A 72,089-nucleotide genomic window follows, 5' to 3' on the forward strand; every position below is an offset into this window, starting at 1 on the left:
GCATCTGGAATGTTTGCATTAACATTGCCAGCTGAGTTAATTGGGTTGAAATTTTTTTTTTTTTAAATTGAAAGTCCCAATAAAAATGGATTCCAAATAGTCAAATATTTCTCCCTGTGTGTCATGGGTATGAAAACTTTTACCTGGGTTCTTCAAGAGGTTTGGCTTGCGATTTCCTGAATCCCATTTCTTATTTTCTCTTTGTCATTTGGGAGATATCCCAATATACTGAATGATTTTCTGTGTGTATGAGATGAGTTTTTGTGTCATGTAAACTGTTTTAACTGCCTGGTAGATATTACTGCCATTTATCACATCTTTTTTTCCTGTGATTTATATTACACCATTTCTCCACACTCTTTGGTAAAGCAATCCAGTTGTCCAGCACATCATCGGACTTTGTCTTATCTCTTGTTTAAACTGTTATAGTAATCTTCATGCTAACAGCTTTATAATTCTGATGCAAATCCAAATGATAGCCAGCTATCGCTCCATTCACATACTTTGGATCTGCTGGTTTGATCCTAATTAGAGTTGTTGAGGTGTTAAATATACTTGTAATTTAGGCATACTTAATAAAAACAGAAGGCATTGTATTGTTATGTATGAAAGAAAATTAAGTTATGCAATATTAACTTTAATTTCCATAAATGTGCAGAACAAGCCAAGTATGGTATTGGACTGTTTTTCGTGTTACCTGAAAGTCACGCTGAAACTGATAGAACCAGCATAACAGAGTCTACTGTTGTCAACTGGCTGTGAGTCGAGAGCTAGTCTTAGGACCACACTCTGAAACGATTCATCTTATACGTCTTCAATTCCTAACATGGACACAAACTGTCATTTGTGCAGGAAGGAGGGACTGGGCATGGGAGGGGCTTCAAACACTGCAGCCTGGTCCATCCATAGGTCATCTCAGCTGTTTGTGAGCAGATGGCAAGCACTTCAAGCCTGAGCTACAGCAAATGATGGGAAAGAAAGATTCACAGCTCTCAACTCACCAGAAGCCCATTCCTGGTCCTGCTCTTCATCTCTCATTGAAGACTCAGGCAAAGGAGCATAATCAACATAATCATATTGAACAAATTTGTCTGGATAGGCTTAGTCGTTTAAGAGTGAACACAAGTTCCTGTTGTTTGAGAGGTATAAAGAACAAGAAAAGTAGCTCATTGCCTCATGTCCCCCTATCCTACAGACTGACATTAAGAAGTAAATGATGCTTGTAGTGATTCTGTGATCTGGATTTCCACTGTAAGGTCTTGTTAGAGATGATATATGGCCATATTTTTTTTTTGTGTGTATATATATATACACACAAATATATTTGTGGAAATATATATATACACTCCAGTTGAAGACTAATTTACTAATGAGAGTGATGTAAATTATACTATTTATAGAATAAACTAGGTGTTTGAGGACTTACAATTTTAAAGTCCTAACTCCTTTCTTAGTCTGTTGCTTCTCATGTTTATTCTTAAACTGAATATAACCCACGCCTAGTACATCCTGTCCTTACTTAGCAAATATCTGGAAAGTTGTTTTGAAAAAAGCATCAATCACCACTGTTGCTGTCCTTTCCATAGTCTAAAGACCAGTTCTGCTGACAACACAATCATGTAAGCAGCAATCCCTGCTCATTTCTTTCTGAGCCAACAGTATCCACAGACTGTAGCAATAGCAGCTGCATATCTTCCCTGGCACAGAATGATTTAGGGTGGAGAGCAGATTCTTTCCCCTTCAAATCACTTCAAAAAATTCTTGGCAGAAAGCCAGCTGATTTGTTTTGTTCGAATAGGGAGGTTTGATTTATCAGTACAGGAAAAGTACTCCTGCACTGTGCTGAATCGTTTGAATTCAGTTTCTGCATCGCAGACCAGTTGACTTTGTTACTCTTCCACTCACAAGAAATTTTTTAATGCAGTTACTAAAAAATATAGAAAAATGCAAATTTGAGAGAATGTAGCCCTATTACTTTCTTCACTGCAGTTTGTGATATAGTTTGCAATACGTGTGTGAACTGGAAAGCATTGGTCACAGATCAGGCTGGGAAATACAAATTAAGAAATGCAAGATAGTAAAAGCAGCGCAAGGAAGCAATTACACCTGCCAAAATGAAATTGCAATCCACAAATCTTACAGTTCAGTTTCTTTCTTTTTCTTCTGAATGACTAAATCTACTAAATAAAGAACCCTCAGTGCAGAGATAAGATTTGTATTATTTTATTATAGACTTTTTAGTCCATTTTTCTAAATTCCTACTAAATTATTTCTAAAGGAAACTCTCTGAAAGTATTTTTTAAAGTAATAGTGAAAGGTTCCTTGTGATTTACAATAAAGCAAAATGTTAAAAATCTTCCCAATTCTCTATTAAATCAGTATAACGTGTTCTGGGATATTTTTTTGTTACCTTTACAGTTTAGAAACTGTGTTTTTAGCTATAAAAATGGTAACATTTTCTATTTTTTATATATGTGTGCATGTGTACTTATTTATGTTCGAGAGGGAGAGATATTATATCTCAGTTTTTTAAACCATGATGCCTGAATGTTTTCCATAACTCTGAGGTGCTGACATTAGATATATTTTATTCTGTCTACTCAGCAGGAAATGGATTTTATTTCTGTATCATATTACTGGAGGCATAGTCAGCTGAAGACTGAGATTTGCTGTTGTGCAGCCTGAAACTAAGGAGATGTGCAGAAAATCAAGGTATGGCCTCTTTCAAAGATAAGAGGGCAAATATTTGAATTGAGTAGGAAGGGAGAATGTTGATACGGCTTTCAAAATCCTTCCTTTTTCTTCAGCAGAATTAATCTTGTCCTGCTACAATCTGGCTTCAACTGTTCACTCTATTTTTAGTTACTAATCTTAGCCAGGTCCTCAAATAGCTCAGAGCTGGTGTTGTTTGTGTCTGATGTAAAACTGATACAGACTTGGCTGGTATTTTCATTCATGTTTCATAATCTCCCCTAGCGCATACATAAGACGGTGTCTTGGTGTGCTGGGAGGAGATATTTGTATTGCTGTGGAGTAGATCAGACACCCATGGTTTAACACTTCCAGTGCTCCTCATGTGACCATGAAGGAGTAAGTGAAAACATTTTCATGAAAATGAAATTACTTGCTTACATGTAGCTGCAGAGAGATCTCACAGTAAGAAAGGTTCAGGAAGCTCTCTCTTAAGATTCCATAAGGGGAATCTCAGAGTAACCCTAAAGTTTCTCTCTTATTTGTGTATTAAGTCCTTAAAATCTTGTATGGCATGAAGACTGTGAGTGTAAGATAGAAGTAGTGGTTCAGTTGGTCCTTTGAGAAAACTGTTACTTCAAAATTAAGCCATTAAAGAGCTTTTCAAATGTCATTGATAGAAAGCCTGCTTCCACAAAAGAGAAAGAATATGTGTGTAGGACCTTGCAGGGAGTTTTTACTGATCAATTTAATTAAAATGGGCACAGTGAGGAACAAATCTGCAAAAAACCCTATGAATAAGCCCATTAGTATTTCCTTGTAAAGTACTCATAGCTCTAATTACATTTTCTTACACTGCTGTGTATGAGAATCATTAGTACAATTTAAAACATCAGATAAGAGTTAACTTTTGAAATAAGATTTTTCTTCTTTTCTATGAAATAATGCATCTTTTCAGGCATCGTAGGATTATAAATTCTCAGATTTAGAAAATGGGAATGTAGTTGTTAATTTTGGTTCTGTGTCTCTGAGAAATGCATTCAGCTATCCATACAATATTCCTGCATTCTTGTTCCTTTAACTTTACATAGGCATAAAATACTCCAAAATGAAACTGGTTGTTGAATGCAAGCACATTCAGCTTTACCTGTGGAAAAGATAAAACAAGTGTTATGATAAAATATGAAAGAAAGCAAATATGATTTTTATATGGTAACTTTTATGATGAAGATTTCTATGTAACTTTGCAACCATGAATATATTTAGGAATCTCTTGAGTATAAATTTAATTTAAATGTCATCTCTGAATTAATTTTGGTAATAGACTACAGCAACATTACAGGTGAGTAAAGGACAGTGGAGAAATCTTCAGTAGACTCTTCAAAAGAAATTTCATGAAGTGCTTTATATGACCTGGCTTTTGGATAGGCTGTCAGGGTTGACAGTTCTATAACTAGTCTTCAAAAGAATGTCCTGGGAGTTACTTTGTTTAGAAAGGTAAATTTTTCAATTTTAATTCAGCCAAATGTTGACAGCCATAGGAATACTGTGTTCTTGAATACAAAACTGAATGATGCAGTATAGTACAATCAAAAGCCTATTACCTCATTCTTGTTTTAAATGTTATGCCAGGTGGGTAACTTTCATTTTGATATTTTAATGTTAGAAGCTCTTACCTCATGTTCAAAAAATGCATCTTCCAGTGTCTTTTCTCCAGTGCCACTCCCTACACCTTCAAACACAGCCTTGTATTCCTAAAAGCATAGACAACCATCCAATGGAAGTGAGGTACTTTTGCATTCTGTGCAGTACAGATACCTTACATTACTTTATTAATCATAGAATCATTAAGGTTGCAAAAGAAAGACCTCTAGGATCATCAAGTCCAGCCGTCAGCCCAACACCACCAGACCTCCTAAACCATGCCCTGAAGTGCCACATCCACACATCTTTTAAACACCTCTGGGGATGGCAACTCTACCACCTCGCTGGGTAGCCTGTTCCAGTGCCTGACCAGATCAATCTATCTATATCAATCTATCTACATTAAGTAATCTTTCTGTATAGAACTCATGTATAGATTACACTTCTACATATATCAAAAGTTAAAAGCATATAGTCAGCAAAAAAAAAAAAAAGAAAAATCCTATTTGTTCTAGTATTTCTTACCATCATTTCCTACAACTTAATTTACTGAAAGCACTGGAAGAGGCTTATTGTAGAATGACACATGACCTTTCACTCCTTTAGACAGAGAGTACTCAACTTCTTGTTCAAATAGTAGCCGTCAGAGCCAGAGCTGTAAATGGAGCCAAAACCCTGGACTCTGATCCTCACATGGCTGCTCATTTTATTTCCGGTAGTCAGCTGGATTTGTTTTATCTGCATTAATACTGTATCTAAATAATTAGTCTGATATGTCATCGTGGAATATTCTGCCCAGATATATTTGACTTCATTTCTTACATGTTATATTTCTGTGTAATTTGCTTCTTTGTGTTTGTTTTGTTTTTCCTGTGAAGTAGCAGTGCAGTATAGATCTAGTACCATGGTTCCCAAATTCATCAAAATATCCCACCATCGCATGAACACACTTGCTCTGTACCACATTGACATGGTGACACATGCGTCTAACACTCTGCTCAGGCACAGGAACAAATGTGCATCTCCAGCTTTGTTTCTTCTGTGGAAAAAGCGTTAGACCAGACATAATTTTGTTTTGTGTACCTACGTGGAGGTAGCTTAAATATTATAGGTAGCCAGACTACCACAGGTAATTCATGGAGCAAGTGTTGCATATTGGTTCATCTTTAATAGCAGCACTAGTCGCATCAGTATGAACAATTTCATCTCCTTCTTTGATTCAGTGAGTGATTTAGAGAAAACTTTTCAGAAGGGCATTTTTACGTTATGGTAGCAGTAGATCAGGTTCACAGCCATCTGTGACATGAACAGTTTGGTCAGTTTATTTTAAAATGACTTGTGGTTTTGCTCCAAAATCTTGGAGGCAGAAACTGTGAAGTGAAACTCAATTTGGGAAGGGTTAATGAAGTAGGAAGAGTTTTGTTTACTAGAATGGGATTACTTAAACATCACTGTAAAAGGAACTTTGTATTGCACTATGGTAATAATATATCTTCTGTCTTCATATGAAAGGCCTTTGATTTCATATACTGTATGGGACCTTTTATATCTTTACTAATTTTTTTCTCTTTCAAAAATGCATTTAACTTATGTGAATACCCTTTAAAATTTTGCTGACATCAAGAGATGTAAAGTATTTTATTTTGGCTTTTTGTTTTAAGAAATTAGATTACGTACTGCATAGTAATCTGCAACACACTTCACTTGCTCATAGTCATCTGCATTGGCCAACAGATGTAAGCCTTCTGGATACAGTTTTCCACAGGTTGGATACAGCTTCTCTCGGTCGTCTTTACTCAGCTCAGTGCCAAATGAATTAATGGTGATGATAAAGGCACGTCTGTCTGCCTCAAACTTAATATGCAAAACAAAGAATAAAAAGGTGTTATTAGAGATCTCGTTCTGTATTCAGAGGGGATATGGTTTTTTTGGAATGCTAAACTATGGAAACTCGAAAAAAAAAGTGAACTTCAGAGCAGTAGAAACATACCTTATTTTAAGAATTGTAAATCTTTATTTGCAAATACTTGTTAATTTTTAACTAGAAAATTGAACAGTGTTTTGCAAGCACAGCTTTTATTCTGTAATATTTGTACTGAAAATATAATCTCTGCTACTTCCTCATTTCCCTACTTTGTTACCCAGATGTTTACAACAAAAATCTCCTCACACACCCTTCTGAAGTTAAGAAATAATACTCAATAATAATAATAATAATAATAATAATAATAATAATAATAATAATAATAATAAAGGAGAGGACCAAGAATCAACAGTACTCTTCTGGGGTAACTCAGAGTGCTGTTGAGAGTAAAGTTGGAATGGAAATTCTGAAAAAAAACCCAGTTCCTGAATGCACATATTTAAAACGAATAATGTGAAGGGGACTATTTACTTGCCAAGTTAAAGTTTTCAGGTGTTTCAAGTAACAGTTAATTTTTAACATATAGAATCAAGGACTATATTTCTTCTGCCAGGTTTAGATGCCTGTAGTATCCGTATTTTCCCTGCAGCAGTAGACTGAAAGTCATTCTGGTGTCTAGATCTCAGGTTGTTCTTTTGTACAAGGCAAAATTTCACTTGCCATTCTTACAGTATGAACTAAAAATCTAATGGTAAATAAAAATAATCTTAATTCTGTCTGATTTATATCTGCTCTTCTGTCTTGAGATCTAAACTGACGGTGGTTTTCTTTCTTTCCTTTATTACATACTTTCATGTTGTAAGAACAGCAGAGTCTTTGCTAATTGCAGGGATTATGCAAGAAAAGCTTCCAAGTGAAGGATATACAGTGTATGCACGTTTTAGGGAACTTGCAAAATTTCTTATGCTGTGAATTTTTGAACTGTTTTAAGCAGAAAGGTACAGTTTTCTGCTGAATAGTAAGACTGCAGTTGCAACACAGTTCTGTAACTTTAGCAGTTAAGTATATACTCATAGATCCTACTCCTGTGTACTGGAACACACTGTAACAGGGACCCAGCTACACTCTGGCACTGACTTCAGAGTAAGGAAAGTGAATATACAGTAGAGAAATAATGAGAAGAAAATAAGTGTGCTTGAAAAGATTTCTAGCTAATGAATAACAGGGCCAAATTTCACATGTCTTATTAATATGAACAGTGTATCAGCCCTAGTGAAAATGTTTCGGAAGGACAGGTGCTTTGGTTTTTTTAACTTGTTACAGCCCTGTAGGATCTAGGTGTTAGATTTGTAATATTTTATTGGAAAAAAGGCATGCTGAGATACAATTGCAAATAATGCTAGCAGGTTTGGGGCCTAATTCTGTGGCTCCCAAATGGAGAAGATTTGCAGGATCAGTCCCATCCATACAGACCTCTCAGTTCATCGAATTATTGTCACGTGCGGTTTTCCATAGTGAGTAAGGCCATGGGGCAGTTCTTTGGTGATTTGGGCCATTTAATTGCTGCAGGTAGAGGTGGAGTCACTGGATGACCATTTGCTAAGTGCTTTAGTTTCCATATGGGAAACTGAAGTAGCATGTCTGCTACTTGAGAATCAGCATGGGGCCCTGATAACAGGCACAGCACTGGCTGCAGTGCAATCCTGCAGCTTCTTGCCAGATTCAGGGTTAAACATGCAATGTTTGTTGTGCATGGTGGAAGAGAGATTGTCAGAACTTTTAATGTGGAAGGTTGGCACTGTGACTGGTGGTCAAGGAGCTGGGGAGCTAAATACCTCAGCCTCATTCTGATAGGGTCAGGTTGGTAGTCTTACATATAAGATTACGGATGAAATAGCAAGTATTCTTTTGAATAATGAAACTTTGGCTTTTTATGAATTCAGCCATTAGCAATCTGCTCTATATGTGTCTTCAGATTATTAAAATGTTATAGAAAAGGAAATCTACAGAAAAGTTTATCCTCCTAGCTGATTGACATTAGATAGGGATTTTAAAGAAGCTTATCATAGACCAAACTGTTACAAAGAGAGTTTTACAACATGCTTAAACTAATATTGGTAAGTAATCTGCTCTCAGCATGAATTTCTAGCTAAAAATGAACTTTTTGAAAAATCTGAACCAACTGTGGAAAACGTCTTTACCTCTGCCAGCCAATCTCTTGATTTTTATTTTTCAGAAAAGAATAGTCAAAATACTTAATTTCTGGTCAATTTAACTTGATTAAGAATATTTTCTTTAGAATATAAACTGAAACATTATGACCTGGTTAAATAAACCATGAAATTGCATTCCCTTTTAGGACATTGTTTCATAAGATGTAATTTAGGCTCATTCTTCCTTCAGGGGTGAGCTTCCAGGGTTATTATCTCTCTCCTGTAATGTAGACCTTTAGTGTGATGTCATCATAGCTCAGTGAATTTTATTCAGTCAGTTTCCAGGGTGTAAGTTTTGCTTATTCAGAAAAAAAAAAGACTCCTGGAAGAAAATGGGTGATCTGGTCTCAACCTCCGCAAAGAATTGTGATAAACCAGGTGGAAAAAAAAATGGAGCTGAATGCTGAGAACCCAGTTTTAGGAATTTCTGCATCTTTTATTACAATAACAGATATAAAAATATCATTCACTATGCTGCAGGTATGCTTTGGGGAAGATGACTTAGGAATTTTGTATATCATGGAAAAAATAAATATTAAACTTTTCTGAGTTGAGATGAAAATAAAACATGTAATGTTGGACCTGGTTCCAAAGGTCACTCAACTCTAACTTCACTCAACCCTAACTTCAACTGCTAATTTTAATAGGAGAGTAAACAAACACAATAGTGCCATGAAGCTTAAAGGTTATTGATTAATAAGTACACAGTAATGCTATACCTTAGCTATCCCAAATTTATTTTTGAGCTAGGAGGGATAAGAAAAATCCACTTTTTCTGTTTTTCTACATCATACAGAAGAATGTTAAGGGGCAACAGTTTGAGATTAGTAAACCATTTATTCTGTTCTGCTCTCTGTTATAGAAAAATATTAACTGAGGCTAACTCCTCCCTGGCAATGGACTAGCTGCTTGTCTAGTCAAGTGGTAAAAGTCATCCTAGAATAAAGTCTTCATTACATCTTAGAAAAACAGTTATTCAGAGGAGAAACAAGCATTTGACAAATACCTTTGCAACTGGAGAGAGAAGGAACAGGAAAAACAAAGTAGCGTAATTATTAAAACATTGTAGAGTAGTTTCATGTACAAAGACCGAATTTTTCTTACCTCAAGAATAGGTCTCATGATTTCTGCTGTCGTACCACCTTGTTTTTCACAAAACTTATAGAATGCCTCAAGATAAGACTACATGAAAGAAGAAGGGAAATGTTTTAAATGCTACTTAAGACCTGGACCAACACAGCACATAGTTGTGAACTTAGTTTTTAAATACTTCCATTAACTTCGATAATTCTACCTATGAATTTAAATTCAAGTATGTGCTTAATTACTTTGCTGGATTGAAAGTCGAAACATTAAAATGCAAATGTATTTTATTACAATATGGGTGCGAATGTTTTTAAAAATTGTTACAGGACAAATATTAGGTTTTCTTTGCTCTCTAAAGAAGGAACTTCTTGAGCTCCATTGAGCTTCTACTGCATAATAAGCAGATGGCTGAAGGAAACTCCTCATTTATAATATGGAGGAGGGGATTTGGGAATATGCCATGGCTGTTCGGACAGCACTATGAGGATACACAAACTAATCCCTACTGCTCTTCCCTAAACCCTGAATTAGGACAGAGCAGCGGACAAAGCTTCTGTAATACTGGTCTGCAGAGCCCTCTGGTCTGTTAAGGTTTCTGGCCTTTGCACCCATTTCAAAATACCTGTGCAGGAAGGACCCTAAATAACCCAGAGATGCTGTTCCCTCTGCCTCTCCATCCCCCAAAATACTGTCTTAGGAAGCATTTTTGTTGTAAAAATGCATTTGCTACAACTTCACACAATCTTGTTAAAAGAAGCTGTCACTAACCATGCAATTAAGTGAATTTTAAGTAGAGACATCTCAAGGGGGGTCTCCTGCATGGGATGATGCATTAGCTTCTGTATAGTGCTATGCGATAGTAGAGCTGAAACATAATTGATCACATTGACAGCTGAAGCAGAGGAGACAGGATATATTAATAATTTAGACGTGTTTGCAGAATGATCCCTCTGATACTTAGAAGAGTGAAAATAAAAAGAAAAAATAGATTTAATAAGTGTAAGCATATGGTTATCCACACAGGATATAAGAATCAAATGGAAAAAGAGGGTCTAGATTAGTAGTACTGCGAAAGAATTAAAATACTTGGTCATAACTGATCTTGTGTTGAATGAGAGGAAGTAGCAGAATATTTATGAATCAAATATTGGCTTGGGAATTTATAAATATCATTTGTAGGACAAACAGAAGAGTTCTTTTCTTTTCCCCTAGAGCAATCAGATCACTGTTAGAATACTTCCTGCAGTCTAGGGCATCCACTGCAAAAGAAAGATAACAAAGAATTTGGAGAGAATGTGCCAGGAGGAACAATTAACGGAATGAAATATGTATAGCCTTCAAAGAGACCATCCTAAGAGTGTTGACCTGTGTGCTAATATTTGTCAAATACTTTGCAAATGCAAGGCATGTTAGATGCATATCCTTACAGCAGTAGCAATTCTAAAGATAATTTAGAAAGGAAGAAAACTATGCAAAATCCTTAAGTAAAAAAAAAAACAACAACTTTAGCTAGACTCAGAGCAATTAGACCTTTTCAAATGACATCTGCCTTTTATAAATAAAAATACATGTTAGCCAAAAGCCTGTCTAGGCTCACTTAGGAGCTAACAGTTCTGTGGCATTTGGTGGATAACTGAGTTATTCATAAACAAATGTTTCTGGATATTAGCATGACATCTAAAGCATTTTCATTAATGAGATATTAAATTAGAATTTGGATGCAGGCCTCAAATTTGAAAACTTTCCATCCAGTGAAGTAGAAATGAAAGGAGATGGATTTGATTCTGGGACTTGTCATCAACCAGGTGACCTTAGACAGCTTGCTTTATCTCACCATGTGTCTGTTTCCCCCTCCACAAAACAGGGTTAATGACACTGAACTCCTTTTCTGAGTCACTTTGAAAACCCCCCAAGTATTATCACTGTCTTGCAAGAACTTGCCTTGTACAGTTTGTTGCGCATTATTTCAATGTTTATTTCATCCAGGTCATTTTCAGACAAGCAGTCTTGAAAGAAAGCAGCTGAAAGCAGAATTTAATATATTTCAGTATAAGTCTATGTGCTGATAACATGCATCTCTATTGCCTTTCGCTACTGTGTGAGCAAGGATCTGAGGTTTCTGTTTTACAAGAAAGAGTGATGTAACAGAGGAGAAGAGAAATCCTCTTGATTTTCCCCTTATCCTCCTACTCCCTCCTTTTTAATGAGAATCTGCTGTGAGGGAAATCAATCAGTGCTGCAGCCAGAGTCCACATCTCCGGAGAGAATCAGATGAGAAATGCTAATGAAAGCTCTAATCTTCTCTGAAGTGTATGGTTTGGGCATTGGGGAGATTTTCTAGTGAGGAACATGAAAGATAATTTTTGTCTTAAATGATGCAGGTGTTCCATAATTGTTACAGAGAATCATATTTTCTATTTTCCTTCTTCTTCTTTGGGTATGTCTGTAGTGGGGGAAAGGCAACAGGTTGCAACTGGTAAGGGGCACTGGCTTTGACCTTGGCCATCTGTGCTTCCAGGTCCTCTGCAGAACTGGCTAAAAAGCAAGCTTTTGAACAGGGAGGTAGAGGATGAAGTTCATTTGTGCAGCTGGACCGCTTAAAAATACTGTACTCATAACCAACAAAAGTATGCCAGTCCCTCACTGTTCCTAAGCTATGTCAGTGGGACAGACCAGCGCTGCCTGGCAGGGAGTGGTGTCTCAGACAGTGGCAATGGGAGATGGTGAGCCTGGCTGTGTTTTGTGGTCTTCTTCTCTTGTACTCTCCCAACATCCAGTTTTTGATGAGCAGTATTAAAGGGTGTAGCCCTGACAGTTCCCTTTAGTGTCTCTTTGTAGGTCCATTGACTGAGGATTTGTCCCATTTTTTAAAAAATCTGGTACTACTCTCTGCTTTTAGAAACTTGTTTAGCAAAAAAAAAAAAAATTCCTGAAATTTACTACCAGCTGTGTAAAAAAAAAAATATTTTATTTTACCTGTTTCAAAACTATTTTTCTGCTGTGACTTTGTCATCTAAAAGATTTGGTAAGCAACAGTTTGCAGCTTGCTGTGGACAAACCACTGTCCTCGGGACTTTGTAAACATTATCTCTCTCTCCCTTTAGCCTTGTCCTCTCCAAACTTCAGTCCAGCCTTTTTAGTCTGTCCGCACACGGCGGCACTATGGCCATGTTCATTTTAGCTGTCCTGCTCTGTACATTCTCTGGTTTCACTGTACGTGGTGTCAGTGCCCAGGTGCTGGTGCAGGGGCTGCAGGGAGGCATCTGTGAGGGGAGGCTGGGGCTGCCCTGTACAGACACAGCCGGCTCCAGCTGGCTCCAAGAGACCCACAGCAGGGCACAGCTGAGCCCCTCAGCCAAGCTGCTGCTGCCTCTGGGAAAATATATTTAAGAAAGGGCAAAAACCGCAGGATGTAGAGAGGAGGAGGGAAAAAATATCTGAGAAATGCCAAGGTCAGAGAAGGAGTCGCTCCATGGTGCTGGAGCAGGTACTCTTTGCTGCCTGTGGAGGACGTGAGCTGGAGCAGATACTCCGACAGGAACTGCAGCCCGTGGAGAGCCCTCGCTGGAGCAGAGGATAAGTGTGAGGAGGAAGGAGTGACAGAGAGAAACCGCCATGTACTGACTATAAACTCCCCCAGCTCCTTGTGCTGCTCATTGCCTCTCCAAAGGGACTGAGTGTAACCTGCAGTGATAACACGGGGGCAAAGGAGGGGAGCCTGGAGCGAAGGAGTGGGAAAGGGGGGAGGAAAGGTGTTTTCCCTTTCCCCTAAGTGTGTAAATGTTTGTTTGTTTGTTTCTGTTTGTTTCCTAATGCCTGAATCAGTAATTAAATATATTAATATTACTCAAAAATAAATCAAGTTAATTTTCCCCAAGTTGAATCTGTTTTGCCTGCAACAGTACTTGGTGGGTGATCTCAACCCACAAGCTCCTTTTGTTTCCCCACTGTTTTCTCCCCCCATTGCACTGGGGGCATGGGTTGAGCGAGTGGCTGGGTGGGAGTTTGGCGTCTGTCTGGGGCCAACCCAGTTTCATCCCGGTTTCAGAATGCGATGTTCCCAAGCCTTACTCTGTTTTGCTTTTAGATTTAGTTTTTCAAAATAAGGATTTTCTCTGTGTTTAAATCATGCCCGAATCCCAAGAGGGAATCTAGGTTCTACCACAACATCTAATATTTATTAGTAACTGTCTGCTTTTTGTTCCTTAGTGAGGGATAGGCAAGATTTCATCTTACATTTTTTAATTATAGACGCAGGTGTTGAAATAAAAATCTAGATGCTCTAAGTCAGTGGCTACTTTGGGTATAAAAGATCTCTATTGCACTTCTTGAGTAGCATGTTTTCTTTGTGTCTGCTACCCAAGGTTGATACAGAAGCTGTTAATAAATGTTACTAGAAAATGTCCTAAACACCACTTCAGAAGTGCTTCATCCTTATGTTACCAAAACACAGCATATCCAGTGGAAAACATGCTACTCCATCTGAGATATTCTTAAGAATACAGGACGAGTAGTTTCAAGAGGCAGATAAGAAATAATTTAGTCTTCCTACCTAATGGTGTGTCAACCAAAATTGCATTGAATAGCTCAGTGGGGTTTGAGGCAATGCTGACGGCTTCCATTTGCTCAAAACTCCCCAGTGGATGGCACTTGGGAACAAGTTCAGCTATGGGCCGCTGATGTAATGTGCCAGTTATTAAAAGAATTACATTGTCAATCATGTAGCTGTATCTGTATTTGAAAGAAAAAGAAATTAACCTTAGCTTTATAATTTCCTTTCAAAAAAATGCAAAACCAAGATTTTTGAAAATTAGTAGTAATACAAAAGTCAGAAACAACCGCAGTATTTCCAGGTTTGTACATTCATTCTGTATCAATGTCTCATTTATCAAAAACAAACAGAAGTCTTTAAATAGCAAGTAGGTAACACACAGTATTCATTTTAAACACAACTGAGTTTGGGGAAGAGAAGTTTTAAAGAAAGGGAAACTGAAATGTGAATATAGTAAGCATAACAGCTGTGAAATGTAGATCCACTATAAGAAGTAACAATGAGTGGTATCAAAAAGTAAATCACCTGAGCTAGCAGCTTCTCTAGCTTGCGATTTCGTTATTTCGTTATTTCATATAGACCATCTGGACAGAGAAGATGTGCATGGGAATCTCAGTGCTAAAACCGAGTTCGTGCAGATAGACCAATCTTGGGGCTTTATTCTTGCTCAGCTTGAAACATCCTCGCATGAGGAAACTAAGAACAGGTTCTCAGAGATTTCTTCTTTATTGCTGAAAGTTTATTTTTCAGTAGACGTTTTCTATCAGCCAAAAAAAAAAACTTTACTAGTTTTACTGTCAGAGAGGCTGATAAGAGTTTTGTAAGTGACTTGGATATGTAAAAGCTGTTCCCTTGGGTTGCTCATAACAAGGCTGCCAGTCTTCAGCTTGCGTTATTGATTCAGAACACAGCTAGAGACATATAGGGATTAATATGATCTCACACAAAATCGGGGGGGGAAGGGGGGGCTCAGAGACCTGGTGAACTGTAATTCTATCATTTAATAATTGTGTTAAATAAAACCAAGAGTGTGCAGAGATTGCGCATACATGTGTACACATTCTTGTCGATCAGTGTGAGAAAAGAGCTGTCATAATTTTCATATTTTCACTTCCATTTCTCTGAAGCTAAAGGTAAACTTTGTATGCCTCAGACCACAGCTGTCCTAGGGCAGTCTTTAAGATCCTGTTGATATATTCACCTAAGACCGGTCAGCTACACTGGACACGCTCCCCACCCACCCCCCAAAAAAAGTACTTTATTTTGCTGTTATGCTAAAAGTACTCCTTAAAAGTAAGCTGAACACTCAGGTGTTCTTCTTATATTAAAAAGATAAGATCAAGGGGAGTAAACAGGTAAAATATCCTGCTGACATTTCACTAATCCATGTTGTTATACTGTTATAAAGCAGATCCTTGTTCTTAATGTTAAGCCATTCATTGACAAGTTTTATCTGTTTATAACTGTATTGAGATCAGAATTGTTTCTTCATCTGGCATCAAATGACATTTGTCCTTTTAAAAAAACCTCCTTGGATCTAAGTATCTTGCTACACACAACATGAAGTTTTTCTGGTCTTAATGTTCAAATGGTATAAAAAGTATGGCAGGTGGTGTTCTTTCCCCCTTTAAAGAAAAATCTAGAACTTGTCACATGCCTAGGAATTAAGTCACTGCCCTGTACATCATAAAATTGCTAATCTTGCATGGGTCACCCCCACAAACTGCAGTTTTGGAAGTTCTCTGACTTAAATGATGTTTGAAAATGACGACCATTTTTCTCAATCTCTACCACTCCTCCTGTCACTGTACACTGAAAAGATCTCCTTGTGTTCATTAAAATAAGTTGTTGCAAAGACAACAGCTCTTCATATATATATTTTCAGAACTTATATTAGCAAATAAAGTATGTAAATTTTGCAGTATAAAAGTAATTTTGCCATTTTTGAAACATAGTACAATTTCAAGTATGATGCATTTACACTGTTTTTAACTTGTAGCTATGCTTTTGCTTTGAGTCTATGTGGTAAGCTAGGTGGTAACATTACTTACGTGACAAAATTCAGAAAAGTGGCAAGTGGTTCAAAAGCATGGTTTCTAAAGTAATGAAATTCCGTGAGTAGTTTTGCTTTCAGTTTATCATCGATGGTGGAAATAGTGAGAGGTCCAGTTTCATTAGCCAAGAAGTTGCCATAGTCTGTAGTCTGTAGATGTAACTTCAGATCTGAAATTAGATTCAAGGAAGATCATGGGAATAAACTTATTATATTGTTTACAAACCAAATCAAAAAAATTTTAAAATGTTTGTTTCTAACATTATATTTTCAAATTAAGGGTCTGCTCATACTCTGTTTAAAAGGTTTTGCCATAGATTTAACATAGAGTAAATGCATAATTACTGCGAATTTGTACTGCCTTCTACCAGTAAGACTTACTGCATGCCACATGAAAGCACGAATAATTTATACCTTTGTCAGAAGTTTCACTGGCAACTTTAGTTTCTAGCCACACCAGGCACAGTGTTAATTACTGCTGTCCTGAGCCCCTTCCCAGTCAAGTTTGTTCAATGTTTTGATTCCTCTGATTTATTATAGGGCACCAATCTTGCACCATTATGTCAGTTGTTTTGTCTCCTGCATCCCTACAGAGTGTTACCAATCAATAGGAATCATCCTTGAACTTTGTTAAGATCTTAAATTTTCATATGAAACATTTAAATCTCAGGTAAGACTATAATCTTATGTTATCAGGCTGCCCAACGAAGAGAGAACACATCTTGCCTGCCTCAGATTCTGCGCTCCAAATGGGTTCTGCAGTGGGGCACTTGAAAGGGCACAGTTACACTGTTGTAGCATTTTTGGTTCAGCTTTGTCTGATTTATGGCTACTACTACCAGATCCTAAGAAGCTGTTCCAGAAACCTGGGTTATCGTGACATATTCTGTCTAAGCTCCCAACCCTGATAAGTGAAAAAAATGGGTTGATTAGGCAACAAAGTTGAAAGAAGCTTTTGTAATATCAAAGGATTCATTTGACAAATTTCCTCTGCTAACTATTTTCTACCATGAGGCAAAAGTAAGGATTTGAATCAGTTCTTAGTGTTCAAAGCAGTTTAACACTTCCTTTTAGAAAAGCCCCTGCTATATTGCATAATTATGTTCAAAGGCTATATTAAAACTACCGTAAATTATAGATTCGGTTAATGTTACATGGTTTGGGCATTCATAATGGTTAGATTTCCAGATAAAATCTGAAGTGATGTTTAGGAAAAAGGACAGCAACACTCCCACTGACTGAAAAAAGGTGTACCTATAAGGGAAGTTAATATGCAGTTAGCAAGGTGTGCTTTTGTCAGTATAGTAGGTACTCTTTCCTAATTCCCCATGTCTATACTTTCTTCATATACAATAATGTTGCCGACACTGAGACTTGAAGCGAAAGAACTAGTACATTGCAAATTCAAACTCCTACATCTAGCACTCTAGCGTACTGAGATAGATGACCCTCAGAGTTTTCTATGCAGTTCAACTGCCGCTCGAGCTCATTTTAGCAATTATATCCACAGGCTCTTGGATAGGACAGCCTTACGCAGCTAGGTCTCTGAAACTGTTTGCATTTCTCTAGACCTTTCTGCAACAGACTGAACTTATGTTAGCAGTGTAAGCTAATTGCTTCTTAAAATTATACAGGTTTTCACAAAACCATTGACAAAAGAAGGCAGAGGTAATAGGTCTTTCAATGGTCAGAGCCAGATCTTGGGAAATAGCCGTAGTTTCAGTACAGGCTTCCATGTAGGAGGAAGAAAGAGAATCCAAATATGAAAAAAGAAAACCACTTAATTCAAGAAAGAGAGGAAGACACAAAAGATTAACAGACAAATAAAAATCACAGAATGGTAGGGGTTGGAAGGGACCTCTGGAGATCATCTTGTCCAACCCCCCCTGCTTGAGCAGGCACACCCAGAGCAGGGGGCACAGGAACGCATCCAGGTGGGTTTTGAATGTCTCCAGGGAAGGAGACTCCACAACATCCCCAGGCAGCCTGTTCCCCTGCTCTGGCACCCTCACAGGAAAGAAGTTTTTCCTCATATTCAGGTGGAACTTCCTGTGTTCCAGCTTGTGCCCATTGCCCCTGTCCTGTCATTGGGCACAACTTAAGAGTCTGGCCCCATCCTCTTAACACCCACACTTCAGATATATATAAGATTCCCCCTCAGTCTCTTGTCCAGGCTGAACAAAACCAGGACTCAGCCTTTCCTCATAAGGGAGATGCTCCAGTCCCCTGATCATCTTGGTAGCTCTCCGCTGGACTTGCTTAAGCAATTCCCTGTCCTTCTTAAACTGAGAGGCCCAGAACTGGACACAGTACTCCAGGTGTGGTCTCACTAAGACTGAGCAGAGGAGGAGGATAACCTCCCTCGACCTGCTGGCCACACTCCTTTTAATGCACCCTTGGATACCCTTGGCCTTCTCAGCCACAAGGGCACATTGCTGGCTCAGGGTCACCTTGTCCACCAGCACTCCCAGGTCCTTCTCAACAGAGTTGCTTTCCAGTAGTTCAGCCCCCAGCCTGTGCTGGTGCATGGGGTTGTTCCTCCCCAGGTGCAGGATCTTGCACTTGCTCTTGCTGAATTTTGTCAGGTTCCCCTTGGCCCAGCTCTCCAGCCTGTCCAGGTCTTGCTGGATGGCAGCACAGCCTTCTGGTGTATCAGCCACTCCTCCCAGCTAAATTATGTCCATTATTATGAATAATGCTGAATTATGCCCAGAAAGGAGTCTAAATATGTTAGACCAACTTTTAAAAAAATCACTAATATTTTCATATCTGTCCTGGTTTCGGCTGGGATAATTTTCTTTATAGTAGCTAGTATGAGGCTGTGTTTTGGATTTGTGCTGGAAACAGTGTTGATAATGCAGAGACGTTTCAGTTGTTGCTAAGTTGTGCTTATACTACGCAAGGACTTTTTCAGCTTCCCTTGCTCTGCCAGGTGCACAAGAAGCTGGGAGGGGGATGGCCAGGACAGCTGACCCCAACTGACCAAAGGGATATTCCATACCATAGGATGTCACGCTTGGCACATAAAGCTGGATGAAGCAGCAGGAAAGTGGGGACATTTGGAGTGACGGCATTTGTCTTCCTAAGCAACCATTACACTTAATGGAGCCCTGCTTTCCTGGAGATGGCTGAACACCTGCCCGCTGATGGGCAGTAGTGAATGGATTCCTTGTTTTGCTTTGCTTGTGTGCATGGCTTTTGCTTTACCTGTTAAACTGTCTTTATCTCAACCCAGGTGTTTTCTCGCTTTTACTCTTCCAATTCTCTCCTCCGTCCCGCTGTGGGGGAGTGAGCGAGTGGCTGTGTGGTGCTTGGTTCTGGCTGGGGTTAAACCACAACAATATCATACCTACATTTCCTGTGAAAACTGATTTTTACTTTTTATTGCAAAGAAGGTAAAAATACCTGGCATATGGCAGGATTAGATAATACTACCTCATTACATGCAGAGAGCTTCCTTCAATTCCTTTTCAGACAAACCACTACCTTGTGACACACTCTGTAAATGCATTCTGAACATGTTGGTTTTCAGAGGTTTAGTACCTAAAGCAGACTGCAAAACCCAAATATCTGCCCCAAACCATATTCTGAAGTGTGTTTAACATCATCATGAGATGAACAGAAACCAACCCAACTGATTAGGAGTAGTTTGAAAAGAGTGTTACCTTCCCCAGTTCTCTTATTGACTGAGTGGTTTCAAAATCCATGGCCTAATGTAAGGCATGAAAAATATTAGCTGTAAACGCATTAAATAGCCCCAGCTGACTCTCAAAACCTGTGGAGGAAATACTATGCCCAGGAATATTGGATTTATGACCCTGCCACTTCCACAGCCTGCTTTAGGGAAGTATTCTAAACAACTTAATAAATGCCAGCATGCATACTGTATGTAAGAGACAGTATTCAATCCTATTGCATGGCCTTGGTCAAAACAATTGAGAAAACAGACATCCACAAGCTCCAATACCATATAGCAGGAACGTCATAGTCAGAGTTCACACCATGACAGAGTTCGGTACAGCTCAGAAACAGCTCTGCTGCTCTTAAATGATATTCGCTTGCCTGGTGGCATAAATAAGACCTGGGGACTAACACAGTCAGACACTTGTATTAGTAATGTGGCCTGATGGCCTGGCAGGAGTAGATGGCTGAGCATGACAAGGGCTTCAGACATTCCTGTTCACCAAAACTTTTTAGTGGTGGTAGCAGCTCCTTTTCTCAGGGACTCTTGGAGACCTATGCAAGACCCTGGGCTTTTCAGCACATCCTCAAGATCCCTAGGAAAGAAAATTCCTGTATTTCAGCTGTCAGTATTATTGCCATCCACCTGCACTGTGTATTTCCGCATACAGTTATATGCAGGGAAATCATATGTAGCAAATGTATGACTTAAAAAATTTTATTTTAAATCACATGATTTTACTCACAATTGAACAACATCCAAACACACATTATGTCTAAAGGGAATTAATGCATGGAGGGAGACTAGTTTAAGATGAATGCAGTTAAGACAGGAATGATGCTAATCAGAAAGAAGGAATATCGTGAGAACTTGAACAAAACCTCAACCTGGTCTCTCAGCAGCAACCACATGGAGTCTTGTCTGACTCCTCACTTTGATAGCCAACTACCTGCAGTTTTCAGTTACACTGTTAGTTCCATGACCACGTGCTGGAGTGTCCTGGATCTGGCGAGTTAAGTGAACTTATTTCAGTGATGCTGGGAGCAGAGCTGGGCTGCTTGTCCTTCTGAGGAAGCAAGGAAAGAATAAACAGGATTTAACCACACCCCCCCATACTCTACTTCAAAGACTGTCAGCAGAGTTCCTCTGAAGATCCCATTCACCTGAAAGAGATGGTGACATAGGGCCAAACTAGTAGCATGCCATGTTGCAGAGGTTTCAGCCAGTGTTTCAGCTCACAAAGTAGCCCCATGGAAATTATAACAATTCAAGCCCAAAAGGATGTCTAAGTTAAGCTGAAGGCCTGCTCTCCTCTCTGTGTGGCCCTGAATTGAGAGGACACAATGGTATCATCAGTCAATTAGCATCCTCATTTTTTTCTTTCCCTCTCACTGTTAAACTTACTCTGTGATTATCAAGCAGATGTAAAGCACTAACCTACAGTTCTTCTTGTGGTTCTTCTGTACTGACATTATGGTTTCCCCTCTAGAGATATGAAAACCACTTTGAAATTAAAAGATCTTTTTGATTCTATTTATGGGTTACTTGGGGTTGGTTTGATTCTGCCTCTGCTTGTTTGTTTTAGCATATTTATAATATTTTTAACTTAGGCCGGTTTTTGTGGTGTGGTGCTATACCACAGAATGCAGAATGGGATAAATTTATTACCTTTTAATGTGAAGATGTGAACTGAAGGCACTATTGGACAAGCACAATAGCACTACAGTACAAATCCACATGCTGGATCTTTTAACTGGAGACAAAATACAGTGTACGCATAAAGCTCCATTTTTTACTTTAGAGATAAGGGTCTGGTTTTGGTGCACTATACACTCGTGGTGCAAGTTCAATATTACAGCATCCTATACGTGCAGAGAGATAAGTGTTTTTAGCCTCGTGTAAAAATCCAATACTTTGTATATTTTCGTTATGAATAATACATTTGGTAGATAACGGGTGGGAATCTGTTAGCTACCTAAAAGAAGCAGAAAATGTTACAATGGAGAAAGAGATGTAGCTGAACAGAGAAAAAAGGGAAGTAATAGTGGGTAGTAGAGATGTGCTCATAGGCGGGTTGACGAAGGCTGCTGCTTCTGTTGCTGAAATCATATGCATTCTAAAATTGAATTAATATTAGAAGAAGGTGCCAAAATAAAAAGTCAATGTTCTTTCTACTATAAATCATAATCGTTCTTAACTATTCTTAACATAAGCAAGTATTTTTCTGGGAAGGATGAGGGAAATCCTTTTTTCTTGTATGTTTTAAAAAGTATTTAAACCTGTATATTTTCATCTTATTCAAAAGTAACCAGAATTTTATCGTTGGTTTTTTTCCTTCATGGAGCCGTTGATGACATTATTTATTAAGCTCGTCTGCAGAGACAAGTGGAGTAAGAACAAAGTTTAATAATTCCATCATTCTGTCCTTTGTGTCTTTTACAAATATTTGAAGCTGTATTAGCTTTTTCTGAAGTCTGTATATTCATGGAGCAGAACTTTTTGACTTAATTGAATACAATATGAAGAGTGTCTGTAGAGTCTTTAAGTTGAATAGATCACAACTGCTGGTACAAATAGGCTACAGAAACTCTTGGTTTTGTCCAGCTGACATAAAGGATAGATATCAGTTCTCAGAGTAAGTGTATACATGTGTTTTGTGTGTCTAAACTGCTCTCCAGCTTATCAGCTGAAGTAGGTACATGCACTTGGTCGGTTGAACAGTCTCTAGATCCCATTGACTGTACTGACAATCTCTTCTTTAACTATGAGACGAACTTTATCCTGCTGGCAGAGAAATCCGTACATGTATCTATTTAAATGTAGTTCTTCTAATCTGCAAGATGAATGGCATGTAATCTTCCCAGACTTAGGTTTTTCTATTAATAATTTAGAGAGCCTCAAATCTCAGTTGTATATGGGAATCATCAGGTTCTGCATTTATCATTTCCCCAAATCCATTACTGCATACACAAAGCAACCAATGCTCATAACAGAGTGAAATTATTATTTCTCCTTGTTCCTTTTTCAGATTAACATACTGCATGTTATAGGAATTATTTCAGTGCACAATCATAGCTTTTGTCTGGAGTCAGGAAAATAAACTTATGTTTCTCTAGAAAGGTGATTTTTTTTCTGTTGCATTTTTTTCCTGCCAATGTCTATAGGTATGTTGTGTTTCTTTGTACAAGTCTCTCTTCATCAGGCTGTGACCAGTCTTCGCCACAGAAAGCTGTTTTGGAAACTAGTGTGTGTTGTCTTTATTACTGTGGCAAAGTCACCTTGAAAAAAGCTTTTTTTTTTTTTTAAAAAAAAAAAACTTGAGAATATTTCAGTTTTATCTTTGTGAAGTCTAGTTTTCTCTTCCTGGTAAGTGGAATGTCTCCCACTGCCCTAAAACCCATGAAGTAATAAAGTACTAAATGATATCTTTTATAAAGAAACTCAGTGCCAAATGGTAAGTTTTTAATAAGATTTTGTGGACTGTTTTATCCAACTGAAATGATATGAAACTTCTATACTTGAACAGTTCTATATCATAGTTAAAATCTGTGAGAAGGTTACCAATCTCCGCAGGAAATCTATGGATGAGATTTCCAAACTTTATCAGTAAACTAGAAAATCCCATCATCTGGACTGCTTTGCAAATCAGTCTCTACAATCTTAGGTTAATTTCTATGGAAAGCTAATAACTTAAATATGAGAACAAGCACATCAGGGTTATCTCTGGTTTTTAAGATAAGCTCTCAATACTTCAGTCTTTACCTTCTCTTCTTCAAAGGTCTAAGCAACAGCTTTTCTTCCTAAATAAAATAAACAGCAGACTTACCTTCTAGTGTCTCGCACTGGGCTAAATTGACATAGTCTGCACTTGTCAAGATCCCGGCTTTGAACCCTCGGACCAGACCCTCCAAGTAGCCGTGGTCCACATTGAAGTAAAACTCTGAGTATCCCGGCATGGAAAAAAGGAGATTTAATTTCTCTGCTGGATACTTGGAGGTAGTGAATATTTGCCACCAAGTGTTTTTCTCCTCTTTGGAAGGAGTGACAAATAGTCACTGATTTCCTGCCAGCCTATGATTGTGTTTTACCAACTGGTTTCTTCCTGTTTCTTGCTCCTAGTGTAGTTCCAGAATAGTTGATGCTTACAAAACAGCCAGCCAGCAAATCCAACTCTGTCCTGTCAAAGCCAGAAAATGAACCTATTATTGTTGAAAGAGAAGCCAAAAGGAAGTATAGGATTTAACCATTGCTTACAAGAATGCTCTGTACTGACTGGAGAATGAGAACGCATATTGCAAAGCTTGATAGCATTTTTACATTCTTAAATGTATTATAAACAGGAAGTTATCTGTGAATACCTGATGAAAAAATATTTCTGCACCAAAATGGTGGACTGTGGTAGAACATAGCCTATTCAGGGAACTTAGATCGTGTTTTAGTACCTCTGTATACCTTTTGTTTTTTAACATTCTTGATTGCTGGAAATTTTCTGCTGCTCATCTCTATCAATGATATATATACGAATTATAAGATCCTTCTAATAATTAGAGTGAATCATGCCCTTAGGTGAAAGGTCTTTGAAAGGTTTGACTTTCATTAGCCTTTAAACTGAGTATCCAGAACTTACCTCAGAATTATAGTTTGTCCAAGTTCCAATCAAAATACTCCAGTTATATTCACTAAGATGTGGAAATAACTCATATTTTTCCACTTACAAAATGAAGATTATAAAAATAGGAATCTTGATTTTAATAATGTAGACTTAGAGCCTTTTTAGACTTCCTGATTTTGATTCAATTTAAACTTAAAAGTGCTAACCCTATCAGTGACTTTTATACTGGACTGTTAAGCCTGCTATCTTTCAGATTTACGTCCCCCAAAGCTGAGAATTCACGGTGGCTATGCTTCTGTAATCAACAAAAAGTCCCTTTTCTTCCTAAATTCACTAATGTATGCAATGTAGGTCTGAAAACTTTGCTGAAAGGGCAAGTCTTATCACACGCTAAGTGATATTTAGATATGTAGTTAACTGGAGCTTGGGAACTTTGCAGTGAGGTGTCTGAAGGCTGCTGTGTGGTTGGAGCGTTAACGCCAGCAACAGAAACTACAACAGCTGTCTGCCATCCACATCTCAACACTTAGACTCAGTTTTCAGTCCTTTGAACACATTTGGTGTATTGTGTCAGCTGAAGACATGCGGCATGGCTTTTCTATTGATCCCTTTGCTCTGAAATGTGGCTGCAGCGAGAGTGGTGAATTGGCAGCCACAGGGACAACACTGTGACTATGAGACTTTCACCCCTATCCTGGGAGCTGGAGACTGAAGACAGCTTGGTACTCACCAGGTGGTTCCTGTCTATGCCGCCTTGCTCCTGGCCACAGCAAGTCCTTGTAGGCCGTAGGACGAGGCATGAGGTGCCTGGGTGTTTGCTGCCCAAGCAGCCACCTGCTGCCTCCTCTAGGAAGAAGGTCACTAGCTAGTTCGCTTCTTGGCTGGCTGGCCAGGAGCCTCCAATGGGCGAGAAGTGGCCACGAGCCACCTGGCAGGCCCGGCTCAGCCAAGGGAGTAATACTACTGCATCTTGAAGGTCAAATTAAAATTGCCTCAGGCTGGTTATTACCATGCCTGTAACTGACTGCAGGGGAAATATCCACAGCATTTAGACATTTTAAAAAATCATATGCTCAGATTTGCAAGCTGTAATTAGCTGAGAGTTGAAATGGTGCCTAAAGTATTGAAGTTTGCTTCCTGTAAATTAGGCTTTCAGTTTTGAGTTGGTCAGTTCTTAGCATTGCAGAGTTAACCCGGATAAAGAAAAAGGAGACAGATTAGGCCTATTAGACAACAGAAATAAAGCAGCTCCCTCCCACACACAAACAATTTGGTTTTGTCTCCCAAGTCTGCATGTCGGCAGTGCTCAGAACTTCCTCATGCAAGAAGTCGTCAGAAGTAGTTTGCTGATGATGTTTCAAAAGCCAGCGATATTTTTCAGTGTAGGTGACCAGTGTCAGTGCTTCCTTACTGACACATGAAAATAACCGCGTTTTAACTTAAACCTGCTTTTTTGTTGTTGTTGTCATTATTGTTCTAGCACGTTTTGCTTGACAACCTCAGATACTAATTTTTTCAAGGAAAAGAAACTAGGAGAGGTAATAATATGAGGGCCTCATTATTGTGTACACTAAGAACAATGTTTGTTTTTAACCCACACTCTCTAAAGTGTGTGTTACATAAACAAGTAATGTCTCGCAGCAGCTGAATTCAGGCCTCCCCCAGCTGCAATCACAGCGTATCAGAATGTGGCACATATCCAGCTGGTGGCACTCCAAGGTTATGCTGCCGACGAGCTTCCAAAACTTCAGACAGCAGAGACAGTGCAGAAATGGCTTTGCAATAGATGCTAAATTTAGTAAGGTGCAGGGTCATGTGAATACTGCCTGGCAGGTGCAAGTAACACCACTGGTGATCTCTCAGTGAGAAGGTGCTACCACGAGATCCGTAAATACTGTTGGGACTGTCACTTGAAGTATACTCACTCAGCAAAGTTGTTTCATGAAATCTGTGTGATTTTGAATGATTTCAGGAAATTGCAAAATTAGGCTACAGTCTTGAGTGGTTTTATCTATTAAGGGATAAGGTGTCAGATGATATGATCCAGGTTAATAGACTACATTCAACAACGTCAGAAAATGCTCAGTTCTCTGATTTTTGTTACAAGAAAAATTGGTGAAAGGAGACAGCTTTAGTAGCAATTTAGACATGATACATATAATTAGGTAATGTACTAAAATTTTGTATAAAATATATATGTTCAGTATCTATTGTAATCTATCAATTTCATGTTCAATATCTATTGTTCTAGTTACTTATAAGAAGTGCATAGTATCATCTGATTTCTTTAACGTTTTGTAGTGGGTAATCTTTTTTTAAATTATAGTTCTTCATATTAATGAATTTATTTATATAGAGCTGTGAATTGGCTTTAACAAATTGCCATGTGAGAAAATATGATACTCTCACCTGTTAAGTTTGTGGAGTCAAAGGTTGATATATTTTTAAAAGACTTTTTTAGCAGAGAGCTAAACAAATCCTGATAGCATGTTTTGGAGGAGAAATTAATTCAGTTAAGCAGAATTAGGAACAAAAAACTGATCTAAGAGCAGAATTTAACCTTTGATACTGACAGTTTTTGAGAAACTGTGAAACAAAATGTATATATTGTTTAACCACAAGAGGTCATCATAATACTGTTGTAAACCACCTTTCCTCAGTAGTGTTTTTTTTCACCTCCACTGAAAGAAAGAAACTTGGAAAGAAATATGAAGAAAGTTCTGGGCTTTTTAATTTTTTTTTTCAGCTAATCTAATGTTAACAATAAAAACCACATATACTTGTCACTCAGAAGTGGCAAACAAAATGTTTCTGTTTTACCTGTATTTTGCTATATCCTCAGATTTTCTCTGAGCTTCCTCTTTTCTTTTTTTAACAGTGTTGACAGCTCCTAGCCACGAGGTTAATAATGAAGGAAAAATGACAAAGAATCAGCAGGAGAGTGAGTAAGTGGTGATATACCAGTGGTGCTGATCCTTAATCACACGAATTCAAAGTTACTCTTTTTTATTAGAAGTACTTAACAATGCTATTTTATTTATCTTGCAATCTCATTTAGAAGTCTATTTATAGCAGCTTTAGCCAGGCAGATCTCTGCTTAAATCGTGGTTTTGTTTACGCAGAAACGAAATTCACTCAAGTCTTCGCTATGCAATTGCTTATGCATATAATTAGCATTATGTGTGCCAGATATAGTGCTGCTTCAATGGGTGGGTGAAACACATTTCTTCATCTATGTATATATTGACTTTTTTTATTTGGATGTGTGAGATTTTTGACCTAACAGTGGCTCTATACTTCCTATCCTGTCAGTGGGAAATGCACCTCTCTTGCTTATAAATCAGAAGTATTTTTACAAATATAATCTGTTCTTTCAGCTGTTTCCCATCCCCTTTTTAGATCAGCTAGGTGAAACTTGTTATGAGCTGTGTGCACTATTCAGAAAACTAAAACTATTTTAGTTTTCTAACAAAACTTAATAGTATCTGAAGTGATCGAGATATTTCTGGAATGGAGCGTTTCCAGTGTTTTTTTTTTTGTTACATATCTTTGCACTGGCATTGAAATCCAATGACATCAAAACCCCTTTTGTAACTTTTAACTTTGTACGTTCTGGAATTTCTGATGGGTGTGGCCCATTCCTAAAAATCCTTCCAAAATATGATCTGTTGATGTGTAAACTGAAATTAAGCCTTTCTGGGGTGTTGAGTACCTGCAACTCTTGTAAGATGAATATCAAAGACAATTAGATACCACATAGACCCTAGCACTCTAAGTAACTGAGTGTGCTAGCGTGGATAGCAGAAGCATAGCTCAACTACAGCTATCACAGTTATGTTTGTCCTGGTTCTGGATCTTTGCTGAACTGCTCTCAGCCATGAAGAAACAGCCCAAAAGCAGCTGTGTCTGTGACTGCTTAAAAATTTGAATATAATAAATAAATAATACACCTGTATTTTCATAAAATATATGAAAATTGAAAATTATGATAGGCTATACCTGTATAGACACAATCCAGCTGCCATGCTTTCTAGCTATTTTTAAAGCATAATAAAGGTGCATTCCCATGCAGATCTTATTGATAGCTACGCCCTTATTCACAGGAGACAATAATCTTTTGCGAACAAAAACGTTGTACCCAGCTGACACACCCAGTGCTAACCCACCCCCCAGCCAATCTACGCTGTCTTTGCTGAGCCTTCACAGCAATTATGCACCCACAACTTTCCTATCACTTGATTAGCTTTTGATTGAATGTACATAAAATACCTCTTTTACTCCTGTTCCTTGTTAGAAGTGTTATTTTGATACTGGGTTCACAAACATCGCTCACTGATGTTATAGAATATCAAAGAGCTTCCTTTTCCCCCTCCCTTGACTTCAAAAGATAATCTAGCAGCTTTGTAGGTCAGTGAGCCTTTTGGTTTTTTGGTCTTTGTTCAAGGAATTACATGCCAGTGTAATAAGAAGGATTTTATCAGAGACTTAAAGTGGTAAGTCTGTGGAGAGAAGCCAGGAGAAAATCATTATCAGTAGATCTAAACCTAGAGAAAAGCAGATTTGAGAGAATTAACAAAGCTCTGGAATGCTTTCAGAAGTGAAGCTGGAATTTTACAAAATTTATACACTCACTTACAAAATTGGGCTACTTTGGTGTGAATAATTTGTACTCTTGGGGGCTGACATTCACATGAACTCGGCAGCCTTCTGCTCAGGACTCAAGTTCTGGCTAATTCTAATGAGGATGGCAAGAATTCAGATTCTGTGTTTATCTTTAGGGCCCTTAAGCTTTTCTCTGCACAATGTCCTGTCTTTCTTCTGTTATCTTAATTTTTAGTCCACTTCCTAAGAAATTTTTATGCAGGTGAGCACCCTTTTCTCTTCTTCATGGATCTGTTATTAACTGTCACAAAATTCACAATCAACAGGTAATATATCCAGATTCCTTCAGGTATCGTGAAGGTTTTACCCTTGATACATCCTGCAAGCAAAATAAGGATGACAAAACTTTGAAATACAAAGTGCAAAAAAGTCAACGTGAGGTGCAAATGGTCCATTACTTCTCCACAGTCACAGTTCTGTGCTGTACCAGCTCCCTGACTCTGAGGCCCATAACTGGAATGGTTTCATCATCTCCCTAATGATTTCTAACACAGATACAAATTCCAACAGCTTTTTTTTTTTGCTGATAGACCAATTGGCCATTAATATTTCCTTTTGACTGTCAACTTTATCCACTTCAAAAAAGATATACATGACTGCAAAATGTAGCATTCTCTTAACATGACATTGGTGATTATAGATTACAGAGGATCCTTTATTTCTTGCTCTATAAACATAGCAGTTAAGCACTCTGAAGCACCAAACATGACTGTGAGCGTACTGGTGTTACACCGTGTACCACACCAGATGTCTGCTACCTGCCTTTTTATGGCAGGGAATTACAAAGCTCATTGGAAGATAAATGGAATTGGAAAAATAGATTTTACTGTACTTTGAAATGGTAGTTCCTTGAAGGGTAGAGTTGAAAGATACTAACCTTGAGGTATCCTTTAATACATTGTATATTAAAAAAAATTGTTTCAGATAAAGTAATAACATTTATTGTCAAAATTCAAGTTTAAACATTGAAGAAATGGATAATTACTTTCAGTGATGTAATGGTCTTTGGTGTTTCTGAGCTCCTTCAGCTTTAAACCTTGTTATAAGCAACTTATTAAATGCAGAACATTCTTATTGTTATTATGGTTTGTTGTTTTCCTTTTGCAAGGTGCCACCACCACCTCCTATCTTAATTCATATTCTTGAAAATGGATTACATAAAACAAGATAAAAACTCAAATTAAACCATAGATTGGATCTGATTATGACTTGAGAGAAAAGCTGCAAGTGTGAAAACTATTAAATATTCAGATCCAGAATGGAAGAGAATAAAAGCATTTTGGCTGTCTTCATGTTTTGCTGTCACTTTAAATTTGGTTTCAAAGCTACTGGATAGTAACATGTTCCTAACTACCTTGGGTCCTGGTTAAATAATTATTAAAGGGGAAAGAGCAGCTGTATATTCCAGAAATGAAAGGACACCTCCTATTGTTTCTTCCCTCATGAAACCTAGGCTGTTGCACCAGTTTTCACAGCATTTTATGTTACTTTATGTTCTACAAACATTATGCACAAATGGACAACGTACAATGCATCATATGGAAATAATGTGCACAAATCCAAGATGAGTCTCTTCACATGGGCTAAAAAGGGCTGTGATTTAACAGGTGAAATCCCCCAAAAAACTTCTATTAACAGGAGATAATAGATAGAGTCCAGAATGAATATGCTGGGGTTTTTTCATTTCAGTATTCAATGTAGGATAAACAATACAAAATGAACTTGAAAATCAACGAGTCGTGGAGCTATTTTTCCCACTTCCTGACCTGACTGGAAATGCAGCACCCAGGGAAGGAAAAAAAAAGGTATTTCTGGAGGGCATGGTTTTCTAGTACTTTTAGCTGTGTTGCCTTTCCCACTGCTTAGTAAGTCAAGATGATATGAATGTATATCACTGAAAATAAAAAAGCACAATTTAAGAAAATGAATATGGGGAAGAAGACATTGAGAGAGATGGCTGCTACTGAAAATTGTGAGGATAATTTTGAATAGAGTTCAAAAAGGAAGAAGGATTCTACCAAAGGATGGAAAGGTCATAAAAGTTCTCAACAAAAACTGCAAGAATAAGGTAGAAATACTAAATAAACAGTAGTGATCACAGAGGACACTGGGGTGACTTCAGTCATTTGGGATGGGGTGCATCTACATCCTATTTCTTGTAATCTGAAAAGATTGTCAATAAACCTGTGATGTACTGCAAAATCAGAACTCACTTTTAAAAGAGGGATGAATAGAATTGGACTCCAGGATGAAGACAATGTTTTTGGCTACATGAATCGGGTGTATTCAAAAAGTACATTGTCAGCTTCAGACATGAAGCCTGATGTGTTACAAATTTTTCACTAGATGGAGCAATAGTATCCTTCTTAAAATGCTAAGTGTTCCCTGAACTGCTGTGCCAGGACCTTCAGATATGGAAGGACATTCTGAGCTAAATCAGTATATGTTGTAAATGGGGCATTTAAACTTGGGAATATATTTTTCATCAATTTGAATATTTATTTTCAATTTCTGATAAGCATTTTGCTGGCTCTGAAACCTGTTAAGAATTACTCAAATATATGATTATTAATTTTAGTTCTGTTTTATCCTCCTCTTCATGAATGGTATGTAACTAATGAAAAAAGTAACATAGAAAACAGCACACGTAACAACTTAGTATTCACACACTTTTTTTGTTTAATGCATGTAATAAGAAAGAAGAACAAAATCTGCCGCAATTGTTACATAGACTTTTGCGTAGTTACAATTCTTCAAAATGTCATTTTTGAATGCAAATTTTTGCAATTGTTTCATTACATTTTGTTCAAAATCTCTTTTTAGGGTAGGTTACTTTAAAAGGTAGTGATACTTAAATTAAAAAATAAATTAAGAGCCTTTTAATCGCAGTCTATCTTCTCAAGATTTTTGATTCAGAACTATTGGTGGTAAGGTTTAGAATTTTTCAAGAAGTGGCATTTATGGCAGAGATCCTTCCCACGATACCTGCACGAATAATGATTCTTTATCAAAAGATTAATTAATCTTTTTGACAGGACAAATCTTTTTTCAGAACAAAGATGACTATTATTTTACAAGAAAATGTCAAGGTGTCAGATTTTTAATTTTTATTCAGTGCTCAATAGTGTTTACTTATTTATTTTACATTTTAATCCATACATTTCAGTTCACAGCTTGATTTGCTCCTGTTATGTTATCCCAGTTCTTTGGCTTCAGGCCTACAAACGTAGGAATGTGCATTATTCTGGTGATTTGTGAAATGACTGTTATTTTTCAATCTCGCATTTTGTTCAATGTCTAAATTTTTTTAAAGAGCAATTGGTTACTGTAAAGGCCAGAATTAATTTGAAGAACTAAATCAATATATCAGATATTGATACACACCGAGGAAGGAATTTAGTCTGGTAATGCATTTGTTTACTTCATTTCCTCAATATGTAGCAGAATTCAAATGGTGTTTGTTTAATTATATAAAAGGATTAGAAAATAAATAACCCTCAGATACAATAAAGACAGCTTAGGACTGCTGCTGGAAAGGCTGGTAAAATTAATCCTAAATTTAGAAAGAAGGCACATAGAAATTATATTCTGTAACATTTTAATAAGTGCCTTACTACCTGTGTAAGCTCTTTTTTTGATAGATTGCTCTCTCTCTGACACAATGGAATCTCATTCATAAATTAATCTTCAGTAAAAAAGCAGAGGTGGTTTTAAACATTTACTGTGTATTTTTGAAATCTGGATGTAGAGTTCTTTGAGCCCCTTTATTCATTCCTGGTTAAACAAAACTACGTCAGCACTCTGCAGTACAATGGGTGGCTGAGCTGCCAGAGCACACCATTGTAATGACTTAAACATTAGAAGAAACGCAGGCACTATTCAGGATAAAAGTTCTTAATACCACATTTTCCTACAGACCCAAACGAGCACATTAAGCATGGGAGATGTTATTTCAGGACAGTGATTTCATTTTTATCTTCTCCCATAAAGAATCATATACTTTGGTCAAAATATGCAAAATATTTGTTCATAATAGTAATGCAAGTGCAGTAAATATTCTGGATCTACCTCCTTTACTGAAAAACAGATTGTAAACCTTCTTTAATTCCAGGGCCTGATTATCCATATGTAGAGGGATCCATGGGACAGGTGGGACAGACAGTACAAACATTTTTTACCTCATTACTTGGGCAGTTAGAATGTGATTTAGCATTAAAAAGTGCAAACTTGGATTTCTGTGGCTTCAATGCCAGTAACATAGAATGAAACGTCCAGAAGTTTTCCATCTCTGACCCTCTTAATCCCAGACCCTGTGCATCTGAATACAAAGTATGAGTTATCAAACTTTTCACAGCCTTGTATTTCCTTTCCACAGACAGGATGAATGTCAGCAAACAGATCAGAGTTTTCTCTGACTTCAAGTAGAGGAAGAAACTGTGAAACTTAAAGGTGCTTGTGTCTTTCTAAATATCATTGTTTTCTTACTTAAATGAATAAAGTAGCTGATGTTGTCACAACAGCAATGTGTAATAAATATGTATGAAAATTTTAAAATACTTTGACAGTAAAGGATCTGGTCCATAACATGAATAACCAGCATATTCCTGCCTGCATATATACAAGCAGATTCCCCAAACTCAGACTTTAAACTTTATAACAAAATGTGATGATTTCATGCAAACCATCATGGAAAACAGGTAAAGAACTTGTTTAAGTATAATACCAGGAAATGCCTGGTTAATTCCCTAATCTTCCTATATATTATCTTGAGCAAATTCCATTTACAGTTCCTTGCCTTTGATAATATGCACAAAAGCAAAATACAGTGAAGGTTTAAGCTGGTACTGTACATACAGTCTTTTCATTCTGATTGGCACATGTGTGAACAGATGATTAGATATGGAAAGAGCTCTGATTATAGAGAAGATAATTTACTGGAAAAAAAATTTAGGTTGGCATTGTCACAGTAAAAATTGCTTTAACTTATACTTTTCTACAACTTCTACTACTGCATTGTCAGATAAATCTACTGATTCCCAAGGAGTCATGTAGAGTGTACAAATATGAAACAAGTGTAACCAAAGGTGTTGCGGAACAGCAGCTGGTTATTTTCTTGAATTTAAAATTAAATTAATTGGAAATATGAAATCTTTCAGCATAGGTTCCTAAGTAAAATATTAGGTATATTAATTTTGCTACTAAATTTTTGATTTAAGGAATTTAATCCTACGACCCAGAGAATTTACAAGTGATATTCACAAGATGATACTTCTCAATGACTTTAAAATATTCATGACTATAAAACAAGACGCCATGCCAGAAATTACCATAAATAGTATTCAAATGATTGTAAGTTTTATCTTTTTTTCTTAAAATTGTCATGTTTTCCTTCCTCTTCCTTTCCTTCTCTTGCAAAGGAAATAGTCTTCCTAAGTACATGTTGCTTCAGTACTTTTCAGCTCAGTTCATATTCTCTGGCAGGCTGCTTCTGTTCACTGATTTTCTTCTAATCCATGATGCTATGCATTAATGCCTCCAAGGATTGTGCAGAGCTGTCTTTCTATTCCTGCAATGATTATATCACATCTGAGAGAGTTTATAATTGTTTTCTTTTTTAATTGTTCTTAAATAAAAGGGAATTTGTCCCACTTTGTCTGGCTTGTGTAGTGTCTGCTCATAGCTGCCAAAGGCATTAGTCCTGTTCATTTTTAAGTGAGTCTCCATGGACATAACAATGCAGATGGGCCTCCCTGCCAGTTCATTGATTTCTTAACTCAGATAAAGTTTGAAATTCCTAACGTTAGCTTTAACTCAGAAGGCAAGTTGACAGAATATCCTTAACTATAAAAATATGTCTTTGTGCTTGGAGTAAAATTCTGGGTAGATTTTGCTGCAGGGCTGAGATTTTAGATACAATTTACCCAGTGGCAGGCTCTTTAAAGGCTAAGATTTTTCTCTTACAAGTTTTTGTGAATGACAACTGTCAAGGAATGTACAATTAAAATTGTACAGGCAGGCATGATATTAATTAGAATACAAACACACTGTTTCATAAAGGGAGTTTTAGCATAACTATAGATTTTGAATTAGTTACTTCATAATTTCATAATTTTGCTTTGCAATTAAAACAAAGAACTTGTTTACATTAAAGATACAAATAAACATCTAAAGTAATCCCTCTGAAGTCAGTGAATTTATTCACTCTATGTTAGCAGTCAATTTTGAACCTGGTTACTTACACATTAAAAGAATTAATTTGAACTTTATGAGTTGATTTTTTCTTTATTTATTAAACAATTAAAAATTGAACTATTGGATGTAAAGGTGAGGAGTTAAAATGGCAAATTGAAGGGGCCATGTAGGAATCTGGGGCAGGGAACAGATTACTTTCTAAGTTGTTCTTTAGAAAAACAAACCACAGACTATACAGCTATTTAAGAATTATTTCAGGTGCCCTAATGAAGGGCAGAAAATCAAAACTTTGGGGAAGATGAACTGTATAATCCATTAAATACTTTACAATTCTAATGTATATAATGTATATATAACTCAAATTTTCCAAAATGGTTACTCATTTTTCCTATGTATTTCTATTCAGATACTAGTTTATCTGTAGGTATTGAAAGTTATAAATGCTAAATGTCTTTGAAAATCTGCTCCATGGAGGACGATTCCTAGGCTAAAGGAGGCTGTAGTACAACTGACTCCCAGATGACATTGGTGAGATTGGTGTCCTAATTTCCACTTGTCTCTGGAAAATGTGCCTCAGGCTGTCTGGCATGGAGTGACCTCAAACTGGTGGCCTTTTCTGGAAATTTTTGTATATGATTTTATGTCTACATCTGCCTCATCAGTCAAATCAAAATACAAACTACTGAGTAAAACAGAAAGACTGCATTCAACTGGCAGCATTTCATATTATTTAAGTTACTGCTAGTAGTATTGCCAGAAGTGCCACTAAGGATAAAACAGCATAAAAGGAGATGAGAAGAAAAGAGAATTAGTTGAATCACCTCCTGAAAAGGCAATTCCTATTATAAACGCAGCAGTCATTGCACAGAGGTCAAGCATGCCTTCCATGAACTAATATCTGTATACAAACACACAAATACATTTGGAAAGTACTTCTGCAGAGGGAATCTATACAAGCCCTGCAGAACTAGCTCAGAGGAAAGAATGGTTCATTTCTGGAGTTCTCGTTCTGTTCTTATTCTTCTAGCTCTGGAGATGACATCACATTCTCCCCCTTTCTGTTAAGAGGTAGAAGAATGTTGCCTTCAGTTAGAAAAATACCAGCAAGTTTCTTATGTAAACTCTTTAATTGTTATCATAAAATCAGTTCTGACTTTTTAAAAGATTTTAGCTTTCTATGGTAAAGTTAGCTTTTCAAAGGGGATAAACACAGCTTAGTTGTGCAGAATTGTGTAGAGTAAGAAAGCATCTGAGCTCAGGTATACCTAACCTTGACTGACATCTGCAATCAGCGGAGCTACTTGTCTGCCTTTTAGCATCCTGATTAACAAGTCAACATGTTCTTTGGGTGGGGTATGGTTTATTGATGGTGCATTCATAGGTGGTACGTGGGCTTATGTATAAGCGTTTGCAGAAGTTAAAATTGGAGCAAAATGGCCTTCATATGAAATGAAATGCGTTCAGGCCTTAAAACTAGACTGGTTTTGTGCTGTTCTCTGATTGCTACAGGAACATCTGAAAAATGGAGAGTTCTTTTTCAAGCCATTTTGGTATCTAGGAGTGCTTTTAGTTTCCAGTTTGTCTAATTAATGCTGGTTGTCCACATATTTTTTTTTAAAGAAACACAAAATAAAGCACATATATCTTTTAGAATTACATCTTTTAAAGAATGGCCTAAATATTTAAGTATCTAGACAGGAAAGAGAGCAAGTTTAGTTGTTATCTGACCTCTAAGATTTAAACTAAAGTCTTTAGTGAATGCAACTGGAAGTCTGTCTCTACAGTTCCTTGCCTTGCCTGCTCTTCCCTCATCTATCTTTCTGTATGTTTGACTTTAATATTGATCAGTCTCTTAGGCCAAAATTATGATTAGTTACTAGGCCAGAGACCTGGGTCTTCAATTCCATCTTGTATACTTCATCCAGTTGCACCACATATAACACGTGCTGAAAGCATTCCTAAACACACCAGCTTGAGTTGTGTCAGAAAAATATCAGAAATAAATGTGCGGTACCAAAAGGGCTAATTTATAATATCTCACCTTTTCATCAAATCTATAGAATGTTTTCAAGGTGCTCAAAATTGTAAGACAGAGTATCAAATAAATCTACATCATCATGATATCCCTTGCACATGCCATTCCTTCCTCTGAAAATGCACAGAATCATCTTTGATTGAAACATCAGAGAGCTATAAAAAACATTTTAAACTGAATGTCCATTTTTGGTTTAGTCAAGCCCTGGTTTGTAAAGTACTTCCATTTTACTCCAGAAAACACAAGAGCACATACCTGCGTCCTTGGAAAATTCCCTTCTGTAATACTACAGCAGAGCTGGAAGAAATCTGGAAAGATCACCTGGACCCCTCCCTGTCTGTGGTAGGACCAACTAATTGTGACTTCTGACTGATATTTGTCTAATTTAGAAATTTTCCTTAGTGCAATTTGAATTTATTGCTCATTTATCTTATCCAGTATAGACATGTAGAATAAATATTACTATTATTCTCATGTAATTATTTATATATTATTACAATAAATATTTTTTAGACCTCTGATCATTCTTTTTGCTCTTCTTTGGATTCTCTCCAGTTGCTTCATATTTCTCTTGAAGGGCAGCAGAACTTAAGTAAATGCTTTGCCTGTGTCTGAGCTAAGGTGGATTAAGGTATGATTAAGCATACTCCAAAGTGAAGTTCTGGATTTTATAAATGTTAACCTTCTGATAAGACTGGTTTTATGATGCTATTATACATTCTTATTGTCTCAAGATACTTATTGTCTCAAGTCTTTGGACAATATTCAGGCTCCCAAAATCAATCTTTGGCCAATTACAAAATTCACAAGATTAATTTATGTTATCTCTGCTTCTCCATTCCAGAGCTGCGTTGCAGTTCATGTAGGCATAAATGAGCTGGCTTAGCTACCAAATACCTTTAGTAGAGCACAAGCAGCATGGGCTTCAGCTGCAGCAAACTCCTTGTCATCAAAGCTGCTTTGCTTTTAGTACTTGATCTGAATAGTTGTTTATCGTCCTTGTATTATGTTGTGGATATGCTTTAATGTCAGATTCTGAGACAAAGTAAACTAAGAAGATATCCAACTCAGCAGGACAGGAATCCACAATAGAGCCTGCAACATTTTTACATGATTTTGAGTTTAGGGATTTTTTTTTTAATACATTCAATTGCGATCAGAGGTGAGAAGCATGTGGAAATCCATACAAGCATTTTTGTGATTCTGCGTACGTGGCAAACAACGATTACTTCATCATTTACACTAAATTATGTCTATTTAAAGTAAATTTCGATTAGAATCTTAAATCTTCTTTCTGCCTTCTAAATGTAGATTGTTCTTTGGAGTATCTATTCTCCGTAATTTAGACAAGCAGCACAAAACCTGAAGTTTCAGTTTGCTGTATGAGTGAAATGAGTCTCATTTTAGGCTGCTTACAGCCTCAAATAAAAGAAGGAAATAGCTGTTATTAGAATATATAATTATTTAATCAATAAAATCTAAAATCAAAATCTATATGCCTTGCTTCAGATTACAAGTTACAGACAAACAGTCTGATGTTATCTCCTGTGGGCAGGGGGCATTACAAATGTTTTGCATAGTCAGATTCTGGCACTGCTGGAGGACTAGGCAGACCATAGACGTCATTTGGTTGCCATGTTCCTGGAGAGATATAAATAATTCTCTGAAATGACATCATTCTATTTACAGAAGTTGAATAGGTGGTATTTCAGATTAATTTAAAGGTATTTCAGATTAGTTTCTTTCCTTAACTATCTCCAGATAATTATGGTCTTAATCATTGTCTGCACACTCAGTCATATATTACAGCATAAATTCATTAAAAATATAAAATTTTTAATTTATTGTAGCTACCAAACATGTTGATTCAAGACATAACTGCTTAGGTATAACACTTCTGATCCAATGTAAAACTTCTCTAGTGAAGCATCTTTTTCCATAATCTTCTTATGGAAAACCTGTGGATTATTGTGACTTGCCTTCAGAACTGTCTTTCCAGGTTAACTTGGCACATAAACTTGGCTTCATTAACTCAAGAAGAAGAAAATTTTATTATTTCTTTGCTGTCAGTCTTATGGTTTAATGACAGAGATGGGGGAATACTAGGGTATTTTGCCTATAAGTTTATATGATTTCATGTAATTATTGACTTTATTTCAGCACTAAGGGGCTGCAAATGATAATATACTTGGCACTTAAATGGCAGCTTGTGTTTTCAAAACTAGTACACAAACTTTAATTATTTTGTAACTTAGCAACTCTTTTTTTTTTACAATCAGAGAAAATGCTTTGTAGAAAGCTACAGAGCTTGATGAGGTCACATGGGAATGATTATCATACTTGGTGCATGTATAAGACTTCCCACCTGTAACCAATTGCCTATTTTACCACCATCATTGAAGATATGCATTAGCAAGCTAAGTTCCATTAAACAGTAAACTTTGAAAATATCTGAAAAACATGAGGGTTGCAGTTTTCTACATTTCTGGCTCTAACTGACCATTTCAGGTAGATGTGTGTGGATTAATAATGGTTTCTATTGAAATTTCAGCTCTTTGGACTACGGCAGCTGCTAAACTGAAATTGCTTCTTAGTCAATCTTTACTGGAAATGTTTGTATAAAGATGTGGAATAATTGCTGGAGGTTACTTAGAAATTAAACTTACGTTTTTAGAAAAGGTGCAGCACTGATGAAGCTGTCAGGGTGAAGTGCAGCTGATATGTGAGGAATCCATTCCATGGAAGTTCCCAGGTAACCATAGATCTTGGCAATGCCAGGAGAACTTGGCGTACTGAGGAGCTGTCTGGAGGGTGGAGCGGTGTGGAGGCATCGCGGCCAGGCTCTGTGATAAATGGGAACTCGAGGTACCATGGAGCTGGTATGCTGCATATTTGCTATCCTGGGCCAACAGTCCATCATACTTTTGACAAAATGCTGTCCTTTTGGTGAACTTTGCTCACTATAATGTCATTATAATACCAAAACACACCTCCATCCCAAAAGTTACCCACCTCTAAGGTGCGAACACCCCTCACTGGGCAGGCGCTTTGAATTTCTTCTAGTCTACGCTTTTAAAAGTAAAGTGAGGAAATTTTACACCAATCATAATAAAGGTAGGTATGACTAGAGTCACTCAAGCTCCATCTGAAAGATAAAAATTAGTATAAAACATGTGAAGAGAAAGAGGGTGTTAGGGAAGATACCATCGCATAACACTCTGACTTCTGGGACCAGTCGACAGGCTGAGCCTCTCTTCCCCCCCTCCACTGGGTCGCCTTTGGGTAAGATTGGAAACCTCCATAAAGTCACACTAAATCCCCAACGTATTAGAGTTGCTTTGCTTCGTATTAGAGTAGCTTCATATTCATTTAGCATACGTGTAGCCTGGCAGTGTACTCATATCTTTGGTGCTTATGTGTGTTTTCTAACCAGCAATCTTACCACTGGTAATCCAAAGAACCTGTGTATCTGTTGCTTTAATAAATTGTACTACTCATTAACCTAGCCGTGATCGTTCTCATTGAACGCAACCGGCCTGGGCATCTCCCATATTAGTTACTAACAACAAATACTCTGATGAGTGGTTACTTCTACAATCCTTAGAAAATAAACTGTTGACCAAGTCTGAGACTAGACTCCTCTTGGAGGAGGAGTTTAGAAAGCAAGGGGGTGCTGTATGAACCCCGTGACTCAATGGTAGGGTCTCTCCCTAGCCACTTCTCGGACTCCTACCATTAACGCAACAAAAGGCTGTGTATGTCCTCATCTCATGTATTGTATGATTTTTAGATGGATTCAACAGAATTCCTATGCTGGAGAATATCCATATTCTTTCTCATCCTTGAAAGGTTTTTTAAAGGCATCCCATAGACTTCTGAGAATTTGACATTCTCATGAATGTGCAAAGCAATTACATATAAGACGAACACAAAGAAGTCAAAAGAAACCTAAACCCTAAGTTAAAGTTTTCTTTTTCATCTATTTTTCTAAGATCAAATTTTGCTGTCTACACAAATTACCATTTTATCTGTGGATAATGCAGAATGCTTTTTCATAGCATCTTAGATTATTTTCTTTCGCTTTCTTTTCTTTTCAAGCAAACTGAACATGAATCAGTTTGCTGATTGAGAAGGCCAACATGGTAAGTGGAACCTATTTGCCATCCTCAACTGTATAATGGGAATTTATAGAGAAAACAAAACGAGACTCTTCTCAGAGGTGCACAATAAAAGATAAGAGACAACGCTACAAATTACAGAGAGAAATTCTGACTAGATATAAGGAGGAAAGAAAAAAAAGAAACACAATAATTTACAAGTATAACCAAAAGCACTGCAAATGAGACCTTGACTGCACCTGCCCAGCTCAGACTAGGTTAATCCAGTATGAGCTGGAAAACGAAGCACAGAAGAACCTTGTTATGCAATGGCTGCTAGCTTCACACTTCTTGTGTTGTGGGAGAAACCAGAGGGTAACAGAACCCCTAGGGACAATCAGTAATTGGCCTTAGATAAGAAGAAAGTCAAAGGGATTGTCCTGGGGCTGTGAGATTAGCAAGGTCATTCACATCTTAGGTTTGCCATCTAATTTAGAAAGCAATAAATAATTAAGATAATAGTCCCTAGTGACTAGGAATAGAAGGAAACACCATGAAAGGATGTGTAAAAGGCAGAGCCTGAAGTGGAACAGTTGTGTGTTAGGACCAAGCTGCCGGCTGGTTCCCCACACACTGGGTGGTCAGAGTGAGTGCCTGTTCCCCTGGTCTGTGGTGCAGGTCTATGCCGACTGGCCTGGAGCTGCTGGGATCTGATTTGTGAGTGTGTGATATGAGTGCATGTGGCAGAACAGAAATCTTGGAACAGAAATCATTGCTCACCTGCTACATCCACCCTGTTAATAGGAAAATTAATAACTTTGGGATTATATGAGATGTATGGCTCTGTTTTTGTGGTTACACCACCCAATTCCCCTCTGACACCATCCTTGGAGACTTTAAAAATTCAGCTGGAGCAACTTGATCTAATATCAGGATTGGCTCTGCTTTAAGCAGGGTTTCAGAACAGATAGTCTCCAGAAGTCTATTCCAACCTAAAGGATTAGGTGATGTCATGACTACAATTTGCAGCTAAAACTTCAAGAAATTGGTGTTTAATAATTTCTAAAAATATTTGGCTTTATTTGTTATTGCAGCAACAGAAACTACGATTTACAAATGTCAAAATCCTATGATATACAGCTACATGATGACCACGTACTGTCACATTCTGACTGTCATATACTATTATGTACATGGTTAAAACTACAAAAGGATTACTAGTTTCTGTTAGTGTTGAAATGTTATTCACTGAGGAAGATAATGAAATACTGAAATTAATTTAATTTATATGAAATCAATTTAACCTTCAACAAAATATTTTTTGCATACCTTTGGATCCCAGGCTAGTGGATAAATAAGAATCACAAAAGAAATGTCAGTAAATGGACAAATGGACAAATTCCTCTCCCAGATTAGTATGTCAATTAGTGCAATTTAAAGAAGGATCAGAGGTCAGTATTTGAAGAGTGCTTTTCAAGAGAATGGAGTACTGTTGGTATTTTCCTATATTACCTTTGCCTATTATGAAGTTAAAAGTTTTGCGGACTTACGTGACTTTTCCTGCACAGGAACTTCTCCAGGTTTCTTCTTCTTTAATATGTCTCTGATTATCTACTCTGGACTCTTTCACAAGACATTGGATGGAAATGTAGGTACACGTACCAGGCAGGACATGGAGAGTGGATCCAGCATATCCTGTAGTGTCAGACAAATGTCAGACAAACTGCACATAAACTGCCAGCAGAATCTGATACATTCTACGTGTGTGCTTATATAAAAGTGACAGATGCTCAGTGAATCCAGAGAAATCTGAGCCTGGGATGCAGAGTCAAACAGGTCTATGGCTGTTTTTTCAGCTCAGACAAAATTTCCAGGTGGAACAAAGAAGGGACCATCTGAAGAAAAGTGGTTGCACGTCTCTGATCTGCTGTTTCATATTCTGGGAGTGAGTAAAGGATCAATGTATGTATTCCCCTGGATAACTTGAAAATAACGTGGTTCTTGGGACATACACAGATCATTTGAGTACCAGTCCAGGCACCACCATATGGCCTGTTCCAGAGCTTCCAGTAGTTCATGAATTTTGCTGAATTTTAACATGGAGCTTGGATGAAGGCCTGTGCATCCCTAACAGAGTCTTTGATGTTCTTTATCAATGAAACCCTCTGATTGTTTTTAGACAAATTTTGACTTGGTTGGTGTATCATCTAGAGTAACTTCTCCAGTGGAAGGGGCTCAAAAGCGATGAAGTCGTGCAGTTATCCTTTGTGGTTTGTTTTTATTTCACCTAAACTTGCTGCCATGCTCCACCTTTTGCTTCAGAACACAAGTAACCCTCTTTCTTTTATTTATATAGAATAGTGAGTTAAAAGACAGTAAATATCTGGCAAGGAAAAAGAACTAGGAAAGGAAAAATGGGTGATTACTGATCTTTTTTGGTTACAGCTGATCAGAAGATAAGGCAAGACACAAAAAACTAGGAAATAGGAGTAATATGGATGATATAATTTTATTGTTAGGCCAATCACTCTCTGTGTGAGGAGATCAGGAAACTCTTCAGGAGGCACTGTCCAGAGACTTGCATGAATGACAATAAAAAAGGATGTGAAAGATCATCTGTGCAGATCAGGGTTTAAGTCAACAATGACTCTGTGTTCTTTTAGTATCATAGTTTCCTTTGTCCCAAGAGGCTATGAGTGACCTGGGACATTTTTTTTAGTAACTCTTTGCCACATTGCACCTCCTACGGTGGCATTATGGTGCAAAAAAAAGTCATATACAGTTGCCTGAAGTAAGAATGTTTCTAAAAAGACTATGAACCACTTGCAAGATAAGCTTATGGGACACTATACAATATCTTTAATGGAACCATGATGAGGGAATGGATTTAAAGGAAATTTCAAAATTATTTTTACCTAATGAGTCTTGATGAGAATGAAGTCTTTAAGAAATGAAGTAAAAGGCTTGTGGGATGATAAAGCATTATGAATGGTACTAGAATTTTTAAAATTTCATACCAAACACAGTATATAGTTGTGTGGTAGATTATGTACGTATTATTCCCTTCATCTTTAAAAGAAAGAGGACAGGAAAAACGCATTTTAGAGGGAAATGCTGACTTAGTGTTGCTTTGAAGTTTCAAATGTTAATCTTAACTTTGACCTTCTTATCACTTAATATATTTTGCTTATTATGTTTTGTTCACATTCCTATGGGCTTTTTATGGTACTCAACTATTTTACTAAAAATGCTGGCTCCCCACACTACCCTTCCCTTACAATTTATGTTAAAACAGGGTTGTTTTTTGCATTGAAGATTCCATTAGGTGATTTCATTTTCCAAAATCCCAGAAGATAAAATTGCTTCCACCACCAGTGTGCTAAGGGGATATGAATAACTATGAATCCAAAATCCTAAGGGAAAGTGACTGGTTAGAAAACAAGACTAGCCTTAGACACTGTGTATGTTAATGTTTCACATGACAAAATGTCACGTAGCTGTGTGGAAGTTTTCAAATAAACAATCTGAGTCAATATTAAAGATTTTAACTGAAGTCTCTTTTAAATAGTCTCTATTGTTCAGTCAGCTGCTTTACAGCAAATTTACCAATTTCTAGTCCTAATTATGCCCAAGTACAGACAACGCTGCTAACTGTGAGATAGAAGTGTCGTGTTATTAGAAGATCTATCCTCTGTGAATGATTTAATTTTCTGCCCCTGAAATCATTTAAAATTATATTGTTCATAAGAAAGTGACTGCAGACAGAAGGTTATTATTTGGAAAAGCTTCTATGAATGAAAATTCAATGGCCAGACTCTCATTTGTCTGCCTGAAAGTGCTGTTATATTTTAGGTTCACTTCATTTTGGAAAGTTTGATGGTAACGAAGGAAGACAGTCTTCACTGCAGCTTGTCTGGTATAGGGAGGTCCAACTTCCATCGCCCTCATCTAGCCTAACCAAGAAAAACATTAAATCCTGCTGAACAATGGCAATACTGGGCTTCCTTGCAGAAAGACTTCAAATAGGGTCTTCACAAAGTTTTAATGGAAGTGCCTTATGCCTGACTGGTGTTCAACTGTTTTTCAAGCTGCTGGTGCGCCTTTCACTAACATATATCTGATTTTGGTTCCTACGTGTACCTTTGCTATTGTGGTAAGGAAACCTTCAGGAAAGGCTTAGCCTGTGGTTGGTTCTGCAGTGGCGAGTGCAGAACTCAGCTATGCAGAAAAGGCCATCTCTGGAAGCAAAGGAGGTGCTTGCAAAAAATGTTCACCAGGTTGTATGTGGAGAAGCAGTAGCAAATGTTTCTCTGCTGGTGAAAAACATGGCCCTGTGAAGGGATGGTATTGGGAAAAAGTAGAGACTGGAGCTGTGCAGGCACCAGTTTTGCAAGCCACACAGGACCTTGTTAGGAAACATGACTTTTAAACATTTTGTTATATAAAGCAACCATGCAAAATTTTGAGCTACTGTTACAGCTAGAAACTAATAGCTGGAAACTAATCCACTGTGTGTATGCTTGGTCTACATGTGATGGGATACCATTTTTCTGCTAAAAGAGGAGAAGAAAAGACACCAAGTGCTCCTCAAATGTTTGTCACAGGACACTTTCAAATGTGATATATTAGAGAGGAATGAGGAAATTATAACCTACTTTTCATGTCCTATACAAAAAAAGATGTTTTAGAAAGCTTGGATGAAATTAATACTTGTGACACACTTTATGTGGCAGCATATATTTAGGCAGAAGTAACACATGTGGAACAGCAATAATCTTTGGCTGTCTTTAACACTCAACCAGTTAAACATATTAGAAAGGATTATAACTAAAAATTCGATTTCTGGGCCTCTTCAAAAAGCAGACTTCTTTTTATGGTCTTCTAGATTGCTGCAAAAAGGCAGATTGCTGCATGAACCAGAACAGCAGGAAATTAGTGCTAGCAGTGTATAGGTTGCTGTTGAAAACAGAGGAAGTGGTTGATATCATTGACAATTTGCCATCAGTTTGACTTTGTATTAAAAGCCACGGGTGGCACTGAAGCATTTTTTGACAAAGAGTACTTCAGAATATTCTGCCGAAAAAACAATGCTCTTCCTGCATAATGCTGTTAGCAGATTTATATTGCCTGGCATTGGAATGTTGCTGTTCCTTTTGCTTTTTAAAGAGTATATGGCTATGTTTTTTAATATTTGAGATAGTCAACGTACACCTACTTAACAGCAATGTTATATTTCCTATGTCTTCTTTTAAGAGGCGTTTTGAATCCTTCAGGCTTCTGTATTAATTCATTTATTTCTATTAAGCATCATAATTTGTTTTTTATTACATTTACAAGCAAATCATATGTAGTTTAAAACAGAAAACAAGAACACTCATTCTTAGTGTGGCATCAGTTAAAGAAGTTTCATCAAATTTCCTTCATTCATCTATACTGGCACTCCAAAGCAGATCCTAAGTGGGAATGTACGTGCCGTTCATCACACAGTGATGCAGATGCAGTATCTAGGTCTCCGAAACATGTGACTCCAGCGAGCACTGTACGGGTCAGTTGCCATTTAATTTCTGATTCACTAATAATCATAAAGAATGCCATAGGGGCTTTTAACAGGCAGTAACAAAACAGCGGCTTTTGAAATACCACCCTCAAATCTGAATGAAAATGTCTGATAATTGAATTTAGCCATCTCAAACCTTGGCTTGGGTTTCCTGTGTTTTCCTAGTTACATTCCTCCATGCTTCCAATAACATGGCATTTTCTATAGAGTGTTTGTGTGTGCAGGCAGGCAGCTCCCTGATGACACTTCCCTTTTGTCCCTGCAATACAGAGAGGGATATATTACTCTACTGAATACAAAGGACTAATTCTACTAAATCAGCTTGTGAGCTCATTAGCAGACATAGCAGTTTGCAAAATTTAATTAACAAAGATTCACAATCACCTTTACTAAATATTATTAGTTATGTTTTCTTTATTATAAACCATTTTACATAATCTGATTGCTACAGATGTATGCATTTATAGAATACATGGTTTTCATTGTGATTACTTTAATACAAAGGACACAGTGATGGTAGATCATTTGAGTAACTTTTCTAAATCATTTCCTTGCATGTGAATTCAAAAGGTTTGTTATCACAGTTTAGTGGGATTCTTTTTATGACCACAATACATGGTTTTAGGGGCATGAGCATATATGTAGTTTTAACACATTATCCTCATTCGATAATATTAATAGCTAGTATTAATACCTAACTCATTACAAATATGTTAGGAGAAAGCAGATATTATAATAAAATAATTATGTGAACTTAAATAATTATAAACTAGTGAACTGATAAACTATTTAGTATTCGTGATACACTGATTCCAGTTACTGTCTGGTCCTTCAAAACACTGCTGTACAAACTAAATTGCATAAAAGTGTTATTTGTTCTTCCATCAAAAGTGAGATAAAAGCTACTAAATGTTGCTATGCAGCATACCGGTGATCTCAGCTCTGTAAAAAACAAAGTACTTCAGATATTTTGAATATTTGAAAAAATCCTGTTTACAAGTGTTCAAAAACTGCACCTGAGACAAGCATGCGATAGGCAAGGCAGAGTGTCACTCTGAGATGGAGAAAAGTTCAAAACATAAATGTATTTGCAGTGTGTATTAAAAAGGTTTTTAAGTTTGTGAATTAAAAAGTCCTCAGAGAGAGTTCTCACACTCCCCTGTATATATCCCATTTTGGAAACAACCAGGTTACTTGAATCAGAACTGGAGCTTCTAAATAAATTTAGAATGGAAGCCCAGAAGCATTGCAGAATACAAGCTCCTCACCAAGGTGTTCGCAGGATTTTCCTCTCCACCGCATGATGTTGCAGCTCATGGTCTCCTGTGAATGTCTGGCTTTGCAAAGCAATGCCTATAGATAAGCAGAGTATATATTTAATATTTGTTGATTTTTGTTATTCATATAGTTTAAACACTTTTGAAACTGTGATGACTGATGATAAAATTGTTGACTGAATTTGGAATATATTATTTTTTTATATGTATCCTGTTATCTGTCAGTCTTTTTTATTTATCATTTAATCCTCTGTGTTAATTCATATCTTCTAAAATGGTTTTCCATTAAGATAGCTGTGTGTCATTACTTGCCTGATCATGCAGTACAAAGTATAAACAGACCACTTTCATTAAAGTAAGGCCCCCAATGTAGGCAGTAGGTTTAGTAATTGTACCTGAAGGCCCAATGTTACAGGTTATGGCTCAAACCAGAGGCCACAGATGTGCAGCACCCTTGAAGTCTGCACCTGGTTTTTGTCAAATTGTTTTGATAAAAATAATTTTATCAAAATTCTTTTACCGCCTACATCATATTTACATAAGCGTGATAAATGTCCTTCATTCATAGAGTAGGCTTTAGGGCATACTTGTGTTACAGCAACCAAATAATTTGGCATAATCCCAGCTCCAGTTTCTTGCTGCTGGTATTTCCCATACTGCTCTGAACATAGTAGACTATATTTTTCCATTATAGAAACATTACTGCAACTTTCAAATTTTACTCAGCGAACACTTTTTGTTTAAATAAGTTTGTATAAAAGTATAAGGCCTCCTCAGTGGCCTTTCATGGATAGGAAACGTTATTTTGCTGTAGCAAGAAAAATGTTTTTTTACAGTAAGTGTTATTCTGTGTGTTGATAATATTTTTATTTAAATTTGTTTTCAATACTATTATAATAAAATTGTATTTCCTATTAAAATATCGTATGTTCATACATGCTCAGCATTTTATTTAGTGTCCTTTTCACAGTGAGATAAGTCAATTAAACATGAATTCAAAGTGAAACAAAATAAGGCCACTGCTGAAAATATTTTAAAACCTCAGCTATAATGTCCAAACACTTTTATCTTTCAAATTTGAGTAACTGGGTTAACTGACAGAACATGAGCAAGTGGTCAAGGAGTGTTTTTTAGGCCTAAACTTGTTTACATTTCTCCTGTTCAGATCCAAACTGTCTAAGGATTTCCACAGTACCAGTGGGGTTTGGATCTGTGGTTTTATTTGGTATTAGTAACTGTCCTGTTCGGATCTCTGGATTCCTCTCCTCTGCTTCTCTCCTCTTAGCTGGCCTAGAAACTGCAATTATACTTCTTGGAATAAAGTTAGCACAAAGATTTGCTGCTGTGGGAAGGGCAGCAAGATGAGTCTGGGGCATACAGTCAAACCAAATTCATTTAGTAAATCTAAAACATAAAATAGGGAAGAAAAAGACTGAGAATTTGTCTGAACTTCCCCTCCTACGGAAGTCCAGCCAGATGCTTGTGGTTAGTGTGAAATCACAGAGTGTGCAGTGCCACATCTCTTTTTTTTTTTGCTGTTGGAAGTGTTGTGCATTTAAATGTAATGCATTCCAAGACTTGCTAACATATCTGCTGTAAACAAATCTTTTTCTATAAAAATACATCTTCCAGTTCCGACTTCACACTCTTAGGCAAAGAAGCACATTGAAGAGATCCAGTAAAATGGGAGGAGGTGGGAAAGTATGTTTATCCTGTGGTTTTATTCTTCATTGCATTAAAAAAGAAAAGGCAACTTGTAAGCAAGTCATTGAAGTTTCAGCATGTCACACCAATATTTTAATGTGTAACTTCCATTAATCGTAATGTGCTTTGTAACGTAGCAAATTAAACATGTGTTTCTGTGGAAGTCATTTTACATACATAATATTAAGTCCCTATCATTCAAATAAGAACGTGGAGTCTGTGTCCCCATTTTTTCAACAGTGGAAAAGCAGCACCTTCTTTAACAGTCACAGGGATGTAAATATGTCACATTAAGTTATTAAAATTTCACAATAACATAAATTTACACAATTTGCTCATTCATAGTACTAATACAATCACTTCTACACTCCTAATACAATCTATACCTGAAGAAATTAAATTTTAAAAGAAAATTATTGCAATAATATTTCAAAATATTCACTCGTTAAGACCAGGACTCAGAAGTAAGACTTTACCTCCCCAGCCCTGTGCTCTGCTATAGAGGATACGCTTCTAGCAGAGTGGAGCCTCCTTGGGATCTCCCCTTTCAGGTAACTGGCTTTGTCAGCATTCGTCAGATGAGGGTTTTATTCCTTGGCATCTGATAAAAACTATTTTTTGGCATTGGTGACAAAAGCTGACGGTATAGCCTGACAGACAGAGCAGTCCCCTGGCTGAGAAGTAACCAATATTTGGGTTTGTTATTTGATAAATAGTTACTTTTACCTTTTTCACTTCTGTAAAAAAGACTTTGAATACATGTTTTTGAAGTCAGCTGTGTGTGCATGGCTCAATTCAGAATAGATCTCCAGGTAGGAAATTAGAAAATTAATTTTGGAAGAATTCGCAGACTTTTGAAAGGGTTCATATCAGCTTTTAAACTTCTTTTGGAAACAAGAATATGGGGAATGAAGTGTGAGGAATGGGGAATGAACATGGGGAATGAAGTATGAAAATTTTTTTGTATAATATTGTGATTGCTTTGATGTGCTGTATGAGTGACTATCCTTTCATCTGTACAATTTGTTGAAAAAATGTGCCGAAACCATGAGTGCTACATCACAATCAGAAAACGACTGAAAATTCAGTTCCCCAAAATACCAAATTTCATTGATCCAAGAAGAGCAACCAGAGTATTGCTTAAGGAGGAAGACACCTCATAAGGGTACATACGCACAAATCCTCCTGGATGCTGCTCCACTTCTGCTGGCATTACTGCTACTGCAGGTGGTTGGCTGGAAAGACAGACAGCCTGTGTCTGTGTTTGTAAAGAATCAGACAGAGAGGACTGTGAGGAGCACACAGGGGAAAGCTGCTCATGCCTGGAAGGGATTACAGGCAGGGGAAGACACAGGCTCCCCTGGGCATGACTCACTGCTGCTCTGCATCTTTGCTCATTATTCAAGCTTAGGTAGAATACTTTTGCTGTGATTGAATATGATTTTACAACCTCCCTCCACTCCACTGAAGTACAGATGACTCTATAATATCACTGAGCTGTAAAAAAGGTTATTTCTACATGATGTTTGCAATGAATAGACTATTCCACAAGCCATGTTAGTGAGAAAGTGTAGAAACACAATTAAATAGCAGTATTTCATAATGCTTTACAAATCATAGGCATGCTGCAAAACAGCTTTGTGTCCAGGCAATTTTTTGTTCAAAAAGAATAATTCATCTGAACCAAATTTTCAACTCAGAGCTCTGTCTTTGATCAGCAGCTCACAGTCTCACTAGCAGTGAGAGCTATTATTACGCTGAAGTTAAAATGAAGTAATAAAGATCTTGGAGAAAAATACCTAAGCATCCGTGATTATGATAGTAGGTGGGATGAGCTCAGTTGCAGAACATGGATGGTGCTAAGAAGCTCTGTCTGTGTTGGGCAACAACTGCAGTGGTGGCATTGGTGGCAATTATTTTTTTGATTTTGTTGGTCTTGTGATTTTTATACAATTATTTTTTTCTTCAGCTCTGGAAAAAGACATCATCCTGATGGTACACTTTTGTAGTACTATGTTTGTGCCACACTAATAGAATAGTATGTTGCGTGTACATTCTTGTTCTTATATCTCAGTTGTAAGTTCATGGACAACTACAAGAATAAATCAGACTGCAGTGCAAAACATCTAACAAGGTGATCAGTTATTTGGGTTCTGCATTTGCTGCTGAAATGGGCAGTTCAGATCAGTCGCAATAACCCTGTTGTGCAGTGAAATTCTCTCACATTGTATCTGTATTTCAAATCAATAGGTGCCCTGTAGCCAAGGTTACTATGATGCAACACCATAAGCCAGGGGAGAGACAGAATCTCATAGCTGAAGTTGGTTAGAAACTGGATAGATTTGTGGTGCATTGCCTACCATGGGATATAATCAACAACATGATGTGTGTGTCTATAAAAGGAAACAGGGATGAAAACATGATGTGCTAGATTCAGACATGAATAGGAAAGGATAGGGCTAATCACATTGCTAGTTTTGATTTGTTTTGGATTTTGGGTTGGTTTTTTTTTTCCTACTCATATTTCTTCCCTGCTGTTCTCTTCATCTTCTGTTCTTGAACCTGTCAGCACATTGTGTTTCTGATGTCTTTTTTGGCAACTGAAACAAGAATCAGTGTTCAGATTAACAGCTACTTCTTGAAACCTTGAGTTGCACGACCCTTTTGCTTGCCAGAGTTCCAAGTGGACCCCTAAGTGGTCCTATTGCTCTTCCAGTCTTGGGACCTTGAGAGCCAATGGTTTGTCTGGTTAAAAAAAATGTACTTACCATAAGTGCTTGAAAACTTTCCACTTGTGTTTCCGCCTTCTCAAGAGGAAGGGCTGGAGTGTTTTGTGTGACCACTGAAATATGCTTTCAACAGATTTCATTTTATATGGAACATGGACTCAGTGAATGCTGCACTGCTTTTCAGGCTGGGACGTTTAAAATAGTTCTTAGTAACTTTTCAATGTGACATTTCAATTCAGTACTTATATTTTTTGGAAAGCAGAAGCAGATTTCTCTGGGGGTAGAGTGTTATGTGTTAGAAGAGTCTGGAAGACAGGTTTTTTCTCCTAAAGAGGAACATGTGGTGCAAAACTATTCAGCAGCTTTTTAGAAACATGGTGAAGATAGTTTTTCTCGTTTTGCATCAGAGTTGTTGGAAGCACACCTCTTTTTCTAGAAGACCACTTCTACAGTAATTTCATACTAATTTTTCCGAATCATTGATGTTCTCTTTCACTTAAAATGTTTTTTACCTGATTATTGGGGGGGTGCAGAGGGAAGAATGATGCAAAAAGACCAACATAGTTGTGTACCCTGATAGGGTATGAGGCAGAAAGTAGGAATATATAAAATGTCTGTGTCTTTGAGCTTGACTGAATACTGTCACCCAAACTATTCTAAAGAATTGCTTTGATGCCCGGTGCAGGCAGTAGCAATTACCAGTCTTCAATCAGATAAATTTATTACTTTGGGATCTAGTTTTCAGCTATAGTAATTTCTTCCTGGCTTTTAACAGATGCCAAGGAATGATACTTGGGACTTTCATCTGTTTTTCATTTCTTAAGTTTTGTTAGCTGTTGAAAAGCACTGAGATCCTGTATCCTGGATGTGCGGAACACAGTAGGTTTTTGGGGTGGTTTCCTTCTTTTTTTTATTTTCAGTTTAATGTCTTCATTTTACTGAAGAAGTTAGACACGTGCATGAGAAGCAGGTATCTATATCTGAAACCAAATTAACATAGTGCTCCTAATCACCTCCAAATCCTTCTGAAAGGCTGAAGGATTCAAGCAGCCTGTAAAGGCTTTGAGATATCAGGATCAAAGACCTGACAAAGGGCAGTATACTTTTGGCTGTGGTAACAGAATGGCAGTGGCACTGGTTGCTTCAGTTCATCCACAAAGGATTTCTTTTTAGAAATGCTTATTTAAAATTGTCCGAAGTTTTCAAAATTATCACTGCCACGGGCTATGTTATGCATATCTTTGTTGGTAGGCAACATCTGAAGGTGCATATCGAAGAAAAAGTAGACCAGATATTTTTGTAAGTGAACTTTTCTCTGTTATTTTCCCCTTTGATAAAAGGAATATGTAGTCTTTTATGATTAATTTTGATCTTTTACAAGCTAAGCCTGGAAAATGGCAGAAAGTCAGTCATTAAGCATACTGTTCTCCAAGGTATAATAATGCATTTATTCTTTCTGTCTGCCGTGACACTGTTGTTTCCAGCCCTGGAGTTGTATGACTCCAGAACAACCCATTGCAGCATTTTGGAAAGCACACTGAATATTCTTCCCCTTGCCAGTGAGGAACGGCACCTGTAAAAAAAGAAAGGTAAAAGGATTTTTTTTAAAAACTCTCATTCTCCTTTGTATTTCAAGGAACTTCCTTGCAAATCTCTCCAAGTCAGCATTTTCAGTGAACTCGTTCTCAAATCCAAACCATGGGATGAGTTAATAATAATATTGGAATGTGTTTCCAAATATCTTTGCTTTTTCATATGAGGAGTATATCAATATAACTGTCACTGACTTGTAATTTTATTTGTAGTCCATTTATTAATTTTACCAAAACAATTGGGGTTTTTTGTGTCCACCAATAGAGAAATGAACCATTTCCTATACCCATGAACACACTAGGAACTTTTATTCAAAGACCTGTGGAAATAATTTGGCTTGTCAGTTAATTGGTGAAGGTTCTTCATGTGTCAAGAGCTGCAAAGTGTTTTATGGCTGTAACAAACATCTTGCAGATAAGTAAGAGAAAAAAATGGCTTTACACTTCATTGATGTTTTTAGTTCATGTTGTGACTTCAGTGCTTCTAAATATTTTATAAATTAAAGAAAAATCTTTTATTTTGCCACAGAGCAAACAAAAATCATCTGTCAGTTGAGCTCAATCTTCGTATAGTTTCTTGAGCCAAGAAAAAATGTCTCCAACTTGTTTTCAGATTAAACTGTGTATTTAAAAATGTTAATGGTGTTTTTTTTCTTTTCTCCCCTGATCTAAATTTTAATCACACTAAATATACTTTTCATGCTAGGCTACCGAAAGAAATGTTGAGTACATAAAAACATACAAGAAAACAAAGTGGTGGTGGTGGTGAATTAAACACAGTTCAGCTGCTAAAGAGGTCACAGATCGAATTTTATCCTTTTATGTACCATAAGATCTCCTTCAGAAATGGGTAGCAGACAGATAATGCTGTAATTCTGTAATCTGAATGTAGCCATCTTCTAAACTTCAAACCTTTTCTCTCACAGCACTTATCTATCTGTTGTATGTGCTGTTCCATTTAGATGAAAGTGTGATTGTAAGTTGAACTAAACAAAATGACTTAAAGTATTATTGTATCCTCAGATAGAAGCTACTGCCCCGAATACTGAAACTCAACTACAAGGCAGCAAATGGCCGAGCACCTTCTCCCAAAACGAGGTAGAGCAGGTTCACTTCAGCCACCATGGGAAAAATAAGCTGAACTGGCTTACAGTGATGTCTCAAGTCCCTCTACCATGGCAAGAAGTATTTGTCACATCATATGCATCAGAAGTAACTTCATCTTTTACAGGATGTGAACTCTTGATTGAGTTAGCTGGGATGCACAAATACAACAGACTTAATTTGGAGATCATTAGTTTATGCATTTGGCTCATTTTCAAGAAAGTATGCAGTGTGTGAAGTATATAAAATCGCATGTGGTGTGGTAAAGTGAAAAAATGGTGTATATTTTTGGAACTGCCTGCCCAATATATTCAAGACTTTAAAGTTTTATTACATGGGTCATCTCATGCTCCTTCCAACCGAATATACATACGCTTCTGTAAGAAAAGTAACGATTGCTTTTGAATGTCACCTAATTTTGGAAGAAGAGCTAAGAAGTAGTTGATAATTCTCTGCATATAAAAGCCAAAATTTCTCATTCAGTTGGTCCATGCAGTCAATCCTTTTCAGGCCCTTTACGTCTAATGACAAATATGTTCCTGTTAGTAACTAATTGTCAACCATATCTCTTTGAGAATTAATATATGTTTAAAGTGGCTAAAATTAAACCATTGACAAAACACAAGTACACAAATTTGGTGGATTAGGGTCTGTTTCAACACTTTCGTATCTAATTTGGAGCCTTTAGGTCCTTTGGTTAAGTCCTGCAGCGAAGCTGCACCCAGCAACCTTTCCTCTGTTTCTTCTTTTGCTTCCCTCTCTTCTCATTATCATCCTTAGGAATTGAAAAGTCCTCCTGCTTTCAAGGAGCTGGGAAGGACTATTATAACTGCAGTGGTTTAGTGTGCTGCTACCCAGCCTTCACAAAATTTGCACGCAATATACCTTCTATTTTAGGAGATACCAGTTCTTCCTGGAATAAGAAGGAAAAGTGGGGTTTTTGCAGATTTAAGATGTCAGTACACTGGCAAGAATAGAGCAACAAAAACAACCACAGGTAGAGGTACTTTCTGAATGAACTGGGACGTCTGAATGAACCAGGATAACTGCTCTGAAGGTCAAGGGGATGTAAGCTAAGGTTTTCTGTCTGCTGTTTAGAAATGGGTTCCGAAAGTTAATAGAAGTAAGAAGTTTTAGAGCAAAAAGATTAAGGAAACAGATATAGAAACCAGCTTTATGTCCATAATTTTAATGTCTGACAACTGACTTAAATTCAGATATGCTGTTAAGGAAGTGCATATGAAATTATTTCCAGTATGCCAAGGCCAAGAAAGCAACATAGTGGATGATTTATGTATATATACCAATAAATAGCTATGTACATGCATACCAAATAGAGCTAACTATGTGCATTAGTGGTTTTTAAAGCCATAGTCATGATGTACCCAATGATGCGCTTTATGAAACAGGTGAGTGCTGCTGAAGTGCATTTCTCCAAGTGGAAAATATCTTATTGCTACTACAAATAAAAACCTTTGGGTCTGATAAGCACAAAAATTAATGGAGAAAGTGCGTTGCTTCCTCCCAAGTACCTAATCTTTCCTGTAGTGGCCTGAGAAGGACCATGCCAGAACTTCTTTTCCTCTTCCAGTCATGGTGCGGCTGCTCAGCTTCAGCTATTTCTCCCGGAGGCAGTAGGTGGCACTTTTCAGCCACTTTACTTGGCTGCTTCTCGGTGCAGAAACTGTAAGAAAAAAAAATGCGTTGTTTATAGAAAACAAGTGCTAATATACCTACGAAAATACTTGACAAACGGGGTTTTAGAAGAAAATTCTTCTGTACTTTACTTTCAGATTGGCACCATCATGGGAGACTGAGGTCTGGAGAGAAGACAAAAGCTTTATTTCAGGAATTTTTTCCTCACAAGAAAAATTTCTACATAAATGAAAGGCAAAACAAATCACCAAAACCACGAATAAAATATCCAATTAATCTGCTTTCATTAAGCAAATTATATCATTATTTAAACTTCTCCAGTTTTATTCTCTTTTGTGTATGACAGTGATTCCATACAGGAAACCTGCTGATGTTTGTTTGCTACCAATGCTCTCACCTGGAAAATCACTTTAAAATACGGGATAGCAGAGCAAGTATTTATGCAATGTAAACAATAATAGTGACATATTATTACCTATTTGAAAACAGTTTAGTATGATGTATTTTCTCAGGAAAAAGGAAAAGAGTGGTACATTTTTTTCCTAGTTCCAATTACCAGTGTGTGGAGATGTTGAGTCTGTAACAACCTCCTGGGGAAAAAAAAAGGGGAGGGGGAATTAAATGTCAGTTTTTATTTTTATGAAGTCAGGAATACCATGTTTTCAGATTGATTCAATTGTTGAAAGTGAGTAGTTTGGATCTAAATACGTTCTGGGGTGTGTGTGTGTGTGTGTGTGTATGCAGATTTAAATGCTTGTTAAAGATATACTCCTTGTGAAGGTTATTGTGTGTTGCATTGGTCTCTATATCCTTACTGTTATACTGGAAAAAAAATTCTCTATTACATGCAGGTTAATTAGATGATTCCCTAAATACTATGCTGCCAAGTACTGATTGTTCCCATGTAGCCCATTAGAAATCTTTGCTGAACTGCAGTATTTTGTAAAGGATGACTCCAAGGTGAAGTCAAACAGAATTAATGTTCACTCTATTTCTTCCAGGCTCATCCTGCTTCCACAGGATATCTTCATGTAGGATATCCGGCACTATATTGAAAAACTAACTTTGTAGTTCAGCGAGTGATGATGTTCCATCTCAGAGAGTAGGGATTTCCTGAATGGAACTTGCAAAACTATTGAGAGAGGTACCACTCCATCCTTCCTTGCACAGTCAAATTGTTATCATGGTCACACTTCTGCTGTGACTTCCCCGTCACTCAAGAACCGGCAGCTAAATATGGCTCCTATCCTTTCCTCTTAGGGTCACCTAGGACTGTCTCTCACAAGCTACTTTTGGAAATCATATTCTGTATTAACATTGCTTCAAGAGGGAACACACACACACCCCCAGTGTGCGCTAGGCTAGGCAATGCTTCACAGATTTTATGGGAATGTGAGTAAGGTAACTCTGGTGACTTCAGCCTGACGCTGCTGTGCCTAGGCTAGGTTATAACCAGCCACGTTGGGCAGTCGTTATGAATTCTGTACCAGTATTTACCTGATAGTGAGTATCATGTAGGCTGAGATATCACATCACTGAGATATCATATCACTGAGATACTGTGAAATAACCTTCCAGCAGTAACACAGTAAATCATTTGCATTGATACATGAATCCCCAGGATCACCCGGTTTCAGGTTGCCTTTGATATTTGACCCAGTTCAGTATTTTTTAACAAACAGAGCATTTATCAGTGAATTTTATTTTATTTGATCAGGCTTTCCTACAGTAGGAAAAGTTGAGATAACTAATGTTTTATAAATACTGTGCCATAAAATCTTTCATTTTTCGAAGACAAAAATCAGCATCGCTGAACTGCTTCTGGTCCTGAAGGGGGACATGAAGCACCTTCCAGAGGTGAATCTAGGAAGAAAAAAATCATTATTCTGATGGGATTCAAAATCAGAGAGGAGGGCTATTGCTTCTATGGTACATCTTAGCCTCCCCATCCCCTGCCTGCCCACAAGCTCTTCAGGGTTCTACTGAAGACTGTTTTTCTCTCTTTCTCCTTCTCTCTCTGATCTCTTCTTGAGCTCCCATGTTCTCTACAGACATCAGAATCTTCTCTTTCAGGTTGTCTACCTCATTAACATAACCTACTTAAACTCAATGCAGGTGTTTTTTCAATCTGTGCTAAAATGAAGGTTGCAGTTTTGCCTGAAGTGTACCTCTTTCTTTGCTTGTTTTTTAATCCCAGTTACATCAGCTGGCTAAAAGGTATCTCCCTTCAAATGATGCTTTGCTAGTGTAGTCACAGCAATCTGTTGTCTTCTAATAGAATAACAGAGCTACGAATGAAAATGATAGTGTTATTCTTAGCATGCCAATCTGTATTAACACTACACCTTTTGTTTTTGAGAGTTTACTTTGTGTTACCACGAGTTATTTAAAGAGCGTTAAGAACAAAGTTTCTTGAGAAATGTTGTTTCCGTACATAGTTTCACTTAAAACTGTAAAACTGTGTGACTTCGTCTTGATTAAATAGTAGATTCTTTGGTTCTTTAGATGTGGCCAAATCTAATATATCACAGAAATAGCAATTATCTGCCCCTTTGAAGAGCGTCTGAGTTCATTTCTCTGCATAAGTTTTACCTACCTAGAATCAGATGTCACCAGCATCCCCCCTTAAACCTAGACAAAATCTAGGTTAAGTTCAGTTTTCTCAAAGCTGAATGTTGGTATGGATCTCAGGTTTTGAGGAATTTTGACCTGTTCTTAGGAACTGTAAGTGTAAAATAGGATATGTCTGTATTCTTTTCTGCAGGTCTAGTTATAGTTCTTCCTGCTGCGAGGACAGAGTTTGAAAAGGACTACAGGGCAGCAGATGGACATTACCGTACCCCTGAAGCATTTGGCAATTTGATAGGAGAGGCACTAACATTTGTTAGCATAAGTTTCTCTGCCAGTGCTAGCACCCAGCTGCACCGTACTGCTGCCCACCCAGCCCTTCCTGATCCTGCTGCAAAGCTACAGTACGTCACCTCTCTGCAAAAAGCATCATGCGAATTTATAGCATTGCATGAATGTTTTGTATTTATCATCGTTTCAGCTTTTCTCTCTTCAAAGCTGAGAAAGTATCTTGGGTTAATTCTTTGTGTCTTCACATCTGATCTTAAACTCATCACTCTTAAAATTGCTGAACATCTTTCATTACGCTTATTGGTGCATTTCCAGAGAGGGAGGAGTGAAAAGTGAGACAAGTAAATATAGAAGTACAATGTGGCCCAAGGAACAGGTTATTACTATCACCCTTTACCAAAGTTTACTGTAGCCAAAACAGGGTATGTAATAAACTTTTATGGGAATTTTGTTTGTTATTCTGCTCTTACTACACTCCTACATCTTCAGCATACATGGACTTTGGAACAAGAACTGAGCCTCCCTCACTAAGCACATTTGTTGCATGCCATGAGCCATGCTTAGAGGTGGTGGATTCAAATATTTTTAAACTCATATGATTAAAAGGTACACGTGCCAAAAGAGTTTATCTCCTTATTTCCATTACTAAAATTCATCACTTATAAGCTAGTGAATATATTTGAGCAAAGTCTCTCATACTTGATATTGGGACATTTTAAATGAAATTTTCTTTTGTGGAAATATTTCTAGTCACCTGTAATTACTTGTCAATAGGAAGACTAAACAAAGAAAATATTCTATTCTGATCTACTGTACAGTCCTTCCTTCCTTCCTCCCTCTCTTCCTCCCTATGATTCTTGCGACTGATTTTTTATTTTAAGCAGCAGAAACCTATCAATGAGCTGTAGCTTCTTCTGAAATTTTAATATATGTAATAAAATTTATTAGTGGATTGGAGCTTTGAACATACAGTAGGTTTTTACCATTGCTTATATCTGATACGTAAAGATACATAAAGTATGGTAGGACACTGTTCAGTACCTTCTGGACTGCAGTATTGAAGAGTGTGTCTGCAGGAATATATCTGAAGCAGGGTAGGCAATCTGGATTTTAATCTTCCAAGGCTATTGGTGAGCATTTGTATTCAAAGTGACAAAATTAATTTTTATTGGACACAAGGCATGGGAGTGGTTGACAATGTCTTCAGGCTTCAGGTCTTTCCACTTCTCCCAGTGAAACTATGTGCTGATTGAACTGATTTAAACTGAACTTTAATGACTCCATGCAATATTGCAATTATCCAGGCAGTTAATTTCATGGGACACTGCTAAGAATAATGTAGGTTATGTAACATGTAAGAGTTGTGCTGTTAAAATGAATGTCTACAGCACTCTGCCGTGAGGGGGTCACTGTAGATATATTGTGGCCAGAAGGCAAGGAGTATGGTACTATTAAGTAGTATGTATTAAGCTCCAGAGACTAGTGCATAATTATTTTAAGCCATAAAAATGTCTTCATTGCTAGGAGAGCATTTGGTATGCTCTCACTAGGAAAAAGGGAAAAATAAAATAAAATTAAAAAAAAAAAAAAGAGGCAGAGAGCCTGTGCTGGACTCTTGCAATGTAGAAAATGACCTAAGTATATATTTGGTGTCCAGCACTCATCAGGTTCGGCTGGGCAATGCTACCTGCTTTCACCTTAAGGCACACTGGAGAGCACGGAAACAAAGCACAGCCCCAGCTAACTCTGCTGCTAAGGCAGCCAATGACTTACAAGCCCTTTGAGATATGGATTAAAAAAACAAACCTTATGTTCCAAGTGACCTTCAGGCTGTACCTGTGAGCGCACACATGGTTGATGACGTGCATATGTTGCCTGTGTTTTCTTTAAAACCTTGCTGAATAATAGTTACAGCTGCCGTTAAGGAGAGCTGTGCAAGTTCATTACCATAATTAGAAGGCCAAATGCAAGCCTTTTTGAGAGTTATCTTACATGTTTGTTCTTTAAGTGATGACTGGTTTAGCTAATTACAACTAAACAAGATTAATATTCCATTAGAGAGAAAGCCACACAGCTTAGCCAATTGATAGAAAGATTAGAAGGTGACCTGCGCTTGCAGGTCAAACTAGTTATTTTTGTTCCGCTGAAGTTATCATTTGTCTTTGGGCTTGTGTTTTAATCTAGACCCTTGTTCTGACTAACTTTTCTCTCTTTATCACATACTCTCAAATCTCTTCCCTTACCCTGGCTAACACTGGTGTGTTCATTTCTCACTAAGGCTGGATTGTTTGCACCTGAGATGATTTAATTTCATAAATGTATCCAAAGTAAATCCAATTTAGTGAAAAGACTGATAAAGCAAGGAATGGGTAAGTTAACTGATAACTTTGTCTACTGCAACTCTGTAGTATGGTGAGATTTGCAGCTGAATTGGACAACCAGGATATGACTGTTGGAAAGATTCTCTATTAGATTATTCTAGAATTGACTCTCTGGGCTCAGTATTTTGAGAATATTTTTCAGTATTGTTTTGCTCATTAAAGCTTTTTGAGAATAGGCTTCTTGGAGGGGATCTGTTGGAAGTCCTCTCTGGTAGTGAAGATGGCCAAACTCAGAGCTCAAAATGCAAAGTTATCTTCTGAAATGACAAAGAAAATGCAATAGTTGTGGCTAGATGTGCTAATTTCCCTTTTGCTGAACACTAGAGAATCCACGTCCCAGTATCTGGTTTCCTGCCCCCTTTGGCAGCTAGAAAGAGTGGAAGGCCATGCTGGGACCCTGCCGTACCAGCTTCTAGGCACTACAGAACTTCATCTTAGGACTGTACTTCCAATAACTATATTTAAACAGGATGGAGCCCTTTACATGACGATGAATCAGAGCAGCAGATTTTCATCAGAGAAAAATGGCCTAATTCACAAAGCTGCAGATCCTTGTCAGAGAACTCACTGTGATGAGCACTATGATCTTTGCAAGTTTCCTTCTAGGCCCTAAGCCCAGGTAAGACCAAAAAGAACCTTACTTTTTGTGGGGCTTTTTGAAATAGTCTTTTCTCCTATTCAGACACATCCTTTTGTCTTTAACTGTTCATGGTTTCTGTTCTTAACCCTGCATTTCATATACATTCTATGGAGATTTACATCCTTCTCCCTCCCTTTCACATGACCCCCCGCCCCATTCGTGGTACTAATTTCTAACCTTTATATCCCTTTACAGGCAAATGAATAAAAGGCTATTAGAGGCCCAGTCATTCACCAAAACAGGGCCAGGATCCATCTCATCATGCTGCCTTCTAGCAGATTTAGCACACTAAAGTCCAGTTGCATTTAAGAAATTCACAGCTTGCCAAAAAACTACAATAGTAAATTCTGTGAATGCAAGTGCAAACTGGTATCACTGTTAGCCAGAGGCTGAGTCCTCTAACGATGGGACTGAACCTGAGGGAATATGACATCGGGGTAGCCTTTTGGAGTTCCCTTCCCTAGCCAAAGTCCTTGGAGATGCAGATGGACTTCAGGGGAAAGAATAAAGACTAAGCTTTGAAGCAGAGAAGGCAAAAATGGTGGGACACAGCCATGTCATCTCATATTGCTTATAATTCATTAACACAGCTATTTGAACAGTAATGGGATCCTTGCTTAGCACTGGTTTTGATGAAAATCCTATAGGACATGAAGCTATCAAAGTCAAGCTTCTTTAAAGATCACAGTTCACTGAGCAACTTAAAAGCTTCAGTAAAACAAAGCACATGCAGCCCTCTATTCTGGTGTTCTGCACAAGATAAACTTCAAATAGCCTGCAGAAATAATGGCTTATTGTAACAACTACTCACATTTAGTCACTGAACAATACTGTAGCTAGGGTAAAATGCAAAATGTTTTATTTGTGGAGATGAAGCTTAACAATTAGGTTTGTCAAGTCAGCTGGTTCAGAGCCTCATTAAAGGAAAGTGTGTGTCTGACAAAGGTTTGGCTCCCACATGTAGATATTGAGGACGTATGTATGTTTGTCCTGACAGAAATTTGAATGTCCAAGTCTGGGAAGCATAACAGTCCTGGTATGGCATTGCTTTTTTTCAGGTGGGTGAAAATGCAAACTAAAAATACATGATTTCCAGAACAACTAGAACACAGAGCAGATGTTTGAATTCAGAGCACAATATGGTACATGCAGATTGTAATTAATTAGCAAATACTTAAAGGCCCAAACACCTCCTAGAAATGTATGTTTTGTTGATTCATAATTAAACTGTTAGATCAAATGCAATGTAGGTTAATACACGTGATAAATTATTGTCTGTTTATGACATGTGACAAGTCACCTGAGCAACTGGGAGGTATTCATCTCCATTAGCTGGTGCCATGGCTCAGTTGCATGGACTTTATCAAGGTCAGACTGAGATAATCAATTCATAACCTGGATTTTAAAAAGACAAGTGGCCAAAAGGATGTGTTCAGCGCTTTGTAACTTTCAAACTTGGTGAGAGTTCCAACCTACGCACCTGGGTGAATAATTAGATGAGAATGATTGAACAGAAGTGGGTGCAAAGGTGAAATGTGTGTGCATGTATCAGGGTAGGAGAGCACTGAATAATATTCTCTCAGGTTTAGGGGGAGGATACATCTGTTTGAACATCTCCAGAAGAGATAAATAGGCATTACAATACAGATAAGCTTGGGAGCATCTTGTGCTTATGCTGCTTAGGAAACTGCACAGAAATGAGGTCATGGTTCAAACAGGGGGGATTGTTGGTTAGCACATCATACATGGGATTATATCTTGTAGGCATTGCCTTGGGCTCTGCTGCTGATTTCCTGTATGACCATATAACCCATTGGCCTCTGTGTTCCTCTTGAGGAATAAAACCTGCTTTTTGCATCCTCATAAGCCTCGCAGCATATGAAAAAAAGGACTAAACCTACCCTTTTGGTGAATAAAATCTGTAAAAATTAAAATCTGGTGTTCCAGGAAAGTGAGAAAACAGCATATACTTTTGCTTATGCTCCATCAGTCAGGGTTCAGTTTTATTTCCCTTGAAATCAAGGAAGTATATCCACACTGATATAAGTGCATATAGGTAGGATCCACCATGTTTATTTAGAAGTAATTCAGAAAAGCAAAGTCTAATTTAGCTTTCTTATATACAGTTGGAATCCAAAGAGTGTCACATCCTGTTGTTCTGTAATTAATTTACTTTCACAGAACCATACAATGTCCTGAGCTGGAAGGGACCCACAAGGATCATCAAGTCCAACTCCTGTCCCTGCACAGGACAACCCCAAAATTCACACCATGAGTCTGAGGGCATTGTCCAAGTGCTTCTTGAATGTCATCGGGCTTGGTGCTGTAACTATCTCCCTGGGGAGCCTGTTCCAGTGCTCCACCACTCTCTGGGTGAAGAACCTTTCCCTAATATCCAACCTAACCCTCCCCTGGCACATCTTCCTGCCATTCCCTTGGGTCCTATCCTATTCTTTTACAGTTTTGTGTAGTTTGGGGCAAAAGCATCCATGGAAGTATTTGCCACTGCTGTGATAAGTATGATCCTTTCATTCACTATGTGTGAACATCAAAGTGTGTGCCATTGTAGCCAGAAGGGAATAACTGGTAGATGAATGGATGGCAATATTGCATGTAAGGCAGAGAAATAAAAGGTCTTCTACTGATCCGCACAATTATTTTCAAACAGTTTTGTTGCATTATTACCTGGTTTCATGTTCAATTTAAAGTCATCAGTTATCCTGGTGTCTTTTGATTATGCATGTTCAGAATGTACAGTAATGCCCTTGTAGTTTTGCCATCAGTTTAACAAACATTTTGACTTCAGCAATAGCTGATTATCTTCTAGTACCATATCATCAGTTACAATCAGATAACACTGCTTCACATGCCAGAAAGTATCATTTAAATACTGTTTGGATGGAGGAAAAAACCAAGTATAAAATACAGAAAAGTCACCAAAGTACTAACAGACTCTACATTTTCTGGTAATTCCCCTGAAAGTCTGAGAAGAAAACATTAGATCAAAAGCTCTGGGAGGCCAAACTACCCTTTAGATCTTTCTCTAGGGTGAGCTAATCTCTACAGGTCAAGGTTCAGCGCAGTAGTGGAGCAGGAAGGAGATGGTGCTAGAGTGATAAGCTGGCTGTCAAATTGTGAGGTTTGAATGTGCTAATAAGTGTGTGGTCAGTAATTGCAAGCACCCAGCTGAAAAAAAGAGGAATTATACTCATGCTTTTCAATGTAAACAACACAAAGCTGTATTAAAAGTCTTTCCTGGTCTTCTCCCTTAGCCAGTTTTGCTTTGGCATTTCTTTTTTTAAAAAATGTACCAAGTATAGCTATCCATTTGTAGTGAATTTGCTACCTGAAAAAATATAAGTTTCTGTTGAAATCACTGAACAAGTAACATCTTTCAGTAAAGGGAAGAGCATACTAATAGTTCATAAAAACATTTAAATGGCAACATATATTAACAAATATTATCAATATAATATTAATAGAGGTAAGAATAATAGAGAGAAAACCTTAAATGCAGCATTTTGAATTCAGGCCATGAAGCTAGAGAAAGTCTGTAACTTGTATTTGTCTCAGAGAAAATTGCTAGCCCCTGCAATTCTGCATATCATCACTTATTTTAAACTATAAAACATAACAGACTGGAAAAATTAAGAATATGTTTTATTATTTAAACTTAAATATCTATTCAGCTATATTATTCTCCAGTAAAATGATCGTTTCTGTCTCATGCAAATCTGTACAGGTTGTACATGAGCTTTCATTTTGAAAGGAATGGCTGCTTTATTGCGATATATTTAAAGAAGGCCTCCAGCTTAGGTACAGAGCACTGATTTCATCTAATTAACACCCTTGCCTGCTGCTTGCCTGCCCTCCTCATCTTCCTCAAGATCTTAAAGGTGCCAGAGCAATTCTGGAACTGGGTCAAGGCTGAAGCTGGGGACACTGTGGGATGGCATGATGGACCAAATGCACAATCTCTGGTCACACAAGAAAAAGACCCAGAGACTTTTATAACCAGGACCCAAATGCAATGAAATTGCACTACTTCTTGCTGCCTTCTGAATTCCTTTCGAAAGCATAAGGACATATCAGAAAGATTGTATAACATTTTTACTTGGCATACGAGGAGACAAATCTGGAGAAAAGAAGTCAATCTCAGTGTAAGCAGTGTAGAGGTAACACTTGACCTACCTTTTTGAATGAGATGAACAGAAATAAGGTGGACACAATAAGGTGATTAAGACTGGAGCCCCTTCAAAGAGGGTGTGGAGGCAGTGGAAACTTTTGAGGACTAGAAGAAAGGAATAGTGCCATGGAGGGTGAGGGAAGACTTGGCACCACAAAGCTACAATTGTCACTGTAGCTGTCATATTGCTGTGCATGGAGGTGAGTTCTGACCTTGTTGCAGAGTATCTTTAGAGCTTTTGGTTGGAGCAATTTCAGTGGGCTGTAAGGGACCACTTTCTGCTTTTTCAAAGGAGCTCAGAAACTCCTCAAAACACAGTGGTGAGACAAGCGCTCACCAATCACACCTAACCACTTCAGTAAGTTCTAAATACATAGTGTATTTATGCTTTCGTTTCACATGTGTCTAAGGAGCAATGCTCAATTTTCTACGGAAGCAAGTAGCCTAAATTTAATTCATGCTCCTTCAGAAGTTCTTTATAGGCAAATCCTCCCCTCCCCACCCTTTACTCAAGACACATTGTCATATAACTATCATTTTCCAGGGAGCTAATGCCTTTCTAACATTTTTTTTAGTTATGTCCCAGCCAGGACTAGCCTTGCCAGCAAGTCAGAACAGAAGCACCTTCAAACAGTACCAAGGTTTGACTGACAGCAGAAACATTCTTGGATTTTGGATTAGCAATCACATGAGCAATAGAACAGGAATTTGCAAGAGGGTGGGTTTTTTTGAGGATTAGATTAGATTACTATAAAGCAGATCGCAGGGTAGATATGGGCTGGTAGCAGACAGCAGTGGAGTTCAGCAGACCTGTTATCTTTAGGATATGGACAAGACTAAGGATAGCTTTGACTGACAGGGAAGAGGCAGCGATCAGATCTGAGTTGTGGTGAGCCTGGGTTTGGGAATGGGGGTAGATGTGGGGTGAGCTGAGTGGATAGAGGCAAGCACAGACAGAAAAAGAATGAACATCGGACCCAAAGCCACATTGTCACATTCACTCTGACAGTGTGCACTAAATTATCTGCCCTTCCGTGATTTCCACTCACCTTGCTGAGCTATTGTACAAGCGTTGGAGCTCTCCTGCACTCTCTTTTCTAGCACAGCGTTTTAAGAAGTTTCTTGAATTAAAGCTCTTGTTACTACAAAAAAGCAAGGCATGACAATTTCATATTAGAATTTATAGACTTAAAACTGGCAATGGGGATGAACATCTGTAAAAGACTCAGGAAATGCTATGTCACAATCTGCAAATTGTTTTAAACCTTTGTGTTCGACTTGCAATCTGTTAGGGTAAGGTCTTCTGGAAAATGTGTTATTTGGTTCTCTATTTTGGGTGAGCATATGTTCACTGAATAATTTAAAAAGACAGAGAACTTTGGATATTATGAAATGACTGCTTGGTTGTTACTCTCCCATATTTTGTCAGTCTTGAAAACCTTACTTCATACTGAAGAACAAAATTATTTGCCTTTATTGCATTGTATGAGTTTTTCATCCTTCTCTTCCTTCTTTATTTAGAATTCTATACTTTCACCACTGCCATGTGCTTCCTGCTCTATTGTAAATTGCTCTGTAGCTCTGTACCTCACTCATTTTCATCTTTAAAAACAGGGATGCAGAGGTAGAAGTGGTAGAAATAAGAGTGAAGAAGTGAAGTGAATAATCTGCAGTACAAGAGCGGTGGTGTAGACATGCATCCATCATTACTAGTTACAACCTTGGAGGGAAAGCTTTCTGTATAAAGCTCTATCACTATTAATGAATTGTATCTAAGAGGGAAATAAGGTGATAATCAGAATTCTAAGTAGCTTTGTGAAACTTTCAGATTAACAAATTCTCCAGAGTAAAGTGGGGTTTTCTAAAATGCCATTCAGCTACCTGTTGTTCCTCATTTATTTCCCAAACACTATGGTAGGGACAAGTACGTGGGAATTATTTCTTTTAAATATCAAGACGGGGAGAGGGCAGAAAGCAAAGAAGTGTTTTGACTGCCCCTGAAATAGATGCTTGAATTGAGGTCCTCAATAGTGCAAAATTACAATTAATTTTTTTTTTAAATAAAAGGAACCAGTCAGAGCCATGAAGTTTCCATGAAAATTGTCTGAGGCAGTAGTATCAGTGCAATTTTGGCTTTAATCAATTCACTGATTACTGAAAATATATTGTAAGCTCTTTATAAAAAGTGCTGTCCCAGAAAAAGCGTAGGTATTACTGGGGGGTGTTTACTGCAAGGCAGGGATTACACAGAGCAGATGGTATGGATGAGACCAATGTATTTTGAGGAGGATGAAGGTTTAGCTGCATAGATATGATTTCTCTCAAATGAGCAATGAATTGCATCCCTAATAGAGGAAAGGAGGGAAAACACAATGGGAAATATAAACATAAAAGAGAACTTAAGAAAAGCTTACAGGAATTGGCAGCATTGTTATCTCTAGATGCTATGCACTCTGCTTCTACCCAGAATCTCTTGAGCTACCTTAGTTATAAAGATTTCTGTGGCTAAAACCCATGTTACATATCCATTTATCTGAAGAACTTGTCTCTGCATGGTTCCTGGTGAAGAAACATTTGTAGGTTGCAGAAATTTCTGTTGCTTTGAAAAGTGGGCACCAATTTTCCATGACAAAAGAACCAGTCATACATCCAAGATGTGAAATAGCAGCTCTGTCAGCAAACAGTGAAGCACAATGGATTTAAAATACCTGACATGTACAATTCTGTGATATTTTCTCAGACTTAGGGGATATGAATAACTTAATGAGCTGGGGGAGCCGCAGTTGCCACATAATGCCAACAGGAATATCGAAAGGGAGGACTTATTCTGAAGAATGCTAATATCAGCAATTACCTGCTCTGGGGCTCTGCTTCCAGGAGATGAGGAGCTGCAAAATTCACTGATCTCAATGTTTGGCTATTAGGGCATCAATGAGTGACTTTCAAGCAGTCCTATCTCTGCACCTCAGAGCCTGTATATTCTCTTCTTTCCAAAATTCAGGGCTGGTGTAGGAGCAACTACTGTTACGCTGAGAAGCTTTAACATGTCTCAGGATAATTGTACCAACCTTAGTACCTTAGATTACTCTCCCAGTATCACAGCCTGAGAGACCATCAGTCAGAATAGCGGACACATCCTGAAACACTGAACACTTATTTTACAATGGTTACCACTCTCATTATGTGCATTATAGACATTAAATATTGCATAAAGAATATCTGTCTGTCCAACACAAATAATCTTCATGCAAAAGAGTAAGGTAGTCTGACCCAATCACTCCTAGCCTGTTTGCTTGTAGCTTTCTGCTAGAGCAGGATAAACAAATGCAGCCTCCTAGTGTGTTTGTGCATGTGTGAAACTTTGTAACAAAACTGCTTGTATATAAACAATTGAAAAAAAATAATATTTCAAAGAAAACCATATTATAATACTTTAAAAACTGAGTGGTTTGAACTCTGTGAAATTCTAAACTTTCAAATTTAATGAAACATGTTTTTGACCAATACTTTTGTCTATTCTGTTTCATATACAATATTTTCCAAATTTAATTGAATATTTTAAATCTTAATTTTTCTTTTGTTTTTTAATCATTAAAAAGTTGTAACGATAAATAAACTAAAAAATAAATAAGGCAGCAGATCTGGTTACCATGCATGCAAATTCAAAGCAAATTATTTCTGTGTAGTAAATGAGTGCTCTTATATTATTTAAAAGATAATAAAATCTTCTATTTATATAAAAGTTGAGTAACTTAACTTTTTGGGAGACCACACTTTTTTCATGGCTGAAGCATAATGTTGTTGAAAATATGCACATTAAGTAGAAAAATATGTCTAGTGAAAATGTCACTCTGAGGGGTTCAGGGATATTTGTTTGGTTTTGTTTTGCTTTTGCAAAAGATCTAATCCTGTCAAATGCATATAACAGAAGTGTAATATTTTGTTGAATTTAGTATTTGAAAAATGTCTTTCAAGCCAAAGGGCTGAAGTATAAATGAATGTCAGAAGTCCTTTCTATGCAAGTGGGAAAAACACTATAAAACATTTGATACGCTGAATATAGAACACTGGGCTTGGTTCTGACTTCTCAATTTATTGAGTTACCCCTATTTCAGAACAGACTTAGACCTAATATATTCTGAACTAAGTAACAAGCTGATATTTCCTACATAAAAACAAAATTTCATATTACCTAGACAGCTAACTGGGGAAAGATAAAATTTCTAAATCAGAGTCTCAACAGAAATATTAGCAAGCTGGTTTGTAGTTCCCAAGACCTTCCATTTCTTATTTCCCATAACCAAAGAAACCCATATAAGATGCTGTCTCTGGAGATGTGAGCCTTATACTGCCAGAAGTTTTATCCATCTATTTATGTATTTATTTGTTGTTACACAATTCAATAAATTGTCATAGCCCTTTGCAAAAAAAATTCCACAGAACCCAAACCCAAAAACTGCTCTTCAATGGCACTAAATCCATAAATATCTGGATGCATAAATAGCTGTAAGGGAGAGACCTCACTGATTTGACCCAGACTGTATGTGTTCTTCCAGATCAGGACTGGGACCCTAAAAGCCTAAGCAAGGCAAATATATGAAATGAAGATATGCAGCAGAGGAAAACTCTGTAAATGGAGACTGGTATAGATCATATTTTTAGATATTGTGAAACTTATTCTGTATGAATGACTTGTTTATTTTATGTAGCCTAACTTCAGAGCTTCATTGGAAGATTGTCATGTGATGGAAAAAAAGCAGTAAAAAGATCATGAACAGTGGTGAAAAGAAGGGATTTCAAAGGAGAATTAGAAAGGACACTGGAGTAACAGGAAAAGGTAATTACTTATTTTGTGTGTGATTTGATGGGAAATACTTGATGGAAGCAACACTGATAGGCAGAAACTTATAATAAAACCTTGAACATGAAAATATAATGTCATAATATATTCAGGAAGGTGAGAGAGCTCCCACACATTTGAAGCAGTATTAATTATGCCTTCCAAAGCAGAACAATCACTT

General features: G+C 37.4%; 1 protein-coding gene across 1 annotated transcript; it reads right to left on the bottom strand.

Moving 5' to 3' along the window:
- Nucleotides 1–3,287: 3,287 nt before the first annotated feature.
- On the bottom strand, nt 3,288–23,876 carry ATP6V0D2 (ATPase H+ transporting V0 subunit d2). Its single transcript, XM_064442471.1, has 8 exons — nt 23,612–23,876; nt 16,102–16,273; nt 14,051–14,229; nt 11,440–11,519; nt 9,517–9,594; nt 6,013–6,189; nt 4,368–4,445; nt 3,288–3,838 (listed from the first exon to the last, which is right to left on the bottom strand). The coding sequence occupies exons 1-8, from the start codon at nt 23,739–23,741 to the stop codon at nt 3,677–3,679; spliced, it is 1,056 nt and encodes a 351-aa protein (XP_064298541.1). The 5' UTR covers nt 23,742–23,876; the 3' UTR covers nt 3,288–3,676.
- Between the last annotated feature and the right edge of the window lie 48,213 nt (nt 23,877–72,089).

This window comes from Phalacrocorax carbo, chromosome 2, assembly GCF_963921805.1.
Source record: "Phalacrocorax carbo chromosome 2, bPhaCar2.1, whole genome shotgun sequence".
Taxonomy (NCBI): domain Eukaryota; kingdom Metazoa; phylum Chordata; class Aves; order Suliformes; family Phalacrocoracidae; genus Phalacrocorax; species Phalacrocorax carbo.

Coding starts and splice junctions, on each gene's coding strand:
- ATP6V0D2 (XM_064442471.1), bottom strand. CDS start 23,741: ATGCCGGGATACTCAGAGTTTTACTTCAATGTGGACCACGGCTACTTG. Junction 9,595..11,439: donor TGCGCAACAAACTGTACAAG/GCAAGTTCTTGC, acceptor TCTTTCATGTAG/TCTTATCTTGAGGCATTCTA. Junction 4,446..6,012: donor GTGTTGCAGATTACTATGCA/GTACGTAATCTA, acceptor CTATGCTTTTAG/GAATACAAGGCTGTGTTTGA.